Source organism: Anopheles ziemanni, chromosome 2 (assembly GCF_943734765.1).
Source record: "Anopheles ziemanni chromosome 2, idAnoZiCoDA_A2_x.2, whole genome shotgun sequence".
In the NCBI taxonomy this organism is placed as follows: Eukaryota; Metazoa; Arthropoda; class Insecta; order Diptera; family Culicidae; genus Anopheles; species Anopheles ziemanni.
Window position 1 is genome coordinate 78,755,526 of NC_080705.1, and position 63,965 is coordinate 78,819,490.

The window sequence follows — 63,965 nt, forward strand, 5'->3', positions numbered from 1 at the left end:
AGCACGAAAGTAAATCATGACGATTGGATTTCATTTATGAGGCCGTATTTATTCGCCTTCCCGAAACCACCTCATCAGTCCGCCGGTGGTGGTTGGTTATGGCCGTACGGGTTGGCACTCAACGTAGATGACAATTCCTTTCCGCTCTATTGCTCTCCTTTTCCATTTGACATTAGCCCGTTTGGTGAACATTCTTTTGCTCTGTCCTGCTCTCCATCTTACCCCCCTCCCGAGAGGTTCGCTTTTTATCTCTCCCTGCAAGACGACAAGCTTCCTGGGAGAATTCCTGCATCTTTCACTTCGTAGGTTTCTTTGAAAGCCGTAACATGGACCCGTGTGTGTACCCAGGACCTGTAACCATTTCGTGCTGCTTGTGTCATGTTTGCTGCAAAATGTCAAACATTTATAAATCATCCAACGAGTGAAGTACGTACTCGTTACGGAATCAATCTGTACTTGCTGGAGCAAATGTAAGTTCCGCAGGAAACGACAGGCAACTCACATTGCCACATGCCCGGGGCATACTGCTTGCTGGAACATGGACAAGCGAACGACAGTACCAATTCCTCGATGGTTGTGTGAATGTTTTGCGTGAAAAGTCGTCTAACCAACAACTGTGCTCGCAGAGGTTTGCTTTGGATGGGACGCTAACTTCTTACACTGCTGCACACAATCACGGTTGGATGTGCAATCGATTGGCAAAAAGTTGGCATATGCTGTTTTTTACAACTTGCTCGGGGAGAGCAAAATATGAGTGCAGTCGTCCTGGGACACAAATAACAAACAAAACATCAAAATCTAATAAAATCACTACAAAAGACACGATGGAAGAGTTGTTTTTTTTTTGTTGATCCGAACGCTGTAAATCCTTTACGGTGTCCTTATTGTCTAGATTTTCGGCGGTATGACTTCTTGTGCTCTCGGACGCCCGGAGAATGTCTTTCGTTTTTTGCCTCATCATGTGGTGATACTTTTGTTCCATTTCTTCCCTGAACATTTTACCATCGTTCCGGGCATTTTCCCGGAACTCCAGTGGACATTATTTTTACACCTCCGCTAACGATGCTTTTACGTACTAGAAAATGTACAAGTTCATGTAGGTTATTTTTTTCATTCTAGTTCAAGTCGTACTCAACTTCTAATTGTGGCTGTCCGCGAGTTCTCTGGTCAATGTTGGCAGCTACCAGCTTGCACACTTTTTCGCGTTTTTCTCGCATTTTCCGTAACACGACTCAAAAGAGAAACCTGTTGGTGTTGAGAACATTCGTTTTTTTTGTTGTTATCTAGCCATGAGGATTGGTTCGGTTCTGCGGAAACAGCTGCCAACCGGTACATCTATGTATTCAGCTGACTCTGCTAGTAGCTAGCTCTACCGTTGGCCTACGGGGGTACGTCTATGTGTGTTACCTTATTTTTATCGCACCAATGAGCAATAAAGGAAGGGAAATGCGGGACACACTCAAATACCAATTTAGCGCATCAAAGCCTCATTATGGAAGTGCTGAGGTTGGCTTAAAATGGCGGTCCAATGTAAAAACCCGCATCGGCAATAAGCGTTGTTTGATTAGTCATTATTTAAGAGATAAATTCAGAAGCGGGCAGAAAAAACCTACTTTAGTGTGAGAAAAATCTTGTTTGAACCTTTCTTTACAAAGACATTACGTAATATCTGTTGTATTTTTGAAGAATCGTCTTCATGGGGATGTAAAATATCTGGTCGAGATGTTGTAACAAATCAAGTATTACACCATGTTGCTTTAAACCAAACATAGATCATGACACATTGGACTGTGCTGGTTGAAATGTGATTGAAATAGTGCAACCCACACTTTTAACTACATCTTGAGTACTCCTTGTAACGGTTTCCTTTGTTTTATTTATCGCCTTTCATCCATTCTTATCCTTCATCCCGTCTGGGTTGGCCACTTGCGTTTTCCCCAGTAAAGCTTACAAAGAACGACTTCCTTAGTCCAGTTCCAATTTGCGGAAACTGCCCACGGCACCTCCTTCGATATCGTCGAGCATTGCGTTCCGCGAGTACGACTCGCTGTGGTCCAAATCGATGCTCATCTCGTCCAGTGCCAGCATTCGGTTCCGGTACCGTTCGCACTGCTCCCGGAACGCTTGGATATGTTCACTCTTCGGCAGCTTGCCACCGTACTCGAGCGGGAGCAGGTTGGCGTCAAACTGCTCCTTCAGTTCGTCAAAATTTCGGACCATCTGTAACGCATTTGGAATATCGGTAAGGTAAGGTGCACATGGTCGTCCGGTGGCCTAACGCTTACCTTGAAACGGGATTGTATTTTCTCGTGCAAAAACCCAACGAACCCGTTCACGATCCACATGGCCGCCGATGGGACGTTGACGGCGTAGATTCTCTGACAGCGTACCGGAAATGCGTTGTTCAAGTAGCGGGTGACAAGCCGCAAGCTACTCAACGAGATCAGCCCGTGGTGAGCGAGGGACACGTGCTCCAGGTTGAAGATGGCAATTACCCCGGAGCACTGGGCGACCGGATCCTCACCGTACGCCTCACCCAGCAGTATGTGCATCCGGTTGCTATGGTCAAGCGTGTGGACCTTCGGATCAAGCAGACCCCAGTCGCACAGCACCACCAGGCACCCGTCGGCAGTCCGCTCCTTGAGCGGGATCACAAACCCGATGTCGAGCAGATGCGACAGCTCCGGATCCCGCACGTCCAGCTGCTGGAACCAGCTCGGATGCAGCACCCTCGCGGCCAGATAGCGCTCGATCGTCTGCGATGCCACGAGGAAGGAGAACTTCTTCGAGCGCAGAAAGCGCAGCAGAAACAGGGCGTCGGTGCGACACCGGTGGATGTGTGGATGCTTCGCTATCCAGTCGCGCAACTGCGCCACGTTCTGCTGCCTCACCAACGCATCCTCGCGGATCGACTCGAGCGTCTGCTTGATGCTGGCCGGTCCGACCGGATCTTCGAGCCCTGCATCGTCGTACGTTTTCGGCGCCTTCTCCAAGCACGGCACAGACAGTGCCTCCAGTTCACTTACCATCGCTTACTTTCTCCTCGCACTACTTTTTCGCGAAACCCGTGGATAACCTACCGAACTCGAACTGTCCGCACCGACTGACACTGTGCAGGCGTTCTGCAGTCGTCTAAGTAGTCGACCGCAGGGCTTAATAGACGGTCGGCGAGGGGTTGGTGGATACAGGTTGGTCGTGCGACCCTGTCCACGTGGCCAGTGTCGCAGATGTGCGCTGCGGAGAAGCGGTTATAAAAGAATGTTTACGAGCTTTGCTCTCGCGTAAGTGAATGTCAACCTTCTTCCGTACACCAATGGCGCAAGTGTAGCGTCAGGAGAAGCTTTTCATTTATTTCTTTTTGTCGCGGTCACGGCTGAAGAGGCCCTAATCCACCCCCTCTGTATGCTATAGGATGGAGTATTTTTTCTCCAAACAACAGAGCAAAAAAACCCATCGCCGCCGACAGAAATGTCCTAATGTGCCTATGGCATTGCTCGGGTTTGTTGCTTGTCATTGGGTAAGTGTAGCTTTAACATGGGATTTCCCTCTAGCACAAGAGCTGTGTGACGCAGACGTTTAATGCCACCCTCGACCAAGGTTAGGTAACGTCCACTGCGTCTTTTTGTAGCAAGCCCTGAGAAAATTGTTTGAATTTTAGCCTGAAATATCCATAAAATGGGCAGTTTAATGTGGTCCTGTTGTTTTTCCTTTTTGTGTGCGTAAAATTTAGTTCTGTTTTTCTGTTACAGGCGGTGCCAGCAAACTTTACCTCGAAAGCGGATGATTTTGTCTCTAACGCACTTTGTTTTAAATTAACTCATCGAACTCTGTCTCTAACTCATGTGACTTTGTCTCTAACCCATCTGAGTTCGTCTCAAGCCGAAAACCAGCGAAAAAACAAAGTAATTGCGGTTTTGCTACATTGTAAAACTCCAAGAACAAAGAATATATTGATTGTGTATGCTTTAAAGCTACTCTCATGTATTTTTGAAAAGGAAAATCACCATTTTTGGATGAACGATTTTCCTAAGTGTAGCCTGTTTTTGGTAATGTCTGCATAATGCGAAAGATAACAGGGCAATGAAAAACGTCTACGTCTATTCGCATAAAGTTAAGGACTTTGGAAAATGTGTTCGATCCCGTTTTACGTATCCCATCTATCGGGAGGGATAAAATAACACCCGTTTTTGATGTCCTTGCTTCGCCAAACAAGTATGATATGATGATGAGCTTATGCACGGAACAAGGTTCCAGACCAGGAGCCATCTCTATGCCAAGGTTGATGTTATGAACGGGGATCGATAAAAACGATCGATGATGTAGAGAAATTTCGTGCTTCCAAACGACCAGTGATACAAACTGTAGCCAAGCTGGGAAGCACTATTTGACACGTTGCCAGACACTCCAAACCCGTCCTCCTTTCGTGTGGGTTTTGCGTGTGTACGTTGCATCCTTTTTCCGGCCGGTTATCTCTATTGGTCACTTGAACTTGTCCCTGGCGCCTTTTTTCCCCTTCTGAGGGCCACGGGCGCGCAGGGGCGGTACATTCAAGGGCGAACATAAAAGTCATGCACTCGCTGAAACGCCGGTTCACTCTCCCCACACGCCATCGAAATGGCTGGACATAATGGTACAGCGTTTACTATGAAGTGTCTCTCGTGTCTCTCGTTGTCCACTGCTGTTGGGGGGCTTGTTTTTTTTGCTTCATCCCTTTCACTCGGTTTTTATTTGCCCCTAAAAGAGGCACAGCCCCGTCCGAAAGGCGAGAGCGATAAATATCGTTTTTATATCACACCGACGCCCGGGCGGATGGTTTGCCGATCAGCGATATGTTGCGATCCTGGTGCGCTGGGTAATATGCTGTCGTAAAATTACTCCACTCAATAAAAATAAAAAGGATGGATAGGGTGTTGTGGCGAAAGGTGGTGTAGTAGGGGGTGAAACAAAGTGAAATTGAAAAGTTTCTGGGTTTTATGTTTGGCTTAAGTGGAACACGGTCCATTTCTTAAGAATACTACTCCGAAAAAGTGCTCTAATTTGTTAAAGATGGATTAGGAAAATGGTTTTTTACATGATGCATATTCTTAGTATACAGGCAGGATAGATCTTCGCTGAGGAAATATTTCCATGAGTATTCTTTTTTTCCTAACAATTATTACTCTCAGCTTCCGAAGTCTCGTTGTAACAAGGGCAAAACAAACCTACCCTCTTGATTGGATATATTTAAACCATATGCCAACCAACGCTCAGCTCGATCGTTCCAATCTGTGACGCGAACGGCAATTAAATGCAAATAGTGTTGCGAACCGACACACGACAGCTGCCAAGCCGGTCTTTGCTTGGAAGCTGCAGCTGTAATCTAGTGGTGGGATTTTATGAATATGTTTCTTACCCTCAATTTACTTCATCTGGTGTACGATTATTTAAAAAAAACTCGAGAATCCCCTTGGAATCGAGGGAGCGCTCACGTTGTTGACGACGCTCTTGATCAATTAAATTCAAATGGAGCTTGAACGTTTGAAAACGTTTCTTTGACGATCGTATGGAATGGGTGAAAATTAAAAACAACGTCACATATTTTTATTGCAGAATACTTGAGCTTTAAATGCTAGAATATTTTCTTTTATTGGTGTGTCTTGATACATCATAATTAAATCCACTACAACTCTCGGAACTGCGAGTCCCGAAAGGGTCAGGCAGAGACAGTCCGGAACTGTGAGTCCGGACTCGCTCTAACAAGCACCTGTCAAATATGCTAGAAAAGAGGAACTATGATAGATAGGAACATGTATAAATAAACAACTTTTTTTTTCATGTTACAAACAAATTTGAGTAATAAAAGACTAAAGTTTTGGTTGTTTCCCCAAGCACAGTTGAAAACTTCCTAAAATTTGTTAATTTTATCGAACGTTTGTAACAGTATTGCTAAGAAATTGGGAATGATTTCTTATCTGTTACTTAAAGTACCTTGTCCTGCTTCTCTCATGCTTTATTCTTCTCTGATGTGTTCCTCTATTAATTAAATTATTTTCCGTTTACTTTCAGAGAGTGACTTACTTAACACTTCTGTTCACACCGTTTGCAAGGCTTGAAAACTTCGACTTCGAACAACCTTGAGTAAGATGGAATCGCCGTAGAAAAAGAATCGGAAGCATCAACAAAAAAAAGGTAGGTGAAGTTGTTTTCCCGCCTCGCCCGTGTTTGGCCATCGCAATCAATTTTAGTTTTTATCCTTGACTTTATTGAATTATGGCGAGCCTCCCGTGCTTGGGGCGGAAAGTTGGAAGAAGGCAGACTCAGCTTAGCAGAGAGAAAAAAAATCACCTAATACGTCAAGTAGTTAAGTAATGGTATAGCTCTCGAGGCGTTCATAATTAATTCAATACCTTTCGAGCAAACTTTCTTGCCGAATTTATGTCCGGAGGAGTGTGTGGCGAGTGAGTACTTCACGCAGCAGCGCACGATGCGATGATGTGGGGGGAGGATGTGCTATCGTGCTCCTCCCTGTGCGCTACTAACTAATCTTATCATACACCACCGTTCCTTAGGCTTCCATTGACCGTAACCCCCGCTCCGCCAGTGTGGTGGAGTGCCGGTGTACGAGATTGCCTCGCACTGGAGCTGCTAATCGTTGCTACCCCCGGTTTGTGGCTGTGTGCGAATACAAATGTTGAAGTTGGTGAAGATTTCGGGTGGTTTGGGTTCCCGGAACAAATCCCATCCCACCTCCGGACTCCGGAGTCGTTCATGGGCGTCGATTTAATGCTATCATACGGTAGAGCGGTGAAAATGCTTTCCGCATGATGGAAGGACCATGATGTGCGTGAGTGTATGAGTGTGTGTGTGGCCAGTGCGTGCTTTTCGCACGGACATTCGCCTCCTTCAAGCGCGCTGCGAGGGAAAAAAGTTAATAGGCAACTTTTCTCATCAATTGCTACCACACCATCCATTCAGAAGGAATGAGGACTGACGTTCAGTTCTCTCGGTTTCCTAGTTTTCTTGCGCTTCCATTGCTCTAGTTTCACTGTTAGGAAGGAAAGCTTTTCATCAATATTGCACACCGCACGGGGAAGGATAGTGCATGGTTCTTACAGGAGTGTATAGGAGTGTGGTTTTGCCCGTCACTCTTCCCTCTCCTCTGGTGCGTTTTCCGGCTTCTGCAACAAGGGTCGGAAATTTGTGTGGAATCAGGATCCCCCCCCCCCGAACGATGTTGATGGTGATGATGGAAGACCTTATGGTCGTTGGATGGTTCTTCTGCTTCGCCATTGCATACCACCTCCCTTCTTACGCCAGTGTCAGTTTCTTGTACGCATCACTTTGAGCTGCTTCCAGACACACCGCAGTAGACAGCGTGGCAGTTTGGTAAGGAAGGCATCAGCCTCCCCCCAAAGCGTAGCATCTGGTTACGCGACGACGGGTTGGATGGGCTCCCCTAAAGTTCAATTTCCGCTCTATCGTTTCAGGAGCTACCTCTCGAGCAGTGAGGCTCCCCTTGCTTCGGCCACTTCCGTTTGATCTATCGCATCCGCGCAGAAAACATCCAATCAGTGCTGGTTCCTCCAGCTTGGTTAGGGCGACGAGGACATGGATGCGTGGCTTACGCGAACAAGGTAGACAACCGTTTTGCTCTCTGGTATCCTCCCGACGATGGGATTTTGTGGGTGTGTGTGTGCTTTTTTTTACGTTCTTTCCCGTTTACCTAACATCGCTTCCTGATGATGTTGCTCGCCGTTGTCTTTTGCCTGAAGTGTTTCCCCCCTTTTTGGAACGGGAAATTAATCGTGTTGATTGAACGACGAAAATGATATTTTCGCTGATGATGGGACCGCATAGACACGGGATGGAACCAAGGATGCGGTCATCATCTCTTCGTTTGTTGTTTTTTTTTGTATTCGCTTGTTGCCAAAATTCCTGGAAGTCTTCTGCTATCTGCTTCCTGGTTTTTAGTTCTTTTTTTTGTTGTTGTTGCCATCGTCAATCCTCGGCCACAAACGCAAATGCTCGTTCTGTCCTGCATTCGGTATCGTGGTTCCGTAGATCGATTGCGGTTTCGGTCTGCGTCTGGTCCATAAAATATCGTTCCAACGAGGCGTCCGAAGCATCATTCGAAGATCAGAGAAATGACAAATTGTGCTGTCATAAAATGGGATTAGATAAGGCATCATCGTCCGGCACTGCGCCGGATGGATCGTTTCGTGCAACGGTGCTTTTGGTGGTTTCGGAAAAAACCAGGAAAATGTAGGTTGAACATGGTTGTACCTTTTTGATCCTTTTTTTCCACTTAGGAAAAACTCTATAGAAAAGTGAACTGAGCAAAATTTGGAGGAAATGTTCACAGAATCCCCGTTCCTGCCAACGTTACGCTTTTAAATGATTCCTCTAATGTCTAGCCGTACATTACGCTGGATTAAACCAGGACGCAAAGATGGAAGCTCCACAAGTCTGCCTCTAAATCTTCTCCCATGGACATCCCGAGTGGCGACTGGACGAAGAAAGTTTTCTCGTTATATTTTCTAATTAGCTACAGAACCCAAAGCCCTCCCAGTCCTTTCATCGTCCTGCCGTTCACTTCTTGTGCAAGTGTCAAAGTAAAAGCGCGCGCCAAATGCTAGTTCCATTTAACAACAAAGCAACTTTTTCCATTGCCCGTCCTTTGAGTTTCCCTCTGTTCTGCGTTTTTTTTTGGTGTCTCACCGAGCAAAGTTACTCCCCAAGGAAATCAAGTTTCGTACATCACGCTGCAGCAGATCAGAGTTGGTGGTGAAAGTGTATTTTTGCTTCCAAAGAAAAAAAGTATTTGTTCTGTTAAGGAGTGGATTTCTCAGACCGCGGTAGTGATTTTGTCTTCTCTGTATAAGTTTGGATTAGTATTCGGAGAATTGTTCTTCTTTCCCATGCTCGGGTTGTTACTTCTGTGGAAATCAAAGGAGTTTTGATGTGCGAACAAAAATAAACGTAACTTGAACTTTGATTTAAAGTGATCTTAACGTGCAGGCACCTTCCTGCCTTTAGTTTCTTAATCCCTCCAGTGGCACCAATCATCGCCACCTTAGAGTGTTTCATTTCGGGAAGTTTATTTTTAAGCTTCCGGCTCGGGCGCAGCGGATGTTGTAGTGTATCTGGTTTAATTACCACTTAAACTACATTCCTGCAGCATCGGGATCGACGGTGCCGCATGCCCCGAGCGTAGTAAACAAGTCAATAAATGACAACCACCGAACAGCCGGGCGTCTGCTGAACGATATGTGTCTCTGGCCAAGAGAAAAAAGACTAACCGTTACCAGTCAATTTTGTTGTTCTACGGGCGAGAGGCCCGGGGGGAGATCTGTGGAATTTCAAAAATGTCGCGCGAGATGTCATCTCCTATGTCTTGTTTCGTTTCGTTCGCTCTTTGTCGCACCTCCGTCCTCAGATTCCTTTTGGCCACGATAAGCGTCTATCTTGTGTGAGATTTACATCTTCCCGGCCATGCGGCAGCAATACAGTGTCAGATTGTGTTCGGCGCCTACGCCAAACGCGTCGAGCTGTGCGTGGATGGGGGGGCTTAGTCGGAAAAAGAAGATAACTTAATAAAATGGCATTTTTCGCCCGGTGGAAAATGACTTCAAAGCAATCATCCATTATTTATTGCTACGGTTTGTGTTTGCGCTTCGTGTCCATTGTCCAGTGTGTTTGAAGTTCCGAGTCGTTGGGAGTTTAGATTCCCCGTAAATTATGTCCTTCCAAATTTCTGCCAGGTCCCTCCGTACCGCTGCTGATGTTGCCTTCCAGCACGAAAGCGCCTGTCATCGTGTCGACTTTTCGTGTCGCCAGCACACCGCCAGCATTTAGGCTGAAATTTTCACCCTCCGTGAGAGAACTCGCTCTTATTCTATGTCTAGTTTTCCATGGTTTCTTCTATATTTTCCACCTCAAGTTGGCTGTGTGTGTATTGTCCATTCCCTTTAAAATTGCGAACGAATAGAATGAAAAAAAGGTCCCTTTTGGAACCGTTGGCCAGGAGAAGAGAACCTTACCCGGCGGGGTAGACAAAAATCATCCACACAACCACTCGGTGCACGCCGTGTTGGTGACATCGGGCCGTGTCGTTCTGTTTCGCACATTACAGCGCAAATTAATTGTGACGAAAGGTTCGGTGGTAACGATACTGCGGGGCGGGGGAGTGGGAGAGCGTGCTACAATCATCGTCTGTCTTACAGACGGCATGGGAGATCCATTTAATCTAGCAAATGGCGGCAAACACAATCGGTTTGGCGCCATTACGAGGGAAGAAATCCGCCTCAGGACTAGGAGTAGGAGACGAGGGCATGGGTATGGGATTTGGGGTGGTTACTGCCGGGTAGTACAGGGGGGCGTGCGTGGTGTGGCACAACACAGGGGGTGTTGATGGTAATCTGCTCGGTGATGACAGTTGGGGTTTGTGTGTGCGTGCGTGTGTATGCAGGAGGGTGTGTTGACAACGTGCAAGCAAACACGGAGTCATTTAGCAGACGTGTTTGTAATTGCAATCACTCGATTCATACACTTTGCAAGGTGAAGGAATCGATTGAGAAGATCATTTGAATCATTAATTAATTAACGGAATGATGCAATCGAAACGCTTTCCGAAGAGTGGAAAAAGGCAAAAGGAAACGTAATGCTTTGTTTGTAAAAAACAAATCTTTGCTTTTCTAGTTCATTCTTTCGCTCATTCGGTTATTCATTGATTTCCTCGTGTTGACATGAGTTTTCACTATTTTAATTGTGATGTTTTGAGAATGTTAAAGAACTTTTTTTATAATAATAATACTATTCTATGCCAATAACAGAGATACTATGATTTTAAAACATGTTTCGTATGTTTGATGTTATTCTAAAGAAGTAAAAACCAGCAAATAATAAACTTAGTTTATTCTGTAATTACGTATAAGTACATAGCAGAGGAATTTTCAGTTCGTGCATTATTGTCACTACACCATAGCAATCTCATCAAATGTTTTTCGTTTCATATTTATGCTAGCTTCGGCCACTTCCGCACTACCTCGCCCACTCTCGCTTTTTCAAAGAATCTTGCGCCCTGCCGCGCGCCATCGGCACTAATGAGCTTTCAGAGCGAAACTAATCAAATATTCCACCCTAAGCGAACCCGGGATGCGCACCGTTTTCCGGCTCCCGTCCGCCTGTATCCTTTTCCGACAACATTAAGCAGCTAGTAGGCGCGCGAGTGGGGGTTGGTTTCCATGCCCGTGCGCTTTCTTTATTTGCGGACAAGGACCATTCCCCCTCGAGTGTCATTTTCCTCCGGGGAGGGGGGAGTACCGTCAAGAGAGATCGGTAGTTTACTCGACGATTGTTTCTAGGGGGGGGGGGGGGGGGGGGGGGGGCCTGGAGCACATTTTCTTGTTTTATGTGTTTTTTGTTTTTCGTTCGTATCTGTCCTACAGTTCCAGTTGGAGTGATTTTCAATTTTCGGCTGAATATTAATCGACGCTGAGTCGGCGCTACACTGGCCGACATTTTCCGGCACTACGATTTGCAATGCTAAGTGATTGAAATTATTGAATTATGGCGCGGGGAATGATTTATTTATTGCTCTGGTTTGATTTCGTGCGGGCCCCGCGAACACAACGCGAGTGCTGAACGAAATGGACAGATTTTAAATGAGTGGCTGCTGGTGCGATGATCTATAATAGGGGTCGGCATACATTTTCCAAAAGAGGGCCAGATGAACCAAAAAACCCGAAAGTGGGGGTTGGATACCTTAAAACATGATTTCAATGCTTTTAATGTTATAGTAAACTCTTGTGGATGGAGTATCAACATTCTAAATGGTAAAGTTACATAAAAGATACAAAGAATAAGATAAAATATTTAAAATTTCATAGTTGCACTTTTTTAAATATTTTTGCTAAATTTTGGACTTTTTTACCGTATGCATTTTGTTTTGTTGTACCCTGTTAATTTATTTGATTGAATGGATCAATGGAAATTAACCCTCTCCTGAAATAAAATTAAAAATTTTTTTTTTGGTTACAAATTTTGGTTTTGCTGGCGTAGTCTCAGTAATTAAAATAACTTAGCTTCATGGAGTTTACAATATTATCAAGTTTCATTTCGTAATGAAGTTAAACCTTGTATTCCAGTTATTTTGAATGCAAAGTTCACGACATTAGAAAATGTAGAAAAATAAAAAAGTTGAGAAAAATAATCCAAACACGATAGAAATAAGTCTAACAAAAAGCATTGAAAACTCTTTTGTCTAACAAAAAGCATTGAAATAAAATGAACATCTCGTTCAATATTTCCAATCTTCATTTTTGGGAAAAAAACGAACATCGTGAAAAAGTACGATAAGAATTAAGCTGTGTTCTTCGTATTGCGTATTGCTAAATGTAGACCTGATTTGGTCGGTGGGCCGGACTTTGCCGACCCCTGATCTATAATATTAATTTTTGTAAATCTGAACTCTTTCAAATCAGTTAAACAATTTCGAGTGAAAGCACGGAAGGAATAGTGTTGCTATTTGCTATTTATTTTCCTTCCGGAAGGAATATATGTCTTTGCCTGCTTGTGTGTTTATGAAAGTTACATTTTTCACTGTTAATCTTTTAATGGAGAGTACATATACTTTTATTCATTGACGACAAAACCTGGCGGCAATAGGGACAAGAGGTTATATTATTGTTGTCCCTTTGCGTGCCTTCAGCCAGCGTTCGTTCCCATGTTGCGGGTTCCACGGTTGTCGTGCTTGATGGTAGTTAGTTTTGAATATTATGTTAAAGATTTCCGAAGGGAAAAGAAAAGGCACTCCAAAATTCCTTCGCCTACCCCGCGACTGAAGCGGCGAACAAATAAATCTCGCTCTCGCTTGCCTGGGCTCGCTTTCCGGCCAGACCTTCCGCTGGCCATCGCCAGTAGGATGGCGCCCTCCTCGTAAGGCGTTGGCTAGCGGTCCGCTAGCGTGTGATCCATCGTCCCAACATAAATCTTATCGCGAAAAAGTAATTTTACCAAGGCTTCCCCGGGCACGTCCGACCGACGGTGCGGCGCAATGGAATGTGACCGCCGTCGCACGCCGGTTCGTCCCGCGGCCGGATCCCTCGAGACCCTGGACCCATCGTATCCAAAAACAAACAACAACAACAACATCCACGAAAAACTGTCCATCTCTTAGTGGGGTGCCGCCCGGGTGGTAGGCATTGTGTGCTGTGCGTCTCGGAGCCTTGGTCCCGAGAACGTGGGCGTCTTTTTGGGTTTGGTGTTCTTAATTTTTCATTATGTTGTACCATCGCTCGCTCTCCTTCTCTCTCTTTTTCTCTCTCTAGGGATCCTCCGTCTGGCGCATGTTGAAACTGTATTCGGGTGTGGAGTAACAAAAGGAAACCTTTGGTAAAGAGCGTCCCAAGGCATAGAGCTGGAAAAGCCGGCAGTGACACTTCTCCATTGAGAAGGATGACAATTTTTGGCGTTGTTCTTTCTTCCGCCGAAGGTTGCTGTATAAGTTGCTCTATTGTTTTTTATTAGGAAACGCTCTCCGTTTTCTATCAAAACCCGCCCTGGATTCTTTTAAATTCTTTTGACGCGCACTCGGTTGACTTTTCTTCTTCTCCGCCTCTGCTGTGCCTTTTCTTTGAATTGAAATTTGGGGTTAGAATAAAGGTTCTCCTCTCTCCGATGATGGCTCATCCGACCGGTTGGGGTCGGTCTAAATATCATTGGTTTGTGGAAGCCTTCAAGTGACACTTCCTAGGATGTCTCTTCTTCCGAGAAAAAAGAGACAATTGATCCTAATGCTTTGGCCGATCCGAAGGGGAAGGCATAAATCCCGGATCCCTCGGCGTGCTTGCGGGGGTCTGCAGATTCCGTGATATGGCGCGCTACGGCTTCTACGAAAAACGACGATGTGCTAGCTGGCGCCAAAGCCAGCAGCAGCAGCAACACCCGGACGTGGCCAGCTAGCACTACCGCATGAGCACGTACCACCCGATGCCGACTGGGTTGGAAAAACCCTTTTTTCTGCCTTCGTCCTACCTTGCACAATGATAAAACATCATACCACGGAGCGACCGTGGAGAAGATGTTGCTATGAAATATGGCAAGAAGAGAAAGAAAACTCACAACAATGTTCTTCCTCCCGACGGTGGAGGAAACATGACTTGCACTCATTATGAGTTGGTTTGTTTTTCCTTATGCTGCTGCTGCTGCTGCTGCTGGAAGGCGCGTGTTGCTGGGGGTTGCGGTCATCGGGAGGCTGCGGCATCTCGTCCGTGATGGGGCAGGGACCGGGCGGGGGGGTTTTTATTGCCGGTTGGATCGTACTTTGATCGTATGCCTCCTGCGCCGTGGCTGTGGAGGTGTGCTCTCACCATATCGCCCTGGCACCTTTCGCCCGGCCCGGATTTATGGTCGGTGCCCAGGCTCCGTTTCTTTTGTATTATTAATTGTCTCAAATTGTATTGTTGTTTTATGTGTCCGCCCCGATTATGTGTCCTCCCGCGGCGGGAGGGGGAGAGGGGCGCGCGTGACGATGGAGAGCCGCCCGCATTAAGCAAAGTGCCGAGGTGTAAACAAAAGGATGAGGCAAAATAAAGAGCGAAACAACAAGCCGAAATGATATACCGCTCCTCCGGTCTCCGGAGACGGAAACCGGCGTAACGTATACATGTTGTTGGCAAACTAAAGGGTTCTTTGAAGCCGACATGCACACGCACGAAATGTGTTGCATAGTTGGTGTTCATGCATGCGTTTCTTTGATATGAGCATTTCATGCACGAACATCTTTCAACGTTTGATGCGCAATAAGTTGCGTATTTATTATTGTATGTTTTTGTCTTGTATGTTAATTAAAGTGTTGTTTGTTGTATTTATTATTGTTTTTTTTTGTTTTTGTTTGTTTTTATAAATGTGTTCTTTCATCTTAATGTTATAGCAATTTTTATGTCATTATGATCAATCGTGCTTTTGTTTTTCTAAGCCTAGTAAAAATATGATAACTGCTAGTTGTGTGTTTTATCATATGATTTTGTTTTTGTCTTTATGTCTTTATTACATCTTAATGTTAAAGCTATTTTTTATGTTATTACAATCAATAGTGCTTTTGTTTTGCTAAGCTAGTAAACATATAGTAACTGCTAGTTGTATTTTTATCAAGATTTTGTTTTTTTTTATGTGATTTCCTCCGCATCTTTGTTCTGTGCACTATTGGAAGCAAGTAAAATATGTCATTCGTTAGTTGTATTTTTATCATGTGTATTTTTTGTTGTTTGCCTTCACATCTTAGTTTCATCTTAACATAAAAGCCATGTTAGTATTATGCCGATCAATTTTTAAGTTTTTTCTTCACTCAGTTAAAATAAGTTTTTTGCTGATTGTATTTTTATCAAATATTTCTCTTTTTCCTTTTGTGTTTCCCCCCTCTGTTTTGTAATGTGCATTTGTTTTCCAAACTCGTTTCCGTTGTTTCGTTTCTCCTGTACGTCACAGATAATTTATGCACAGGCCGAAATTTGTCACGAATCAATTTCTCGACCCACGCACGACGCGAGGTCTAAGTTGGTGTCAGTCTTAATTTGTACCTTTTCCGAAACAAAAAAAAAAACACACACACACACATATTTTTTTTCCCAGTTCCGCGTGGGTTGTCGTTACTTGATTACACTCTTGGGACGGCCGATGCGCCACCTTTCCGCCTGCCGGTCATTTCCAGGTGGATTACTTCGCATAATCTGTCTCGTTTCGAAAATACTTTCTTTACGATCCTACGGCCTCGGTCTGCTTTTATTGTCCTACGGTGGACGGTGGAGGGCCGCGGACGAATACGACACTGCAGACGCGCCCGCCATGCTGAGGCGGTCCAAGAAAAGACGGCAGAATAAAGGCGGGAGATAAATATGACTGGCCTCCCTTGCGCGCGCGCGTTAAACTCGACGGTGATGACGGTATCTTAACGTGAAACATGAGTGGTAATCATCATCATCGTCATGATCATCTGCAGCATATATACAAATTCCCTCACCACCGAACACCGGTTTCCCATACAATGCTGTAGCTCGCGTGGCCAACGTCGGACGATCGGTTGCGGGACCAGAAGGGATTCTAAACGAAAACAAAAGACAGAGAAAAACGATCGCAAAGAAGATGGTTTAAATGCAGTCGCATTCGGCTGGGAAGGAGGGGAAGACGGGGCTTAACTGCTGTGGAGTCTCCCGAAGAACGCATCATATTCGTCCATCGCCGGATCTTCGTCGTTCTGCTTTGGTTAAGCCTTTCCGAAACCTTCCTTGCACTTTCAACCGACGACCGGAGACGATTATGTTCTTGCCTCTTACGCGTGGACGCTGCCACCCTGCTGCGTTACAGACACCTCTCGCGCAGCTCGTAAACTTTGGCGACTACAAAATCGATTGGTGGTAATTTATGTGTCGTACCGCACGGTTCTTTATGTGTATTTTTTTCCCACCACATCCCTTCGATCTTCAATTCGGTTTATGAAAAGGAAAAATATGCTTCACTCATTCGATTGCCGGGGATACCGTTGAATATTGGATCGAGGGTTTTTAATGGAAAATGCATCCAGCGAGGGCGCCCACGGAATTCCCTTACAATCACCGGGCGAATGGATTTGCGTAGGTGTAAATTTAAATATACGACCGAGAGGGTTTGGCTGGCATCCTGTTGGAAACGGAATTAGCTCGGTTTTGGCTTTTCGGTGGTCAGCTTCTCCATCCCGGACGGGTTTCCTGAGGCATTCTGATTTTCCACCGAGTGCCTCGCCAAACTCTCGAGTGAACATTGATAAAATAATCCCTGGTTTAGCTGAGGAGGAGGAGGTTAGTTAGTGCTAGAGCGTACTGCCCCGGGTTACAAGTGATCAAGAGTTGTAACCCTCGTTGCCACCAATCGGGGTTTACCGGCCCCGAAGCCCCGTGGGTCCGTTCGAAACATTTCAGAACGATTGCTTCCCCCGCGGCGGGTGGTTTTATGTTTTCTCCAAGCAATGTGCGCGGGCCCCGTTCGGCATGGAACGATTTATGTAAAGGTTTCAATTTATGATTTGGGTTTCCTTTACGTTTTTTTTTCAAAGCGTTTTATTTATTATTGTTCAGCAGAAATTGCAATTAATTTCCCTTCCTTCGTTGTGCCGGACACGGACACACCACCACCGCTTCGGTCGGCGTTATTTATTCTTGTTCGTTGCGCTGCGCGCATATGCTTGGTCTGAACTAACGAGTGGCCCGGCCATGGGAACAAATCTTCATTTACAGCGATGCAATCGAAATTAAGCAATACATTCATTACTGGCCACCGGTGGGCACGTCGGTGGAATTAAAATGTACTGACATGTTTCATTACTGAAAGGATCCATTGCCCCCGCTTGCCTTCGATCGAAACATCTCGTACAGTTTTCTCTCTAGGGTCAAGTAAATTGATCTGTAAATGTCACAAGAGTTGTTGTTTATAATTAAAAATGTTTAAAAGCATTTAAAATCAATGGTATTTGCTTGTTTTTGTTAAGTTCAAACTAGGCTAAGTAAGCCCTCTTTGAAAAGCTAAACCTAAACCCTCTTTATTTATTTTGAGACCGAAAATTCCTAACGATCTTTTTATTTAATATATTTTTATAGAACACTCTTATGACATTTATTGGAAAACCGTAATGAAAAAAATTAGTTGTTACACAAAAGAACTAAGTAGCAAGTATAAGATGAAATGCCAAACAAGTCAAAATTACTTACTGAACTCATTGTTCAACACTCGTTAAATGCGTGTAGTAGTCCGTAGGTTAGTTGTTAATCATTGGTATTATCGTTATTTTGTTTATTCTAGTTGTATGTTGTGCATGTCCTTTTTTTTCTTCTTTTTTACTAGGTTAAGGTTGGGGTTATAAATCAAAAACAATTGCAGGGTTTTTTTGTCATTGTTTCTCTTAGTTAACTTTCTTATCAAATCTAACTTGTCAATATAAAAAATGTCGAGTTGAGGATATGTATCCAGAACCGAGAAATCACTAAGGTACAAATATTGTAGAAATATTGTTTTAAAGAAAACAAACTGAAAACTAGGGAAAAAAACTATAGAACACTCTAAACAAAACACGATCTTGATTGGATCTTAAAATGTTTTCACCTTGGTTCGCTCTTATAAATTTGTATGGCTTAAATTATTCATCCGATTTGTTTTCATTCAATTACAATACATTCACATTACCGAGTGTCCATTTCCGCATGGACATTATTCTCTTACCGAGCGTGGTTTATTATATTTCATTCCTCTTTTCCAACACGCAAAAGCGTCGGCACGAGTAACGCCAGTGATACCATGAGTTACCGAAATTCTCATTAATGCATTTTTCGAAGGTACACGTCCTACCTGCGGAAGGCACACCGGGTGCGCGTTCTGTGCCCGATGAAGGCCATGCTTCACACCCGGGAGGGCATCCTGAAAACGTGTGCGAATTACATCCGACAGGATATCCACCGTAGCGTATCATTAAATTGCAATTTTCCTAGAACACCTGCGCGACCATGCTGCGGTGCACACGGGGAAGATCTCTGATTATCTCGTTAGTAAAATGCATGAAACAAGCAGGTCGGGGCCACCTGGCTCGGTGGAAGCATATTTTGCCAAGTCTCCTCCGCTTGGTGGACAGCGCGCGTCACCCCTTGTCGGCGATGCAACGCAGTGGAATACGGTGTGAATTTCGGACGTTTGTGTTGTCTTTTTACGATGCGCCACTATCGAAATTGGTGGAAGAGCACATTACACAGATCCCTGGCCGGAAGGCAGGCATGACGCGACATGTGCGGGGGGTTTTATGTTCCGCATGATTTTGTCTGGCCCGACCCGGGATGCGGGTGCAAAAGCGGAAGCGCACCGGCGGTCGAGTGCGTGGTCCCCGAATTACCTCACGTGTTCGAAGTGGATCATCAAAAGCATTGTGATGTTCTGACCTCATTCGGTTGCGGCGGATTATGATAAATATTAATTAAATTCCCGCCAAACATTTCCGCCTATGTTCTCCCCTTTTTCATGTTATTTTTCGTTGCGTCGAAAACCCAAGTCCAAAGCCGCTTTTTCGTTGTATTCCTATCCACAGAACCCTTTTCGGTTCGACCTCAGAAACCAATCAGCTCCAGTTACCACCGGAGGTGGGTTAACAGTGGCTGATGGAGCCAACAGCGAGGCACCAATCCATCGATAATGCGGGCGGCTTGGGTGATATTTCGCGGACGCCCGGAGAAAAAGTTTTTCCAGCCACACAATGGTGATCGATTGGATATTTTTTTTTAGCTGAACTGCTCGGTGAGATGCCACTGGTGTCGAAAGGACTTTGCGTTGATGCTGGCAGGTGGGGGATGTCATGGTTTCCGCGGAAGGTGGTTTGCTGTACGCGAAGGCACTTTCCGCGAAACTTCATTAAGCCTTGATTCGTGTGGTTCGTGGGGCGCTTTTCGTATTGTTCTTTCGAGGGGAACCAGGAGAATGATGAAAAATTAATTATGATTTTTATATCCTTTTTGAGCAGGGCAAAGTTTTCATTCATACAACTGGATTGTTTAATGCAAAGCATGGAATGGCATGAGATGTTTTAATAATTAAATTTGCGGTATGTTGAAGCTACTCTCTTCTCTTCCCAAAACGCAAGCAACAATCATCATCCTATAGTTATTCATAAGACCCTTACTGTTTGAGCGAATCCGGGTAGCGGAAAGGCGAAAAGCGTAGTCACCCTGACTTGCCATTCGATAAGTTCTTCTCCCACCAACCTGGCGGCAGTGGCCATCGGTCGAGTGCAGAATAGTCCCTCGAACAAACGGCAAAACAAGATTACTGGGCAATTGTGTGTTGGTCGGATTGCTTGAGCCCGAGCATTTCCCATTCATTTCTGCTTACTACGCGTGCCGGAAAAAGAAAATCCCCGCCGGAGTGGGTAGTAGTACGACATGAAATTAAATTAGTGCTATCGCTGGCGATTTGCTACGTCGACGCCATCATATTTCTCGTGACCATCGTCGGCGTCGTCGTCGTCGTCGTCGTCATTTGTCAATGCAATCAACAAATTGCATTGGATCGTCACGACCGTCATTTCATCTTGACGCTCGTGACAGGGCAGATACTTCAAAAGAACGTCCGAGCTTGATTGTGCCCGCCGGCGGCCACCGCGTACCGGAAATGGTCTTTGATTTTAAAACATCGTTTGATTCGGGTTCTGGTCGGTGGAATGAATAATTGCCGAAAGCCCTTTTCCTCGCTTTGACTTAAAGTTGCTTCAAAGTGTCATCGTTTGTAGAGACAAAGGTGTATTTCAATGTTGCTTTTAGTATGGTTTACAGGGTTTCCAGATGATATCATAACAGTAACAGTATTCATGCTAAGTGCAGCACATGATATTCTAACAGTTCCTGTTTATTTTATAACGCAATCATGTTTATTGTAACTTTGTCAGATGAAATCAGAATCGTAACCGTTGATATTATAAAGTTGGTATACAGGTCGAGTGATGTACGTAACTAGCATTTATAAACGTATATCGCATGAATGAGACTCCGAGGTAGTTCAACATATCAGGTAGGTTAATCTCGTTGGAATCGCTTTGATTTCATTAGAAAACGAAAATAATTTTTAATCAAGCCGTGATGATTAATTTTCATGTTGTTTTTTTTGTGAGCTGTTTTGTTCCAATGAAATCGAAGAGCTTCATTCGATTTGAACCCACCTGCTATGTAGATCCACCTTGGACTGTCATTTATGTGATATACGTTTACACTCGATAGTTTCGTACTTCTCTAAAGCTGCTGTAACCAGAATTATAATATCAACTGCTACGATTTGATTTCAACTGACAACGTTATAATAAACATGATTGCTTTATAAAATCAACTGACGCTAGTGGAATATCGTGAGTTACAGTTGGAATAAATACTGCTACTGTTATGATATCATCAGAAAATCCCTGTATTATTCATGGTTAAAACAATAATTAATAATTTTTCATTTCTTTTAATAACTTGATGGCGTTATATTAGAATGCGATTTGTTTTGAATTTGAAAATTGAAAATGTCAAATTTGACACAGCTCACCTTAAACGACCAACACCAAAATGGAATCAGTGTTGGATACTCTCTCGAAACGCCAAGCTCCACGCGAAGACGCGAGGTGTACGCGCAAATCCTTAATTACGTGCCAACCGTGCAATCGCACCGAATATCTTATTAAAACTTTTCCCCAATCTGGGCGCCATGTTTGACTTGCTCTACGGGACTCGATGCGGGCAATGGGCGATTCGGGGCTAAATTTTCGCCGCGAAATGCTACTGGAGCTCGATTTCACGCGGCCAACTTCCGGTAAGCTCCTTAGCAGGTACACACACAAACACATATTTTCACCAAGTTGGGTGGTGCGTCCTCCTTCTCCTTGTACCCGGCGAAGACTGGGGAGTGAGTTTAAACTGAGTGATAAAGTAGTGAACTTACCCGCAGCGAATCTGCCGAGGTCACGCGTGACGCTGGGTTTTGGAGGTTTTAATTAAAATTAAAGTCGCGCCGCCGCTACCGTGTTTGCTTTTCGCCTTCCTCGGTTTAAATCTGTACACCACCCCCTCCCCCCTTTCCCAGCTGTGTAAGATATGCTTCGTCGATGTTGTACTTGCCACGCCGCGAAACTTTCTCAGCCTGATTTCCACCGGTGGTATCCACGTGGGAAAATACAATTCTTCCTTTTATCTTTTCGTCCCGCTCTTTAGCCTCAACCTCTCTGGGCTAAGTGATTCACATTTCAGTGGTTTGGCGCAAGCATTAATGGCATCATTTGGTGGTGGATTTTATTTCCTTCCGGATTCGATCGAACGGAGGAAGCTATTAGGTTCAAATCTGTCAGCAAACGCGCCTCGGTTCTCGGGCCATCGCGGTCATGTCTTCGTTGTCATGGAAAAAGGATACCTTTTTCGGGCGAAGGAGGAAATTTACAGCTCACCGTGCCCCCATGTATTTGGGCGATTTTGTTCGATGCTAATGGGTGCGCGACCGAGGTAAATTTATTACTCGCCTTAATGAGCCATCCCTTACTTTTCGCTATCGATTTTTGGGCCACGGGCTTCGTCGGAAGAGACCCGGAACGATGAGTTAAACAACTACGGTTGCCTTTTTTCCCTAATCTTGATGACCCTTTCGGCTTCAGGTAGACGGGTTTTTTCTTCTTCCTATTCAAAGAAACATCTCCATCGCTCCCTAGACCTCGCGGCACTCGTTTGTAGGGCAGCGATTCATTAGAATAATTAACACTTTCGCGTGAACTGCTTTGGCTTCGAGCTCGGGACCCTTTTCCGTGAATCAATGTTATGATTAAGAAATTAAAATTAATTATTTGATTGATCATTCATGATGGAGTGTTAGGAAATGTGTTCCTTTAAATGATCACTGCTGTTATCTGTAAAATCTTGGAAGCATTTTGTTTTGGTAACCTAATTTTTTCTATCTCTGCAGATTCATCGTCCATCTGAATGTTACATAGTCTAGATGCTGTTCTCTGGATTTTTTTTTCAAAAAATACATTATTCATGAAATCGGAAAGCAATCCGACTACCTTGAAGAATTCGGTGGCTGCTGCTCCAATGATAATTAATTCTGAATCTGGTCGTGCATAATTAATGCGATGTGATTTTTTGAACTGGACTGGAAAAGGCTAAATCGATCAAGTGCGACCGAAAGACGCTTTTATGCAAGAACGCAGTCTCGTGCTTGGCAATTTATGCTCTTTCAGACATGATTTGATTTGCTCGATTGAGATGAGATTCTTTATGTTTAGCACTTTTACACCGCGGCGTGTTTGACGATATTTAAGATACCAAAGTATCGTTTGAATTGCCAGTGGTGTCTTTACAAGATCTTTACAAAATAATAAAAAATAAACGAGATTTGAATGGATTGATAGCTTTCAAAGATCTTGAACTTCAAAAAAATATTGTTCATGCTTCTGTGATCGTAGAGTCTTCTTCTTCTTTGCGTAACGACTGTCTTCGGTCATGCCTGCCGCGAAGGGTTTAAAAGACTTTTTCCCTTCGAGTACGTAGACAGTCAGTCCTCTCATACCAGGTCCGGTATCGGTTGGGATTCGAACCCACGATTGTTCGCAATTGTTACGATTATTTCGTGGCGTTGTTTTTTTTCGCCTTTGCCATTTGCAACTGGTTGCAGTTTTTGTTTTTTCTCGTTTCAACGCTCTTGATTTCGAGCGAGCTGCACCGTTCAGCGTTGTTTTCATTATACGGTTTCTTTCGTTTGCGCGTTCGCTCGTTTTGGGTGGGGAACTTTCACTGCATCAGCGTTTTCTTGCTTTAGCTATCGATTGCTCGCTGCAAACATCGGCCAAGTGGGCAATCAAAAAATGGGAACTGGCTCGAATTTTGGCTGGTTGCCTTCAAGCTACCCCAACCAGCCGTGATCGTCTAGTGGTTAGGACCCTACGTTGTGGCCGTAGTAACCCAGGTTCGAATCCTGGTCACGGCAGTGTTACATTGAGAAACACTGTCACGGAATAGGGGGAGCCATAGTGTACTATTGCTTTTTTGCACCTGCTTATGAAGCATTGAATCATTGGTCGAGTTATTGGAAATCAAAATCTGATCGTAATTAATTTTAACTCGACTTCAATGCTTTGTTGCTCCTAAATTTAAGAAGATTTAGTCGTACCTATTTCATGCTTAGAATGTTAAATGCAATAGAATAAAATGCAAATAGATGGTCGGATGCATTCAACAGACATTTTTTCGTGTAAAATGTTCATTCATAACGCTTCAGTTATTTTTAGCAGCCCTTATTGTTTTCGCGATGTGCTTCGTCGATGTTTTTTGCTCATGCAGCGTTTCGGTTCGGTTGGAACCTTTCACTGAAGTAAACAGTTTTTTTTGTGCTTTTCCTTTTTGGCATTCATTCGGCTCAGTTTCGATTGCATTTTACATGCTTGGTGGTTGAATTTGAGCATGTTGCATTCAGGTTGCCCCAACAGCCGTGATCGTCTAGTGGTTAGGACCCTACGTTGTGGCCGTAGTAACCCAGGTTCGAATCCTGGTCACGGCAGTGTTAACTTTGAGAAACACTGTCACGGAATGGGGTAAGAAAATCTTTTATTAGTAGTTCATACTAATTAATATCCCTAACACAGCCTAATGAAAAACCTCATTTTGAAATGTGATTATGAGAATATATCATGTTTTATATTAGTAAAAATATCTTTTATTGTGTATACAGTGTAAAATATAATACAGTTATTACATTAAAACCAGACATATAATAAAATCCTACGTTGTTGGATAGTTGAAACAATCCGGAACCATGATATAAATCGGACCTTGGCACTAAGTTTCGGAGCAAAAAGCCTGAAGAGAACATAAAACATATACAAATCCCTAAACGTATGTCCTGATGGCAAACCCTTTGTTAAATGTCCCTATTTGCAGAATGGCTAATAGTTTTCTTTATCTTTGCAATGTTGTGAAAAGCATAAAAGAACTATGTAGCCTACAACAGACCAATACGCCGGCACTTTCATACCAGATGACCACTACACAGCATAAAATATTCCACTCCACGGGGCTTGAGGTTGCTCTCGTTTAAACAAAAAAAAAATCTTAAAAATAACACTGCTCCTCTTTGCCTGATATTCTCGCGTTCCACCCTCCACCTCGAGTAGAAAAACGAATGCTAAACGATGAGCAGAAGCTCCCAAAATACATTTATTTCCATTTTTGTTTATGTTTTGGTAACCCATTTTCCCGGTTCGCTACCTTTGCCGTCAGGTTGTTTCTGGTTGCGTTATCTGTCCCTAAACACTCGGTTCCAGCAGACCACCGGAAATGCAAACTGCGGTATCCTGTGCCTGAAGTACATTTTTATTTGAAGTGTCATGCGTTTTTTTCCAACGAAAATTTTTTTTTTTTGTTGTTTTCCTTTTGCATGTAGAAAAAGAAACTTTAATTGTTGCTTCTGTTGGATCGTCTATATGATGTAGGTATTCTTATTTTAAAGAGTAGTAGTTCTTCTTCAAAATAAATTCGCATTCTGTTTCGAAAGGTTTTTATTTTCTAGTGGTTAGTGGGAAGCATCGTTACTTAATTTGAAGCACGCCAACATTATTAAAATACTGGGAAAAAATTAACTAAGCCCGTTACCTGACACTGTCTAGCGATATTCACGATTATATTCGGCAGTGAAAAACTGAACAGCAATCCACTTCCTCAACCGATAGAGTCGGACAGTTGTTGTAACCTGAGCTCCAGCGATCCATCTTCGTCCGAGAAAGTTTCGTTTTGAAACCCAGAGAAAATAGGTTCAACAGCAACCACAAGTCCGAAAGCCGGGAGCTAGAAGCTGGTTCGTAAGTTAAATCAGTAGAAGCTGATGCATTGGCATCCATTTTGCTTGTCGGTAATTTACAATGCTTTTGAAGTAAAGAAGGATGCCTGATGACTGTATGTTTTTAATCAATTTGAAATGGATCTTGGGGGGATAGGAGACCGTATCCTTACTATGTGCAAGTTCGTTTGATTGAAGCGAACCTTGATTCAAACGTATTTTCCCATTCACTGTTTTTCGACGAGAAAAGCACTCGTAAAGAGTGGGCGACGCTGAACGAGAGAGACTGCCTTGAAAGTATTTAACAAGTGAACCATGGGAAGAGGTTTCCTAGCTACCGGTCTCGATGGGCGATGAACCACGGTTCTTCTGAGGTTCTTCTTTATGCTGCTTATGCTGGTCAGACAGCGCATCGGTGTTCAGCAATGGTGAAGCAAACGGGAAACAAGAACCCAACGGGTGGACTGGTGCGCTGTGTGTGCGGGATAAATGTTTTAAACAAGCGAAACGAAGAAAATACTGAGAGTCGGTTGAGGTCGATGAGTTTGCCCAGAGCATGACTTGTTGAAAGCATTTCAAGGCGTAGCAGCATAATGCACACCGTACCAAGCATCCACCGGGCCAGGTGTGCAGTGGTTTGGATGTTTGCAGGGTTTAACGTGGTGGAAGATTTTCTTGCTCCTTCGCTGTTCGCGCTGTTCTTTGCTATCCCCTAGGAAGGGTTGAGCGGCTCTGAAGATGCTGATGAAAGATCAATTTACTTCAATTAATTATTGCTGCTCATTTGTCATTATTAGTAAGCTTCATGGCGGGGGAATCAGGCAATCATCGCTTCATTATGGAACAACATTGGATTCGAGCGGAGCCGCATTTGCTTTACCTGCTACCGACGCACGGTCGAGTGTTCTGTTTTACGCTCATCGAAGGTGGTTCTTTTTACGTTGGCCGATTTTTCTGCTTGTAAGTGTGTTGGGTTCAATTGAGGAATGCAAGTTTCGCTTCTTTTCTTTTTCTGCTAACGTTTTCGTGATTTTTATTTTATTTTTTACTTTTAAATTTGTCGATAGTTTTGTAAACCGATTAAAATTCCTTCTTTTCATCTCCTGTTGACTTTACGTTAATGGACTGTTCAAAAGGTTAAGCATTATTGCCATTTTTGATGCACCTAAGCCCTCCGGTTGATGCCGCAAAACTTTACCGTAATAATTTGCCTGACTCCGGACATGCAGAACAATGTCAGCCGAGTGTGTCCGGTTGGAAGAACCCTTACTCTCGTTCACTCGTTAAGCCGACGTGGAGGGCCCTCCGGTAAGTAGCCGGCAGAGAATATGGTGATGTACCGTGGGTGCGTTAATTGCCTTTCGCATGCACCCAAACTTTCTGTAGGAAGCTGGCATAGAGCCGGCCCGGCGGAATATTATCATCAGCAAAGTAGCCTTCAGGACTTAATAAACTTGTGCTGGTAAAGTTTTTCCTTCGATCGCTCCCGGGATCCCCACCGACTGTTCCTTAGAGGGTTTGTTGCCTTCATGCTGCTTCAAGCGGCAATGGAAAAGGGCCGATGTTTGACGATGGGATATTTTGAGTAGGAGTTCGCAACAAAATTGTTCCTCGGGACGGGTGCAGGCATGTGGACACTACCTTGAATTTCGGGCGGGGTGGAAGAAGGTGCTGGCCGCGCTAAAAGCTAACTTTCCTTCAGCACGGAAACTGTGGGGCTCCGGAGAGGAGGGCCTTTTCTCGTCCAAACGATAGAAGGAATTGTAGAGCCGAGGGAGAGGAGTTTTGTCGTCGGATCGAGTTGAGAAAAAGCCTTTTCCCATTCCTCCCGGGGGACGGCCGAGTGTTTGCAAAGTAAAACTTGTAAAAGTTAAATTGTGCAGTTAAAGTTTAAGCCAATCATGGGGTTCGCCTCGCCGAAGGATGCCGGTTCTACTCGGAGTCATATTTTAGGTTTGGGGTTTTATTTCAGCTGCTTTCTTTCATCTTTGAGCCTTGCCACAAGTGGAACATCCTTCAGAGGGCTACGTTGGAGCGATCTTGTGGCGGCGTCATCATAAAGAAAGGATTATTTCGTTCGCCGGATGGAGGTCCGACAGAACGCATCACATTCCACTGTCCACCGGTAGTTTGATGTTACAAAATTGGGATAGAATTCTGGTGTTCGACATCGGTCGGATAAATCCAGAGTTGATCCCGAATCCATGATCATGAACTTGATCCAGTACTAGCTTTGAGAACTACGTAACGATTCCGGATTTGGTTCTCTATGAAGTTCTAATTCTGCATTTTGACAGCATATCCAAGCATTGTTTCTCGGTATAAAAGCGGTTCGCACTACATTTGGTGGATCAATCCCGGATTCGGTTCAGTGGGATTGAGTCCTGATTGGAGGTGGATTTGTTCATCACTAGTTTGATATAGTTAGATATTTTGTATACCTTTTGGTTCTTCTGTTCAGTTACTTAGAATACAGATTGATGTAACATGTGCATGGTATATGTTTCTTTTATAACTTTTAAATCGTTTATGGTAAGATTCAGTTTTTTAAAAAATACTTGAATACTCAAAGTAAATACTGTGTAAACCGGGCACGGCTACCGGCGGGATGAAATTATTCATCGGCAAGTTTATCTATTATTTGATAAAGTATTTTAAAGTTTCCATGATTTTACTTCCCCCAGTGTCGATAGATTTTCTTGTCAAGAAAATTATCGGTAAAGCATTCAGTGACCTGCAGCTCAGAATCACCATAAATATTGCACATATTCCAACGGTCCAATTCCCGGGGATAGAATTCAATTAAAAGGAAGCACCGCAGCAAATCCTTCTGACCATGCGCCCATTGGCGTAGCTGTCCGAAAAGCTGACCCTCGATCATTAGTCAGCGTCGGAGCCTGAGAAACTCCCACTTCCGGAGTCCATTATACGTGGAGCCATGTGCAGCGAGCGAATGTCGACCTGGTCGAACATGTTAATCATGCATGAAACATCGACACCGAAACCTATGGTGCGATTAGATTTATTGCATCAGCAGCTCCTGGTGCCGGTTGCACGTACAGATACTTGTTTGGTGGTTGTGACGTTCGGGGGTGGTCTAACTCGCTCTCGCTTCCCGCTCTCCGCCCATCGTAACTTTCATTTCCTTGGCAGCAGCTTCCGGACGGCTTCAATGATCGGCATCATTTGCCTATCGCTGATGTTCATTCCGAGTCGGTCGACAGTGGACCAATACCCTTTCGGTACAATGTTGTCCCAGCGCGAGTGAATCATGTGTTCGGTGTGGACGAAGTAAGCCAATCGGCGTTACTGTTGCATATGTCCGAGGGAAGGAGGAAGTGATGAATGCCACTGCATCGTAGCACGATAAACTCTAGCACTTCGTTCTGGATTTTACAAGTTATGCATGAGCCTACGTTCTGTTACAATCCTCAATTAGTTTAGTAAAATTTTCAATTAAATCTCTAACGATATGTTTGCATCACAACTTCACAAAGGCGTTTGGTAATTCACTCGTAGAGAGTATTGGTCTATTTTCTTTTCATTTCTAAAAACATATTGTAGTAGCTGATTATTATTTCTTAAAATTCATAAATGTTGTAATTCATTTATTGTTTTTCAAATGATGCCAAGTGAATTCCCGATTTTTCTCCATTTCTACATGCGTATCCCGTTGTCATGTGAAATAAGCGGGACACGGCAGATAAGTGAAACGTTGTAGTATCCCAAACTTGGATGAAGGGTAATCTGCAAGGAAATTTCGATGAATTTATTCAGTTGTGATTGAGTTTTTGGATGATCTTTAGAGGATCATTCGGAGCCAAAGCGTTCAACGAGGAAGGATATCGATAGATCAAACGAAACTATTTTTTATGAGACGACATGCTCAAGTACTGGTTGGTTTAATTGAATTTATTTGTCGAATTTGTTATCTTTTGTGGTTGTGGAAGCTTTTTCATGCAATCGGAAAAAGCGATAAAAAGCTTCGAAAAGGAATTCTTTAATTGATTCCAAAACAAACAAGTCAGAATAGTATTAGGTTTTATGATGAACGAAAATGGCATCATTCAACATGTTCCCTACGGTTGCATCACATTCTTCACCGTTATCAGGACGATTTACGTTTGTAAAACTCATGGGCGAGGAACGATTCATGCACACCGAGCAGAAATTCTGCTCAACAAACCCGTTATCAATGTTTCTACGTTGACTGCCGGCGGAACACAAATGGCTCATCTTTGCTGGCATAACAAAGGGAAACGTAAAGTTGCTGGTACCTGCTGCTGCCGCTAGTGGCTGTATGTGTTATCCGCTTTACTCCTCCAAGGCACGGAAAACGATTTAGTTTCGCGAAAAACTCACCAAGGACGAGCGCATAGCCACGTGCAAAAAATGGCTCCATTAGAGTTGATTCCAGATCATATCGAACACGATTACGCTCCGTGTGGTGGTGGTGGTAGCTCTGTGGCCGCAAGAGCCAGCTCATGAGCACGTTTTCCCCGTGGCATAAAGTTTTCCCCTTTGCGTTCGCCCTGGGCCTCCCCGGAGCGAGGAAAACTCGACGACGATCATCGCCATCATCGTACCTATCGGTGCTCGATGCACTCAAATCTGCATTCGACGATTGGATGGAGGTTACAGTGCCGCGAAACTTGCCTTTATCCCGTACGGCTTCACTCGGTGGTTCTTCGCGCCCCCCATGGGAAGGCCAGAAGAACGGTGGAAATTTCTCAATTACCCCCAAACGGTGGCACCGCCATTATACCGATGGCTTTTCACCGCACACCTTCTTCCATGGAAATACAGAAATCAAACGCCAGGGTGCGATGTACACATACATGTGGTGGAACTTACTCTAACTTCTATTGTGTCTTGCGAGACGCGCTTATTCGACTATCGCATTTCTGGATAGTCATGGAAATGGCGATGTTCTTCGATTGAAGTTGCGGGCGAAAAACCCCGTTTTTCCCGCTATTTGCTTTCATCTTGGGACTTTTATTTTGGGTTTTTGTATACTCCGTTTACTCAGTTCTGAACGATCCTCTTCAACGTCTTCGAAGACGATTGCTTTCTTCTGTGGCGTAGTTACCCAACCCAGTTCGCGAACACCTGCATTCCTCTTCGCTCCGGATCGTGTGGTGGCATGGATCGACCGACTGCAAATTGGCACCAACGAATGTGTGTTTTTATAACTTCTCCGAAAAGCATCCAGATTGCGCGAATAATGTTTGAATCAGCCGCTGTCGATTGCCGCGTGTTGCATAAAGTGTGCTATTTTGTTTTTTTATGTCTACCACCACTCCCTTCGTTGCAAAAGAAGCAGCGATTCGAAATAAAAAGGTGCATCTGTGCATAATCGTATCCAAGCTCGATGCTAAGTATCCTATTGAATACGTTCGATTTTTATGTTTTTTTTCAGAACAGACCAAGCTGTTGCACATTTGAAGCAATGAAGTTTGTTTGTTTGGCAAATATTTTTTTACATTTGTTGTTACACATTGTTTCTGCAAGGTGTGAGTTTGTTTCATCTTTATTTTAATCAATTTTAAAGTTTTTATTGAAATAATTGTTTTTATTATTTATTTATTAATAGTTTAGTTTATTATTTTGAAGTAAGTTTTGAAACATACAATATTGTTTGTTTATACAATATTGTAGTGTTTTCGTGTATTACTCTTTTCCTAATTAAATCTCTTGGGTTCGATATGTGTATTGCTTGAAACCAAAGATTTACTGGTCAACAACATATTTATTTACAGTTCTCTTTATTCATGTTTGTTAATTTTCGCTGTTAGTTATTTATTATCTGCTTCCTAAAGCATATCTCATCATTATGTTTGTGTTTGTGCAGCGCTACAATCACCCCTTTTGCAATAGCCGGCTCCATCCCTTTAATGCAGATATTCCCTATCACGTGTGGCATTGACTCTTGAGTTTTATTGCTGTTGAAGATTCGATTGCAATAATGTTGCACAGTTTATGGTCAGCTCAGTCCATGGTGCAGCATTTCACCACCCACACCTGGGTCAGTTTTCTGGGGGGAAAAATTATACCAATCACACCGTTTGGAAATGGAGCGGAAACTCCACCAGCTCGAATGCTCAACCGAACGACTGGGTGAAGTAGTTGCTGACGAGGATGGTCTCCAGGGATCTGGTGGCCTTGCGTTTGGTGAATGTGTTCCATTCGATGGTTTTTCTTCCTCTCTCTGTTCTAAGACCAAACCAAAGAGACTAAGACCAGTGTGCTTCGGAAGGCAAAGGTGAAGGCTTTCTATTTCTTTGTTTCAAACCACACTCGACACCGGCAACCGTACCACCACTGCCTAATCTCCAGGGTAAAGATATGTTCGCTAGACAGGAAAGTGGGCGTACGGAGGACGCTTCCGGATGAGAGCTGGCATGATAACACGATACTTTATGAAAGTGCTAAGACGCCTGCGACACACCGACATCGACGTTGGTCCCCGGGACGTGTGGGTGCTTCATGCTTCCGTTTTGCGGTGCGGTGGCGTGGTGTAGTGTGTGAATGACGGCCTGACACCAACCCTCGAGAAGATTCCAGCCACCCTCAGAACGCACATGTGACAAAAGTTATTTTCTGCACCTTAATAAATGTTTATCAAAAATAACGACCTCAACTTGGGAGGTGCGAACATTGCCCGGGAAGGAGAGGTTTGGTGTGGTTCTGCCGTAAGAAGTCGTTCGCTCATTTCTACCCCTCGCGTGGATCCGCCTTTCGGCAGTGGAATGGAAGAGTTGCTGAAACGCTGTGTTTTGCTGCATCTCACCGTTGCGCCAAGGACGTCGATGGCCGCCTTGCCAAGGGTAAAAGGAAACCCTAGTCAAGAAAACGGTGATGTGTTAAGCTCCAACTTCCTAGGCGCCGATAGTTGCACCTTAGCGGCATGCTGCTGCGGTGGCAGACGTTGTCGTATCTCTGTGGAAGTCACACACGATCGTAATGTGCAGCAATTTTTTGCCCTCTTCATATCTTCCGACAAAATTGTGGACATGTTTCATATCGTTTTAAAAACGCAAAAGTTCGTTATTAAATTTTTATGTTGGCTTAATTAGGAAAGGAGGGAAATTGTCATTAGAGCAGGATATTTATAAGATTGTTTGTTTTTTTAATGCTTAAGTTCCCTTATCATCATTCACAAAAATAATTAAATTTGTCTTTTCTAATTGCAGGTTCGTTGGTTACTTTTGCTGATTTAATTCTACTGATGGCATGTGAGTAACAAGGTGTAGAAAGTGTTTTTTCTTTACTTCATGCTAAATATCGAATGCAGACGTAATAACAGATATAACAATGGAGTCAAAATAGCTTACGAAATTAAGTATAATATCATCCTCAAATAATGTTTTCGCACAAAAGTTTTAACATTTGAAATATTTCTTTTTCTTGGCGTAAACGACCGTCTTGGTCATGCCTTTTCTTTCAAGGACTCACAAGACTGTTTCCCTTTGTGTAGGTGGATAGTTAGTTCTCTCGTACAGAGGAGGGTCCGGTCTCGGTTGGGATTCGAACCCACACAAAATGCCCTTGAAATACTAAATTCAGTAAAAATCATCTGAATTTTAGCTGTTATACGCCTTCTTCATTTCCAGTTTTGGCTTCTTCATTTCCAGCGCTATTTGTCAACATAACTAACATTGCATGTTGTTTGTTATCGCCAATAAATGAAGCACCAAATCTTCGTTGAAGAGATTGAACGATTAGAAACGATAAATGTATACAGCCACAAGCCCTATTGTAAATTATTATTTCACGGATAATGCCGCACTAATGCTCGACGTAAGTCGAAGGTGCTCAGCGGAGGATTAATAGATGCTGTCTGTAGTGTAAGCCCAAGCTGCTTGGGAAGGATATTTGTTTCTATTTGGCACACAGCAAAGCCACCTCGGCGAACGTCTACAGGGAGGATGCGGACTCGACTGGTGCGCGAACTAAACGAGCGCAAAAACGAGATTCATTAAGACGTGCCTGACCGGTGCAACATCCCAGTGTTGAAAGAAGCGGTGTGTCTATTTGTGCTTGTGTGTGAGTGTGGGGATGCGGGGAAACGGTGGTTTTCCGAGACGTGGTTGCGAGATGTCAGTTCCGTTTTAGTTTGCCACCGTTAATTTCCCCTGGTGGGGCCCGTTTGTCCTCGCGTTTTCCTACGGAATCCGGTTTATACATCCGGAGCCGCGTGACACGTGGCACACATTTTCGGCTGTCTTAGCCTATATCGTCTCGTCTCACTGGCCCGTCCTCCTCCTACCCGTCCTCTACTAACGAGTACCGGGATGTCCTGTCGGAAGCGAACGATTAGGCGAACGAATTGGCTTCCTAGGCAAACCTAGACCCCGGTTGCGGAACGAGGCGGCGCCGGTGGTGGGACAATTAGAAATTTAATTTCGCAAACGCGAACACGTCCGACGTGCGTGACACGACAGCGACAGGCGGACAGCTTTCGCCTACCCACCACGGCAGACGCACCACGGCAGACAGCTTAGCAAAGTGACACGGTGAGAAAATGGAGGGTTTTCTCTGTTCCTGAGGTCACGTGCGGTAGGGGAGGGAGGGGAAGTGGACGGGTGTGCAGACGTGTTGACATAAGTTTTTTTTTGTGTTTGGAACACATCCGTTTATATAAGTGTTCGTAGCGGATGTACTGGAAGATGAGATGGGGAACAATTCGTGCGTGAATGTTTGCTTTATTTTAATTTGAGTTTTAATATTTTCCATTAATTACATAAAGCTTTCTTCACGTTTTGCATCTTGCAATAATTTCTTCACTGTTATTTAGAGAAGTTTTAGTGTACTGTAAGCACATTTTTCATTTATATAATTTGCATGAGCTTGAACAGTTTCGCCGGATTTCGGAGGCAAAATTAAAAGCAAAAAAATGTGTCGCTTCTCGTCGTAACATGCGTTTCTTCCTAGAGTGCATTTTTCTCCCTTGAAATGACATACCACGCTGTCACTCAAGCAAAGGAGCACTCTACGAATGCGCATTCTTTTCTGAAATGTATCTTACCATTATTTTACTATTTTTGCTCTGTCTTCTATGCAACTGAATGCAGCTTGTTGTTGGTCGCTCTTCGCTGAAAACGATTGTTGTCAAAAGACTTCCAGCTTTCCATAGTATACACAACAGAAGGTTCTTCATGCTGCTAGGGTTGATAGTAGAATACACTTTTGGTAACGCTCGTGGCGATGTTTATCTCCTCCTACTCCTTTTGCTGTTATGCTGTTCTCTCTCGACACGGAGGAGACATATTATTGCACTTCACTCTAACGCAACTTGGGAATGCAATTATTTCAAAATCTAATGCACAAGCAGATGCGTATGTGTGCATATATATTGCTATCAATGCACTAACATGACTGAAGATGCGGGATGCTTTTTCAGTAGCTGATTTTCCGATACTTGTTTGAATATGCAGAGTTTAAAATTTTTTGTTGGTCCACAAAAACAAAATTTACAAAACTGGTATTGGTTTTATTTTTCCCGCTTATTCATTCTCATAGATCAGCGCGATCGATAGTATAACCAATGAACATTATTCATATGCTTGCATCCAAAATAATACGTCCTCGAAACAGATTATAACTTCAACAAGCGCTCAAAACTATTGTCTCCCAAACTTGTCCCAGTTGTTGCGGTTCTATTTTCCCTTTTTCCGTTGAGCATTGATTGGAAGGGAATCAAATGAAACTGTTATCTCCGCCGGCTCTGCTGGTTCCATTCAATTTTGTGCATCGAAACGATGCTTCGTTCTGAATCGTAATCGGCGAAATCGGATGACGTGAAATTTTTAGAATAGTTTTAGAAGTGGAGGATCAATAAACAAAACACGAAAAAAGTGATTTACTAACGTACAACATGGCACGAATGTCGTCGGCACGGAAAGCTTTATCGACGTTTGTGTATTTATTCCTACCCCGAATAGTCGTGATCAAGCATCCCGAGCGTATGGTTCGGTAATTCCCTATCCGACGACCAGTGAGTGACGTGTGAACAGTTCCAAATCCTTATCCCCAACCCCTCTTCCTCGCCCTAAGCTACCAATGGACACGAAAATCGCAACGGGATCGATCGACTTTTGTCTGTTTTAGGAAAAAGCGAACGGTTAAAACTTTCCCAACCGAACAACCGTGTGGGAAACGAGTGTTTTATATTTACAGAAGTGATTTCAATTTGGTGTTCGTTTCGAAGGCATGATTGGCGACCACCGGGCGGTTGTAGGAACTTCAATTGCGGTTGAAACTATCCCATAAAAAATCAAGCCCTCACCTGGAGTGAAATCTAGTAGGAAAAGTGTATTTAAAAAAAAAAGGGTGCTCGTGTTAAGCCTATTAGCGGATCCCGTCGTTTCTCGTCGGTAATGTCAAACTTTGACAGCAGACCGTTTGTCGTTCTGTTGGGTTTCAAATTTCAAAACACTTGGTTGAAAGCTGTCACTATAAATCCAGGCCATCCAAAGGAAACGTTTGGATGAGGACGGATTTGTGAGCGATCGGTGGCATTTTATTTTGATGGTAGCTTTCCAGTGAAGTAGCTGGTTTGTAAAAGCTTGTTTCATGAAAAATACAAAGAAAAAACTATTGTCATATTTTTAAACCTCTATCCATTCTCTCTTTCAACATGGCTTTAGTTCGGCACCAAGCGGTATTTGACCCAGTATTAGATTATGGCAACCATAAATGCTGGAAACTATTGAGTTATAGAAGCACTAATAAAACTAACACAGTATTCGAAATCGTCCCATGTTCAAGCACATAAAATCCCGTGTGCGATATATCCTTTGCGTGAATAGAGTAGTCTTAATCGAATCTGTTTCAATTTGGCCATCCGTTTAACAACAGTATCCCTCCTGTTGCCCCATCTGGCTTGGTGGTTAAAGTTTGCACCAAACCGTGGGCGACTCCGGGTGAACTGTCGTTTCGTTCCGATTTCGGAGCTTTAGGCGTACCGGGTCACATTTGGAGACCACGGGCCCAATTTTCCCCACGGGCGTCCAATAATACTAGTGCACACGAAATGGAAATCCAATCGGACGGTGGGACCTGACCGAAGTGCTGGTGAAAACCCCGAAAATGGCCACCCGTAAGCGGGTCAATAACTGAGGCAACCGAGAACCATCAATTATGCTCCTTGTCGTTCCGCTTCGCTCGCTTTCGCCTTCCAATTTTCGCCTCGCAGTGTTTTTCACGGCAGAGGTTGCTCGGGTTTTTCATTCCAAGTTGCCGGAGGCATGTGTATGAGCGGATGCGGTATGATGGAGCGGGCGGCCACTTTATGCCTTGTTTATTTGTCTCTGTCAACAATACCATTCATCGGAACGGTGGTATTTTATGTGCGTTCGATGTTGGCCGTGTTTCACGCAACGGACGGCGAGTTTCCCCCAAACGCATGCACAACATGCTCGCGCCCCGTGTTCGCGTGGTGCAGCAACATTATGTGCTCCGGAGTCCCCCAGTACCCCTCTGTTTCCACCCGTTATCCTTTTGCTCCGAAAAGAGCGGCCACCGCCTCCCGCGCGGGCGAGGAAGTTGTGTTGTGCGAAATTTGTTTTATTGACTGAAATTTGTTTCCGGAACGATTTGTTCGCCTCCTCGAATGCACGACGACGCTCGTGCGGCGCCACCGTTGCGAAGGAAAACACTGTCGACGACAACCACCGCACCCTTATTTTTATGTGTCAGCCTGACCTCTCCAGGGTTGTTTGTGGCGTTTCGGTAGCCAAAGAATCGTTCAGTGGCACCAAACGTCACGAAACGAATGAAGTGCGATTCTTCTAGCCGATCCATTGTTGCTACGTTCTACGTGCCAGGGCTGTCCAAATTAACTCCACCCGGGAGATGTATGGGAATGATTTTTCATCCATTTTGTATTGCTTACGTGCACGGCATTCGTCAGTTTTAATCATGTTTTCATGTTTTTTAAATTATGTTTTATTCTCCTGCAATATGTTGTGTTTTTAGAGCTCATATCCTATTTGCATGTGATAATTTGTCATTTTGGGTTTATTTTTAATGTGATGACACTTTTTTATGAACAGTATGATAACCCCTACATGTGAGTATCTACTCTGTTCCGAGGTAATCTCAGGTCTGTTTTACAAAAATGTCTTTCAATCTTTATGATGCTTTGATTGATAGATGCTTAGACTCATGCAAATAAAGTATCCTGCCATGGAAATTTTCTTTCCCAAACATTTTAGCAGTTATTTTATGTAACTTATTTTTAAGCGGTTACCTTTTTCAAAACCGAACGGTGTGCACTTGTCGATGGAGACTGACGTTACTACGAGTTTTTTTTTCACCGTCAGATTGCTTTATCTTTAGTTTTTATCTGCGCTCTGGTGAATAATGTAAGCGGCTTATAAAAGAAGATACGGTGCGACGCGCGTGCGGAATAATGGTAAATTTTCCAGTGCATGAATACTGAGCAAAGTATGCATGAGCCAGGGGTGGTAGCCTTTGCAGCCAGCCGGAAGCCATCACAATGTTGCGAGCGCAGAGGGATATAAAAATGCAATTGTAGGGAAAAATGTACGCCATCTTTGCGGTACATGCATCGCCATTTATTTTACCCGGCAACCCTTGGTAGAGGCCCTACCGGTATGCAGTAGCAGCATTGCTTGCCTATCCAGATGTGCACTGTTTATGCATCTCTCTTTTAAGCAGCGCATAAAATAGGATTTAGCAGGGATGCATCTCATCTCGTTTGATGGCATTGTTGAGTGCCCTGGTTCGAGACGGTTTTGTTCAACCGGTGTGGATATATTTTTTTTTACAAAAAGATTTCCTTTGCACTGGGGAAGTCTCGATGCATAAAAGACGCCTGATATCTTTGCTGAACATCTTATGCACAAGGATATGCAATTATGGTTCGTTCCTTTTTTATGTTTATTCATTAATGAGATGTGGCCTTTTAGTTGATGAAAGATTTGATATTGCGCTTGGTATGGTGGCATACACGCTACATCTCAGCGTGTATGCCACCATACCAAGCGCAATATCAAATCTAAAAGACATATTTCTTTGCTATTCTGTTTCAGTGTTTTAGGTAAAATAAATGAAAAATTCTGACGTTCAATGCTACCACGTAAGAAAACAACTGATTTTTCCTGATGCGTTTATTTAAAGCTTTCCAAACCACTGCCTTTCAAACCCCAATAAAGCTCACTTCAATGTGAACCCGGAAAGGTTTCCTGTCCTTAGGCTACCTTTATTATTCGAGTTATGAAAGGACGCTGACGGCACCCGCGCACTGCTAACGCCGGTAACAATCTTTTTCGGAGGTGTAATACATTTTGTCGAGCATGAAAAGTGGACCCGTTTTCCCGCACAATTGAGTTACGATGCTTCTTAAGTGTATTGTTTTTTTTTCGTCTTGCTGAATTCCCGGAAACTGTAATCCGAAATTGATTCCGCTAGCAAAAGGTGGCTTATAAAGTGCTGGACACGCCGGTGTTGGTGTGACCGTACGACCGTCGCTCTTTTTTTTTTTTTTGACCGGGAAACAATTTAGTTGTGTTGTGTTATTTTGTTATCTATTTTATCCCTAGACAGACATTTTTTATGTATGCAATTTTGCACAAGGGAAAGCTGTTGTGATAAGCACCATAGAAACACAAGAGCTTTGCGGAATTCAAACAGCGGATGCTATTATCCTGCTTCATGCATAATTTTCTATGCGATAGAACGAAGTGTGAAACATTCCGTAATTGTTTTTCTGCTAGGATTTCTTCATATCGCAAGTTCATGTAGTTTTCTGTTCAGTTTTATTTCTCTTCATTTACAAGAATGGGTTATTATTCGAAAATTAATTTCAATCAATCCGGCACATAATTTCGAATGTATTTGCTTTAATCAAAAACATAATTTTCTAAATGCACACTTTTGTGAACATAAATTCTATTTTTCACATTTTTTAAAAACCGAATAACTCGACCGATAAAGACTCGACTAAATGCTTCTGAGGCGCTCACTTTTGAAGCAGCTGCTTCAGTGTGGCATAATTAATTTGGTATTTTATAAACGGGATTTTATTTTCAGAAGCAAAAACGTGTCTCACCGTTTTCGCTACATTAGTAAACCGAAAAATATTCGGTTTAGATTGCGTCGTGTGGTTTCACTGCCGGTTGGCAACCGATATGCAAATGTTTACGGTTGAAATGCTGATACCGGACACCTCGCACTTGAATGGGTAGAATTTGGTTCGACCCGTTCAAAACCCTGATTTAATTTATACCTCGCTCTTGATAGGGACTATAATTGTCTGTGTGAGATACCGGCCGATGCTTTGATGTGGTGTTCGAGCTAGTTCTAGTTGGAAATTTGATAGCAGGTTTTATTTTATAGATTTTTGCTTTTCCATTCTTTTTATCTGTTTTTCGAGTGATTTATCATGCAGTGTTTTTTTTTATTCAAGTACTATTTTTTAATTAATCAAATTGTTCATTTAAAACATGCTTTGAGCACGTCTTTTTAATCATTTGCGAAGAGCATTAAGAGCACAACACATTTTGATTCGATTGAAACAATTAATGTCGCCAGCGATTGTACACGTACCACTAAAAGCTGCCATAACATTTAGCTTTGCTAAAATTCCGTTTGATATTCCCCAGTCGACTATAATCGTCTCCATAAGGTTCAGTCCAAACTCGTTTCTCCGTCTCATTCCTCGGCCACGCTCCCTTTCTCCTGGTTCGGTGTTTATTTGAAGGACTAAGATTAAACCTAAAGGTAAACTGAACGGCGACGCTCAAATTGCACCGCTGGCTGGAAAGCACCGGACGGAAATCAGAATGTTTATTCAATTTTAATGCCCTCTCATTTCATCGTTGCGCTGAACACCCGCAATCTGCCCGGCATCGAGCGAGTGGTTGGCCTTTTCGTTTGTTTTTCTTTGCCGGTAAGTGGCAATTAGTCTCTCATCATTAGAAAACGGCATATAAAATGCAGCCGGAGTTCGGAGTTGTGCAAACTTCGACGACAAAGTTTCTCGCATGCAGATAATCATAAAGTGGGGTGGGTGCCGGGGTTAATAAAAGACTAATCTTCTATGTTCGAGGTACGATATGCAGCGAAAATGTACACAATTTTTGAAGCCCTCATGTTAAAAAAAGGTGTTTTTTCTCCTTCCTCTGAGGCTTTCAGGAAGTCGAAGTTAAAAATGATAAAAAAAGCAACATCACGACTTTTTTTTCCATCTCATGATTTATGCTGTAAGCGATGGGCAAGGAAATCCGTTTTCGCGAGAAATGTTCACCTCTCCATAATGCTAGAAACTACCGATAGGTCCACCGATACGCTGACCCTGTTTCTGTTCGACATTTGATCCTAGCATCACACGGAAAGAAACAGGCACTAGCGGTGGAAGGACGACGACGTCGACGAAACTACAGATAACATCATCCCTCTTGAAGAGCTTCCACTTCGCAGCATCAGTTCCAAAAGGACTTCCGGAACAGAAGAAGCTCGACCTGCATCCGCGCCACGGCCCACATAGCGACTGACATCATCATGATCATCTTCACCGCCACCACGATACACACGTACAACCATGGCTGCACATAGGAGGAGGAAATTGATTTATTCATTCAATTATCGTTATGTGCCTCGGTTGGATGAGAACGGTGGCGCGCCTTTCGCCCCCCGTTAAGCCATTGGAATCGGTGGGAGATTGGGCGTGTATGTGTGCTAGCCTGAACCCGATCAGATACGGCAACCCATGCGGGTCTCGCGCCAAGATCTGGAAGATTCCTGTGTGGAAAACCCTTCCGTGTTGTATAACGCGTACCGTCTAAGGAGAAAATTTCTTCCATCTCGTCCCGCTGGGGGAAAACTCGGGGTGGTAATGAAACTCGGGAAACATTCGCCTTATTGCTTCACTAGATCGAGAGCATTCCCGACGAACTGATTGATGGGCGTCAGTGCTGTGATAGATAAAAATAATGCGTTTTAATTAAGTGTAAAATTAACAGCTTGTGCCTATTGTTCTCGATGGAAAACTATATGTCTTGAAAAGGACGACAGATTTCAACGGCTTAGACTATTAATCACATTCAGTTGACCTCACGATTGTGTTGGGGGTCTTGAGATGGCGTTGGTTTTGTTGCATAAAGGAGGCGCCTGGTGGTTCATCGTTCAATTTTATTTCACCCTGTTCTAGCACGTTGACTGCCAAGCATTTTTAGCACACTTTTTAGTTCAATATTTTTTAATATAATTTGTTTATAACATTTATTAAATCAACGATTTTTGAAGGCTAAGCAAATACTTAGCTTCCCAAAGAAATGATATAAAATATTACTATAATTTTTATCTTGAATTTTCTTTTATTTGTGGGTCAAAAACTTTTTAGAACTGATTTTTGCTGTCACCCACTTTTGGGTGACTTAGGGCAGTCAACATTCATACATTATTGAATTGTAAATCTGTTGCAGGACCCGGTGATGGTGGTAAAAATAAATCTTAAAGGGGTAGAGATGTATTTAAAATTGATATGTTTTTTCGAATCGATATCGCATAACATACTAAAGCGGTTGAAGACCGCACCCTCGGGTTCGTTGTCTATCGCCTTCCGATGGGTTCTCATCCGCATATACGCAGGGTAAGAGTTTTCATTCACTTCCTTCTTCTTCTCAATGTTTCCAGTCCGGAAGTAAGACATTTCCAGACCCATACGCAACCAGGCATCTCGAAACTAGACAATGTAACGACGTTGTTTTCCACCGGAGAGAAATGGAAAACTGCATTGGACACGTTGCAGTTGCGGAACCCGAAAGACACGTTACAACCTGAACCGCCGGTGTGTGGCAAACCGAGTTTTAGTGTGAACAGAAGAGCTGCTCGTGTCGATTGGAACACATTGTGCCGGGGTGTCGGGAGAGCGTCTTGCTTCGGCTACATTGTTCTGAGTTTTCCAGCTCGCAAGTTCCCCGTTTCGGTGAACGACAGATGCCGCAAGCAGGTTGCTAAAACCGCACACGATTCCGGCGAAGGAACCGACATGGAGCTTTGCTGGTGAAACAATCATCGTCTTCTTCACAGACGGTGCCATTTCTTGTGCGCCCTCCCTTCCCCTGTGTCCTTTTTCCTTCATCTCACCCGAAGGAGACACCTCACCTTTGGCCGCCTTCTCGAAGATAGTTTCTTTGAATCGCCTTTGCAGGTGGAGGTCACCACTCTCCCGGTGAACAAATTGTTACACTGTGACCGATCGATTTGATCCCAACGACCCTTCCTTGGTGACCAGTGGTGGACTTTAGAACCAGCTTTTCCAGCCCACCACCACCGCGCACATGTCGTGTTCGATTTCGTTCTTCACCTTCGTTGATTTTCTCTCGCATCGATGGGCACATTTCCGGACGGCAGGACGAGTGCCGATGAAGAGGGTACTCGGAAGTTCACTAATTGGATGGTACCGTCATCTTCCGGTACTGTCCGAGGGCCGTCCTTACGTCCGTTTGCTCTTCGTACTTCTTACGATTCCTTTTTTGGCGCGCACGGATGGGAAAGTTTGAAGACGTGTTAATTGAGTGCCATCGGATCGGGGCGTGTGTATGACTTTTGTCCGATTCCGGAAACACCCACTAGTGAACTTTGACCCGGCTAGAGTACTTTGTCGAAGGGTATTGCACTTTGCTGGTCTAGAAAAGGATAGGAAAGTTGTCAGACCAGGTACCTTGCACATTAATAAACAAATTGTTTTGCTTCGTTAAGTGGAATTGTACTTAAATTTACCCTGTTTTACATTACATCGACCTCAAATAAACTATGACGATTAAAAAATACATAAGCACCCCATTAAAATGTGTTGGATATCAATTTTATTAAAATCCCCTTTTTGGTTAATTCAATTTGTCGTATCGGAAATGGCTTCCAATAATTTAATTCCTGATTTTACTGCATGATTTAATGCTCGAAAAGCTTGCTAAAAGAACATCTCCACCCTGGGTCGGCAGGTCTCCTGGGAGTAACATTTTTCTTCCAGCGAACGAACCACACGGAAAACCAATCTGTCCGGCGGCATAACGAGCGACATGCTTTCTGGTACAACTTTTCCTCTCCAACGTCGTGGTTTCCCATCTCCTCACTTCCGTTGGAAAAAAATCTATCATCATTATTTCCCTTCCAAATTGATAGGAGAGTATTTTTTTGTTGTAGTTGGTTATTTATATTTTCCACTCTCAAGTTTTCTCTACCTTTAGCTGCTTCCAGCCTGTCGCTAGTGGCATGTCATATTGAGTTTTCCATGGTTTTTCTTTCCGCTTCTTCCCGGAGGTGTCCTTTGCACGTGGCTGGTGACACAAGCAAGATTTGTGAGCTGCCACTCTCGGCTGGGTGCTGCACTCTCAGATCAGATGTGAATGTGTGTGTGTTGCCCGACAGTCGGTTGCCTTGCGAAAAACAGAATCTTTGCACGGCATGACGTCGCTACACGATTGCTAGTTTTGTGCCGTACCGATTGCGGGGGCGACGGTTTTGTGGGTTGCTGCGATGAACGTCGTTTCACCGTTTTCGGTTTTGTATTTTTATTTCCAACCGTGCATGCATGCGCTATCACAAAACGATACTTCACCCGTTGAAAGCTACCCGACCGTATAATCATCGATCGGCAAAATGTGAATACGTTCGAGCCAGGCCAAAGTACGTTCGCTCCTATCCGACAACACACACACACGTTCCGTGCGGCGTTCGGAGGAGCCGCACCACTCGAACTTTTGGAAGAAATATTACAAACGATTAGGTCACGTGGTGTGGTGGTAGAAGGCACACTCTCCGCGTGTCGGTTCCGGGAAGCAGCACCCGCACACGCCTTGTAGCGGAAGTTGAATGTTTCGAAGACCGAAAGCTGGCGTTTCTCAACGTGCGATAGTGACATATTAAACGCCTAAAGCAGTTAACGGTGTCTAGCTGTTACGCACGTATGTAGGCTGCTTCAGTGTATATTCGGCATTTGGAGAGGAAGTTGAGATTTTTCCATAGCTGCATTTCGTTGGAATAGATAAAAGTAAAAGTTTAAAATGTATTTATAATGTACCAACGTATATATTGCGTTTGAACGTTTAAGGTTTTAAAAAGATTTTTGAGAAAATGTGGCTAGCATTGAATCTTTTGAGAGCTTAACAAATATTTTATACTATAATTTCATGTTTCGTGCTATTAAACACATCGGTTTCCAACATTCGGACACACTTCGTTGGTATTTTATTAACTTATACAGTGCAGTAGCCCCCAAATGGTATATTTATTTGTGTTCGTAGCGTTTGCTTCAATTCTATGTGGAAATGTATAAAATGGCGCAACCTGGGCAACAATGGCAACCATGTACATATTTTGCATTCTGTCACGAGATCAAAGATAAGATGGTTGGTGGCTGCATGTGTTGAAAAAAATCAAACATTTCCATCCACAACCATCATCAAACCCCCGTGTCGTACGGGAAACTGGGATGAAAAATATGAAGGACATATTTTTTATCACTTCAGGACAACGTTCCGAAAAGTTGTGCTCACGATAACAAAAAAGAAATGTTCCTAGAACAGTCCACGAAATTTGTTCTGCGATTTTTCCGTGGAATAGTGAAAAAGAAACATTTTGACATTTGATGCGTATGACGAGGATACGTTTTTCGCATTAATTTCGTTTAGACTTTACTGCCTGCGCTACGGTAACACTTTTGATGATAGTACAAGGTTTGACAGTTCGATTGTATTAAAATGTCAACAAGAGTGTAGTAAGTTTCTAATTTCTCATCTTATTTCTTTTAATTTTGGATATTTTTAAAGCTTGTTGTATGTATTGCTAAGGGTGTCACTTACCTTCCACTTGGCGGCACATAAATCACACTACCGAATCTGCCCTTCTGTGCCGTGCTTAGGTTGCACATTTCCTTCCTTTGGGTGTAGTTTCTCGTTCGGAAACATACAAAAAAACGAAGTCATCGTCCGTCTGCTCTGGTGCACCCTGTGAACCGCAAATTGAAAAACTTTCTCAGGCTTTCAGCAATATTGCTGGCAAACAACGGGAGGAGAGGAATTTTTGGGACGAAAAGACGAAGGTTGTTGTTATTGTTGCGGTCAAAGCTTTGTTTCGATGAAGGTATCAATATGGTATCAGATTGTTTTTTTTTTTCCACCGACGTTCATGTGCATGCCGGAGAAACACAGCATCGGAAGTTGGCCGGTGTTTGGCAACCATCACCGGCAGGATGGTACACCGAACGGGATTTTAATTTAGCTTTTCTCGTTATTCGGTGTTTCGTAGTTTTTTTTTTTTTACTCCAGTTCATGATGTCGTTGGATCCACAAACTGGCCCTTAAATTGACCGCACTGGTGTTCGATTAATTCCACGGTAACAGCACCACCATCCTGACGATTTATTAAACGTCAGTTTTCGCTGACGTGGGCTTGGGTGGAACTTGGTAAAAGTTTTCGTTTCCGTTCCCGAGTTCATCATTACTCGATAATAATGCTCGCCAGACTTTTGTAGAGTGTGTTTGGTATTTTTTTTAATGAAAACATTTTTCTCTAACCGTTGCCACCCCCTTCCGGGAGGATCCAGCTGTAGGAAGCGAGTGATTATAGTGGAACGACAATGGCCGGTCATCGTAGCTGTGTGAAAGTTTTAATAAAAAATATTATTCATTAGTTTTAAACTTTCTACCGCGTGCAGGTAGAGAGTATGAAAATAATTTTCCATCCTTCCGGTCGCTTGGGTTTTTCTCACCCACCTCGTAAGGATAAGCATTTGCGTGCATGTTTGTGCACGTCCAGTGATTTATCCAAAATTTAGTCTTGTTGCATTTTGCGCTCTGTTAGTTGAGAGAGGGTAGAGCGCGTTTAGAGCCATTTGAAATCGCAAATGCTTTCTGCGGTCGGTGGCAAATAATGAGCGCATGGGTGAAAGTTTTCAATTTATCCCATTGCTAAAGGCCGGTTTTTGTGGTTTTGGGGTCGCTGAATGATTGGATGCACCTGGCCTTCCGGGAGAACTTTTGCCGTGCGCGGTCACATGCTCCGAATATTGCGGCGATACCGAACTATGCTGATAATATTTTCCAGTGTCCCTATGGTCCCTGACGCTACGATCGTGTTGTATCACCATCGTGAATTAAAGCTGTGTGTAGCTTTAGCAAAATGCATGAATTTCATACCAGGAATCTATGTTCAGTTGTTCTGGTTAAAATTCTTGTAGTTTGTTGTTTGTGCTGTGAGTTATATCATAATTCGTCGGACGGCTACTACATTGTTCGAAAAAGGCTGATTTGAAGGAACCGGAAAATGATGTGGATTCAAGGAAATTCTTCTAAAGCTAACCTTTAGCGTTTATATAAACACCGACCAATAGCAAGTCCCTTTGGTTTCCTTCCTCGAACCTTCCTACTTAAACTTATGCGACGCTAAGGTTCCCTAAAGACGACCATTTTTGGGAACAGGATAAACGATATGCTCCTTTCATTTCAAACCCCTACCCAGTTCCTCACTGAACGCAATTCGTCCTTTGTAATCGCACTAATTTCTACGATTTCCCCCGCGTTCGAAAATCGCAAGGAGGCCAATTGGCATCGTCTTGAACGGTGGCATTTTGATGCCGACGTTTTGAAGGCTTGGGGGAAAGTAGGTCAATCTGATCAGGGCCGGTGGGATGATTTTCTAATTTGACAAAGAATTTCCGTACAATCATTTGCTCGGCTTAATGAGGACGATGGTTGGTGAATGTCGATTGGTTTAATGTCCAGTAGAGCGCGAATTTCATCGACAACATTCGCTTCCATGAACGAAGGACTTTGTTTAAACTGTTGTTCAAATGTTGGTTCGTTTGCGTGTTTCAGGCTAACACATTTTAATTGGTTTTTAAAATTGCTTAACCCTGGAAAGTTTTTTATCATCAAAGGATGACTATATATTTTATTTTGTTTCAGCCAATTTTTCTCTGAGGAAAATTCCATAAACCCACCTTTGTGAACCAGTTTTTTTTATATTTACTTTTAATGGACGGCCACAGTGTTCTTGATCCATTGCTTGCTTTTTGCCGTGCACATTTTTTGTTTGTATCCGCAAACATTTACCGAGATGCGAGATGAAACCTGAGCGGAATGAAAAAAGTTATATCATCTCTGAATGTGGCCTCTCGATGGTGGTTCATCTGTTTCGCCAGCACTGTTGACGATGGGTTTTATTGAAATTTATTATTTCTGTTTATTTACCGTCGTTTAGAGTGGTTCATTGCTGCTTGGATGCGGGAGGAAATCGCTTTCGGTGGTGTACCTTTCGGTCGAGGTTTTATGCTGATTGGCCGTCCGGGTTGATTTAAATGCTCACTCAGTCACGTGTTTTTGAGTTTATTCGTTTAAGAGCGGCGTCGGCTGGAAAATTTATGGTTCCGAGCGAAACTTGAATGGAAATATATTAATCATCGGTTCATCTGTTTTCACTTCATTGATTTGATTGAAAATGACTGGATTAATCATCGATCTGTGTTTATAAGCATTGCTTGTTTATGATATATGAACTGCGAAATTGTATTCTTGGTGGTGAAAAATGAGAATGTTTTTTTTTTGTGAAGAAAACAAAGATAACAGAGCAAGAAATTATCATAGACCATCGTTGAAAACAAAGAAAAATCGCCTTCGACCGGTTGAGCTAGCAAAACTGTGAAACGAAAAATAACAACGAGGGAAACCATTTTGTTATGCTCACGTTTTGTTCTACTCCAGTTGATGTTCTTATCTATCTCCACATTCAGTAGCACGTGAAATCAGCACACCACTTGAGAAGCAGCCATTTTCCAACCAACTCTTGTCATTATCTATCTGAATCGGAAGTGGGAATTAATTGGGCTCGGTTTGATCGGTTTCTGCGTTTAAAGTTCCGCCGACCCTTCCCGTTTCCGTGCATCTGCGCTTCCATTCGGATATATTGATTTTGTTTTCTGTTTTCATCGCAATCGGGAAAAATGTTGTTTGTTTGAACAGGGAATCCACAGCATTGGTTGCAAAAAAAGCTAAAGCGCAGCACGGGATGGATCAATGTTGTGGTAATTTCCGGTTGGTGGTTTCGGTGTGAAGTTGTTTGAAAATTGCTCTTTAGTTATGTATCTTTAGTTAATTATTAGCTACTATTGAACGCTTTTGCGTGAACTGCATAAGCGTTAGGTCCATTTTTAATGATTATACTTCGGTCTATAACTGGTTTGTTTAGCTTACCGCCGAATCATCTAAAACAACATTTATTAAGTATTATTCACAAGGTTTAATGAGGAAAAACAATCAAAATTTTAAAAATCACTTCAGAGGGGTGTATGATGCCTCAAACTTCGATAAACCATTCAAAAGAAAGATTGCCCAATGGCCACAAAGTGTGCGAACCCGGCCAGAAAGTCGATACCGAGTACCTGCCGGAGTTTCGATCCTCAGGTTCGTGCCTGGCAGGGAAATCACGTGCCAGCATTGAGGAACAAGCTTTTTCAATCAACGTAATTGATATTTCGTGCGCGAATCGCTTCGTAGGCTTGTGCCGTTCCGTATTCTCTCGACAAACCGCTAAAGATGAGTCCGATGATACGACGCGATAGGAAACGACCTTTTGTATTGGTTTTTAAATGAATTAGCCGGACATGCTGGTGGTAGTGGGATGGTTTTTAATTTATTTTGTTCAACAACAACATGATACTGCACGATGAGAGGAAATTAGCTAGTCTGTTGTGCTAATTTTTGGGGATATGTCAAAAAATCGAGGGAATTATTGGAAGAGGTGGCAAACATCAAAAGCTCATCTTGAAAATTGTTGAGCTTAAAACAAAAACCATACAAAAACGAATCGTGTAAATGAACCGACTCTTGAACACTCTTCTACCAAAGAACCCTCTAAACTCCGAGACGACCTATGGAGCTGAACTGTTGCAACTAATGCGACTGTAATGCGCTTAAGTCGGTGAAAACTTAATCCACCGACGCCGTCTGTGCTACATCCCCATGCCAGTAGTAGCTGTTGGGTAACGCGTCTGCTTTCCGGGTTCTCCACGCGCTTCTCAGCTTTCCAACAAAATCCCAATCCCTTTTCGACAGTCGACAGTGCTCTGCAGGTCGGTTCCGGTAGAGTACAGGAAAGAGTGATCCTTGTGATTGAGCGCAATGCAGCCGAAAGTACTTCCTTCATCCTCGCTCCCTCTAGTGGAGTTTCGTTCTATTTCGACTTCCGGCCATGCTTTTCTCACCCGACTGCTAGTAAATCTGCTCATTTGAACGTATTTCCGAGCGACTTAGCGAGTCATCGGTTGATAATTGGCTTCCGTTTTTTCCCAGGGTGACCAGGGAAAAGTTTCACGATAAGTTTCCGGATTGTAGTGAAATAGTGGTGAATGAACGATGGCTTTCGCTATCGTCTTTCGTTCGGCTAGCTAATCCGCTCGACACTGAGCTTTATCGTTCGGGTTGTGACATTAACTGAGTTGGATTTCGTGCCAACCGATCCGGGATCAGTTTACACTCTTTTAAGTAGTTTTTCGAAAACTTTTTCTATCTTTTACAATATGTTTTCTTGTAATGAACTTTATAAACTGCAGAGACAAAGTTCTCCTGTACGTTTCGCAGCAATATGAGACAAATCTTTATAATTTCACTCTTTCAACCATATTGTCATTATTTTTTTTATCTTTTATAATCCCAATCTAGGCACAAATATGTTTCACTACAAATGTGCTAAAAAGTCCGACCAAAAAAGAATCGAAAGAATTCCATTCTGTATTGGTTAGAACTGCTCGGGTTGCTTTCGAAAAAGTGCTTGCTCTCGGCACATTTTTAATGCTATACGTCGCTTCCACCAAGAATATTATAGTCTTCTCGACTCGGAATTTCTTTCTGTTTTGTTGCAAGTGATGATAGGAAACTATTAAACCAAAACCTCTTCGTTCCTTTCTGCCAGACGTCTAGACGGACACGCCTCTGCTCGGTCCGGGTGTACGACACTACGTAGACTTCCGGTTTCTTTTGGACTGTCTGTCACACGCAGTACTCTACCATACGGTCGTCGTCGGTTTCTGTGGCATTCCAACCGTCTGTGCGCTACTGCTGGCTTGTGCCAAAGTTGCCGCACTCATTGGCTTCATTCGGGTAAACCCGCGGGATTATGCTACCGGATGATGACGTCACAGCGGTGTGGTGTGGCTCGTGCGGTAAACCGAGCATCGGTACAAAAGGGAGATTCTTCTGCACAGTTCGGCACTCCCAGAACACCACTGTCACAAAGTTGGAAGTTTTATAGAGAAGTATTTGCTGGGGTATCGCTTTGCTGGCCCCGTCCGGTACGGTTAATTTAGGTGTTTGCAGGACGCCGCAAACCCCAACGTGAATCAAATGAAGAATGCAGCAGCGGTTGCTTACGTCCGTTTGGGGGCTTATTTTGTCTGGATTGTTTCATGGCTAATTAAATTTTACTCTACCCCTAGTGGTCTTATGCAGAGAGGATGATAGCGGGTTATATTTTTCATTTCATACGTTCATGTTTAATCGATGAATGCTACGAGCGTAATTAAGCACGAGAATATTATATCTCGAATGGGTTTCTTTTTTGTAACATAACTTCAAAGCATGCGATGATGAAAGTGATGATCAAAAAACATTACTCCAATTTTCCTTCCACGAATCGGAAAGATGGTTTGAAATATGGATCCTGTTGAGTAATAGATTTCTACCAGCATTCGGTCCTTTCGCAATGGAAAACCCCTACAAGTGATCCATCTCGTAAAACTACCTCCAGCATCAGCTGGTGAAGTGTCGAATTGGAAATGTGTTGAACACAAGAACTCAACCCCGGGGTGGGCGGAACGTAAGTGTCGTTGGGTCGATGACGGTTTAGTTGCGGGGACGCTGGTTCTGTTTCAATTCCATCGAGAAAATGGGCTTCAAAATGGAATTTAGCTCTTTCCTTGCTGCCGAAAAAAGGATTATTTCGAAGCCCACACTTTTCTTGTGGGGCTTTCCAACGGTCCAGAGGCGCATATCGATTCGGAAGACGAGCAGCTTCAGCCTTACAGCGTTACACGGCACGATGGCTGGAAGACGATCTCCATTTCAGCTGTGGCTTTTCCCGATGCCAGGATGCTGGTACGGGTACGGCGGATTGGCGGGGACGTCTGACCGCACCGTGAAAACCGAGAGAATGTAGCTCCTGTCGCGTCGTTGAATCTGCGGAATGTTTGAATTTGATTTCGACACGCCCACGGAGCCGTTCGTTTGGGGCTGTTTTGGAGTGCGCCACAAGAAATGCTTTGTGGATGAAGTTTGGAACAGCACGGTTTGAAGTGTAGTTACATTTTAGTCGGTAATTTAACCGTTCTTTAACATCTGGTTACGTAACGAGGCTTTAATTTTGCTGATCGTTTTTACTGCACGATTGATCTGCGGTATACGAATTGATTTATATTAATTATTACAATTTCATTTTCTTTCTCGTTTCAGGTATTAACTAGTTTTAATGCGTAGCGGTATATGACTGTTCAGGTAATGTTTTTCAAATATTATATAGCGTGTTAGAAATCTTCCAATTCCTTCAAATTCAAAAGAAATCCCGAAAGTAGATCTTCTGAAGTTCATCGCACAATATTCATATGGATGACTTCTTCGGTGGTCAGACTCCAATCTTCATTGTCCACAGTCTTAATCCACCATCAATTGGCATTGAATTCGGCACCTTAGTTAACTCCCTAGTACAGCAAACATCCCGTTGCGTAACGCTACATGATTACCAGACCGATGAGGAGAGTCCTTATCTTGCACGCATCACTTACTAACTCGTCCTCAAAACCACCCGAGGGTGTTTAAGCACCTGAATCGTCCCCCCGTGTGGTCATTGTTACTCGCTGGACCACGCATGGAGTCGTCGGTCCTTCATCGGTTTGGGAGCGTTGCTATTAGTGCAATTATTTAAATGGCATCGCAGGATTTACCCTCCTGATTCCTTTGCGTTTTGTGGTGCATGCGGAGAAGTGCAGTTAACAGCTGGCGCTTACTTTGATGCGTCTGCTTCTACGACACTTGCAGTGCATATGGCAGCCTGGAACGGAAAGCCGCGGTATGCAGGTGTTGAGGGAAAATTCACTTAAAAGCACATTATCATCCTCCGGCACCCTCCGTCCAAGGGTGCTTCCTATTTTCCCTGGACCAGCTGCAGTTCCACGAACAGTCGCATGCAGAGTGCTTTGCTTACCGCAAAGGCCATATGTTGGCAACTTGTGTCGGGTTGACGGCTAGCAGGTGTAAACAGTTGTCCTTGCCTTTCTCTGCGATATCTTTCCTTCTAGGAGACCTGATGCACCACCTCGTGTAGTCTCTCTTACGAGTTATGAAAATATGATTTTGGAATTTCATTGTGATTTATAGAGTTGTTTACATTGGGGTTATAATTGTTTTCTACCATACATCAGTTCTGTAAATTACTCTACCTTCGGGTTTTGTTCGATTTGCTTTGTTTTGCCAATCATTTACTCTAGTTATGTGATACGCAAAATAATTGTACTACGACATATTTTAAATGTACGCCAACCTTTGGACGAAACAACTAGCTTCCCTAAATGTCCGCCGTTAGCAATTTTTCGTACGTTGTACCATAAGCTAAATGTTGATGTGCCTATTAACGCTTCCAAGGAAAAAGCCAATGGGAGGTTATACAAGTTATAAATAAATTAGATCATTATCCCTTTCTAATTCCGACACATCCTGGTGTGCCCATTTTGGCCACCAACATTAAACCTTACTGAAGAAACGGGAGCCAGCAGAGAGCGAGAGAGAGTGTGTACGGTTAGTAGTGGCTTAGGGATAGCTTAGGCAGGCAACTATTCGGAACGGAATCGGGCCGGTCAGCATTGACCTGCGTCGATCTCTAAACAGTTCGTTTACGCTCGGGCTCCAGTTTAGAGTCGACGTTGTTCTCGGTTCCGTGCGGGCCGTTGCATTGGGTTTTCCTTCAAACCCAAACGAACCGTAGAACCCGACAATAATCCCATTAATTATACAGTGTGCGTTTTGCGGGGAGTCACTCTTCCTCCCCCCCGCTTCGAGGGATAACGCACGGTCAATTGTTTTTCCATGCGGAAGAGAATTAGTGCTAGAATCCGGGCCGGAGAGAGAATATTCGGGGAAAATTGAGCCAAGAGGCCGCGGGAAATGGAGAAAGGCGCATGAAAAGGGTGGCGGTGGCGTGAGAGACCAGGCGCCCGCTTTATCCATTAGAAAACCCGTGGTACGGCGTGGCGACTTTCCCTAACGGTCCGCTGGGAATGTGTGTTTGGGAAACCGCTATCATTGCGACGTGCTTTGCCAGTGTATTACCAGAAAAAAAAACGTCTGCAAAAGTGTATGTGTTATATCTGTCTGATGACTTTTTATTTCCTTCTTGCGTTCGCAAACAAATTTGTGCCTCTGATGACCTGAACCCTCGGTGTTCGGTAGTTGTTTTCTGCGAATCAGGTTCCGCCCGAAACCGTGGAACCGCTCCGGTTGGAGTTCGCAACATTTTGCGAACTTCCGGCGCTAGCTAGCGCTTGCCGGTGAACCCGGATGGTTGCTGTAATCATAAATCCCCGAATAAACATTAAATTTTTCATTCGACCGAGTACGCGCAAGCAATCGGTACGGTGGTGCGATGATCCGTCTGCTTGGTTGTGGGACGGTTGGAAAGCGAACGCGCAATTCCGCAACTCAAACAAACCAACTTCCCCCTCCCCCCTCTCTTTTTCTCTCTCTCTCTCTCTGCGCATTTTTCCTGGTCCGCCAGAATAGTTGTGCGAGTCCCATTCCACGGCAATTCTTTCCAGTTCCGGTGCGGTCCCGGGGTGGAAGTAATGTCGAAATTTCAGTCGACGTACTCCGCTCGAAAAAATCTCTGCGAAACGAGCCGTGAGCCTTTTTCCCCCAGCAGATGACCGTATGCGATGCACAGTCGGATGGTTTTCCGGCTGCACAATAGTCGCCGCACCTTCGCCGATGTTTGTTTATGGCCTAACTAACAAACCGGTTCAAACGGTGTCCGAAGGCGACTCGTGAGAGGATGCTTGGCAAAAAAAGTGAAACATCCGAACATGGACACCATCGACAAACGGGTGGAGTTGTTTCCTTATTCCCGTTCAATCAAGCACAGTTTTAGGAAAATGGAGGATACTCTTAAACAAAGCGAGAGTCAAATGCGATTAATTGGTACACACCATGAACTAATGCTGTTAACAATGCTTTTCTGTTGATTTGGTGGTTCCATTGTTTTGAACTGCTTTGTGTTGATCAAAAAATGATCAAAGTCCGATTAAGGGGGTCATTATGCACGGGTAGTATCTTTCCGATTCGATCATAGAATAGTGGTTAAAACACGTATAACATTGTTACAACGGAAATGAAAAAAAAAATTAATTTCAATTGTCTTCATAAACATTTAATAATTTTTTTTTTTGGGTTGTTATACACGGAAAATATGGTATTTTCTAGCGTTGTGCTTAATGAATCTTTTAGCGAGATTCATTCATATGAATCTTTCACCTAAGATTCATTCAGATGGATTCATGAATCTCCCCGATTCTTTCATAGGCGTGGACAGTGCGACCAAAAAAAAGGGGTTTCTACCCATTTTTGACTTGTGATTTTTCATAAGTTGGTGTGCCGTTTGGGATTCACGAATCTCTCGACGAAAGAATCCCAGTGATTCATTCAGATTCATGAACCCCATTCATGAATCTGAATCATATTTACACAACTCTAGTATTTTTCATTGTTTTATGGTTGAATTGGAGTTTATTAAATTGGTTCTGAATCGTCGATGATTGCAATTTTCAGGAAAACTCGTTTGATGCAGCATAATGTATTCATCTATTTATTTATAGTGTTCTGCTTTTAAAGCCAAAGTTTCCGATTACAGTCGTTCCTACGAAGCGCCTGTCCAGCAATTGATCAGGGATTCGCACACAATGGGGAATAATAAAAATGGCAGGTGATACTTCCGGCGTGACAACAAAAACCAAAAGCAAAAAGAAACAACTCGCTTTTGGTGCGTTTGTGTTGGGTTCGGACTCCAAGGATACACGACCACTAGCGCGGGATAAATCATGGTGTAGTCCCACGGTACCTCGCCAGGGGGCGCCCTAAGGGTTGGCCCTGAGGTGGCTTTACTACCGGTGGTGCAATGGCGTACACATACACACACGCTTTACGATGGCGCTCCTCTGGTCGTGTGTTCGCGCAACCGGGCGAGCGTATTGTGGCATGGGAAGGATTTCCTTTGACTGTTATTTTTTCGCCCCCCCTCTCGTTCAATAATCGCCGGAATTGCTACCAACCGAAAACTAGCTGACGAATCAACGCAGCTGACGCAGCAGGACAGCCCAAGCCTGGCGGTGTGTTCGCCTACAGAATGGCTAGGAAACGGTTTGTCTTGTTAGAATATGTTATTGCCCGCCGGTCGTGGGGACGATTCGCGTATGAAGCGACTCGGCTGGGGCTCGGTGTTGGTGAAGAACCGCTGCACGTGTGGGAGAACAAAGGCACTTCATGTGAAAACGTACAGGTGTGTAGGCAGACGGCAGTCAACGGTTATTCACGTCAAATTGCAACCGGGTCCCTGGTATGTATAGTTTCACAATTTTCCCGGCTTTCGGTGGACGTTTGGGAATCACATTCGGAAACATTGGTTGTATTGTTCGGTTTCGGTTGAATATTTGTGACTCGAGGTTGTTGTTTTTTTTTGTTTTGCTTCATTTTCAAATTTTCTCGCCCCGTTTGTGCTTCCGGCTACGTTCTCCGGAGGGTAATCAGGGGTTGTTTTCCTCCACCCCGGGTTCGCTCGATCAGGTGAATCCTCATGTCGTTCGCGTTGGGCGGCATACATTTACTCCACTAAACAGAACTCATCCGGATGTGTGGTGATACACATACACCCACCCAAACACACAGACACACACACAGGAGCCCACCGGCCAGCCATGAACCAGGCGAACGGAACTTACGGGCCGCTTGTGCTCTGGTTTGCTTTGCGAAAGTAAATATTTGACATCACACGCATCCATCCGTGTTTAGCTTGTGCATAAGCTCACCTTAGTTACGATCTGATCCACATGAAAAAGCGAGTGTGTCTTTCCCTCCCTCTCTCTCTCTTTCTATCTGTGTGGCAAGTAATTGGCGTTCGCCGCGACCATTTGGGCGTGTGTTTGTACGTGATGTATGTTAGCTGATGAATTTTAGATCATACGATTTGCCGCGTTTTGATGTTTCGTCTACGCGGCTTTTGAAGCGTTTGATGGCTGTGTACTTTGTGCTGTTCCCGGGCTGGCCTTTTTGATGTAGTATCACTATCGAATCTGGAGCTACACTAACTCGATCTACTACCCACAACTTTACTGATTTCATTCGCAGGAAGTTTTCTCTTCGGTCGCTCTTCTCTACTCAGGGTTCGTCGTTTAATTTTTCTCAATTTAAATTTTATGCAAAATTTAAAGCTAGAGTGCCACTCCTCACAGCGAAAACTCACTGAATGAATGAATTCAGGTACGCAGGGGCCAAGTCAATCGTAACAGATAAAGAGGATTTTTTTTTAGTTTGTTTTTTAAACTTACGGAAAGTATCATCTGCGGGCTAGGAATGGAGCGGAAACAATAAAACCCCGGCCACTCGCCATTGATCCCTGGGCACAATAAAAAGTGAAGCCGAAAACCAGTGAAGCGGCTACCGTAAGGATCACAGATTAACATCAATTTCGAGTTGCATAACGTAAGCGGCGAAACAAACGGGGAGGGAAAACAACAACGTGCAGGGACTGCATTCTGCAACGAGTGTGTTTTTGTTATTTTCATTTTTTGCTTACACAACCGGTCGAGCGCTTAATGTCTCGTGTTTCGAGAGCCATCGAAAGTGCAAATCTGATTCTCCCACCCCCACCCACCCCAGGCCGGGACCGTGGTCATCCTTGGCACGTATTCACACTCACCAGCTGGTCCTACGGCACCTTTGCACCTGGACGCCCAAATGGCAATAGTAATAAAATGAATTTCCAATAAAATAAAAATGGGCTCCGTAATGAATAAATAAAGTGAGTAAAACGTGGCACAAAAAAGGGCTCTTTAAAAAGGGGGGGGGGGGGGGGGGGGGGAAACATTATAGAAAAGTTGTTGTCACGGTCGTGTGACAGATCGTTTTTCCTTCTCGGTTCTTTTGTCGGTAGCATTCTGTTTTGCGAACCATTCAATTGAGACCTGCGTGAAAATGCAGTGTCAATAAACAAAAAGGTTATGCTCTGCACAGCTTGTACCGAGTACTTGTACTTCAATGGTAAATGGAGAGTTAAAGGGCTCTTGTTGTGCTTGTTCTTATTGAAACGACATGTTCGGGAGCTAAGTTTGAAGTTTAAAGAAAATTTGTTTTTTTTAAATTTTTTTATTTAAAAAAAAACATAATTTTCAACCGTTCATTTGTTTTGTTTCAAGTAAAAACCGTTGCAAAATTTGTTTTATTCCATAGGGGACCTATAGGTCTATTTTCTGATTTTAAAACTGCGCGTCTCCAAGAACTGGGTTTTTTTATTTTAAAAAAATCCTTTTTGACGTCCTGATCTAATTATTTAATGTTTTAAATTGTTTTTACTGAAGTATTATGATCTTTTTGTGTCTACTTTTATTATCGTTTATTGATTCCTTCCTCTCATTTATAGAGCATTATTGAGCAAGTTTGTGTATTTTATTGACATCATGTGTACTAAACTTATCCAAGAATTTATAAGTTAAGAAAAGATTGTTTTATGTTCATCATCTTAAATTTATTGGATACTTAGAAAAAGGTTTCCATATCTTAACTTCTCACAATCCGTAACAAACCATTGTACCTCGTATTTCGATTCCCAACATGTCCACCCGGTCCTGCGTGTGGTAAAATAATTTAACTGGAAACACCTGTAAATAATCACTCAATGGCAAACGGACACTTTGATTGTGTTTATATGGTTCCCTAACTACTAACTACCGAAGCGTGATAGAATGCACGGAAGATCCCGCTAACAAACCCACCCCATCGCCACGTGCATCTCGCGCGTGCTGTAACCGATGTTCTGTGACCGTCCAGTATGGTGGCCCGGTTTGGCCGCTACCGCGCAGCAACGTACAGAGCGTTACCGTGAATCCAATAAGTCTTTCAATTAAAATCGTGACAATGCCAGTGCATCCGTGTGTGCATACGGGCAACTGGCGGATGGACCCCAAAATGGGGCCAACAAGAACGGACTCGGCCCGGTGCCGGCCGAGAACCACGAGATCCACTAAACCACCGGTGAAAACTAGTATCCGCCGCCAAAAGCAAGCGGTCAAAAGCAATCTGTTACACCGACACAACCGCAGCAGGAGGTTGGGCTTTTTTTGATCGAAATCCACCAGCACCGGCATATGGCCCGGCGTTAGATGAATTCAATTTTGTTCCAAACGGAACATCCTTTTTTTGCCCTTTGGGTCAGGTCTCTAACAACGCCCTGCAATCTTCAATATGTTTGAATCAAGGGCACGCTATCAACAAAATGCGCGATGGGAAAAACTCGGTATCCGCTTGCAAGAGCGATACGATGGAAACCGTATGACTCTGCTGAAGCAACGAAAAGAAAAAAAATAGATGGAAGATATGTCCGCATGCTATATCGGACCATCTATCTCTGGCACCTGTCGCTAGCGATTGCCGGCAAAAGGTTAACCCGAATGTGTCACGTAAAACCCGATCATCGATGGAGCTGGCTGCAGTCGGGTGGTTTTTATTTTCGATGCTATTTTTGGTTCTTCTTTTGTTGTAATTTTGTGGCTTTACAGTATAGTGTAGAAGATTCGATATCGTTGTCAGCCAACGTACAAAGACCATCGTTTAAATATCTGGTTCTTCTCTAACTTCTAGTGGTTTGGAATTTGGGAAAAATTTTATTGATTGTAATTATTTTGAGGGTTTTTATATTCTAGTGAGTGAACTAGTGATGTCAAATACCGACTCTAGCTCCAGGACTCGATCCAGTCAATCCTAATCCGAATTGAGATCGGAATCCTAATGCCTGATGTGACAGATGGCAGATGGTAATTCCAGATCCCAAAGGATTTTAATGACGATTTGAAATGCAGCAGATACAAATCCCAAACGGATTTGGTTCGCAAGCGAGTTTTAATCTAGATTTTGTGATCAAAGATCCAAACGGTGTTCAATGAGCATCTGATCATCGATACCGACTAGGGTTCGAGTTCCGGAATCCTATCCAGCTCCTATTCTTCAACCCTCTTATAGTATGCCGGGTTTCGATCCATATAATGGAATGTTTCAATAGGTAGAGAGAACATTTCAAAAGCATTGGGGATATTTTCAACCGGTTGAGAGAACTTTGCAATCATATAAGGGAATGTTTCAGACAGCTAGGGGAATCGTCCAATTCTACGGGGTCGCTTTGCAACCGGCTAAGGGAGCGAGCTGCTAACTTCACAATACCCATCGATTTTATGCCAAGGAATGATATAACTTTAGATAATTAAATATTTGAAAAGCGCATAAGTTGTTTTCAACTAAAATAAAACCATATCCTCCGATTTATTAGCTTTTTTTCGATTTGTTACGAACGGTTCGGTCAAACAATCGATCCACTGAGCTAAACGCAAAGTGACAAGCCAATATGTGATATTCTATATGAGGTTCTCCACGTTTATCGTACTTAATTCGTTGCTTAACAAACGAATGCAAACTTTTACTTGATGCAAAAATCGAATACACCAATTTTAATTAAATTAATAGACAAGTAAAAATACACAGTAATTAATTTACTTTTCTTGCGTGAACGTACAGGAGTGGATTAAAGTAAACAAACAAATTACAACAAACAAGGACTTTTGTGAGGTTGACAGCTTGCTCCCCTAAGCGGTTGTAAAGCTCCCCGGTGGGTTTGCACGATTTCCCTAGCTGTCTGACACATTCCCCTATTTGATTGCAAAGTTCTCTCAACCGGTTGAAAATAACCCCTATGATTTTAAAATGTTCTCTCTACCTATTGAAATGTTCCATTGTATGGATCGCTTGCAACATGTTTGCAAAATGCGTTAAAGGGAGTGACGAAAGATATTCTTTCCATCGCCGTTGAACATTTCCTCGTTTGAAACTTAAAAATTCTGATTGTTCCCATCTCTTAGCACCATTTGCCACTAGACAATGGTTAATACTGTTGCCCACTAACTGTCAGGGAAACGTCCTCTACAATCACTCTTAGGGCATCTCTCCGAGACATGGTACACTGTATCAGGGAAAGCATTCGAGTATCAGTCTTTTTTCCCTCTGCAATTCCCTCCGGCACTCGACATGGTGACAAATTTATGAAATTCTGTACCCTATCCTACTAGACTATTTACGATGCTGCCACCTCTCTGCCCTTAATCAAGTCCCGGGCAGCTTCTTCTGTTCCGCCGCTGGACCGGCGGCGGAAAAAATGTGGAACCCGGTGGATAAAATACGTCACACAGCTTAAGTGACACTTAGTCGCTCGCTCGTACCGCTCCGGTATCTCCTGAGTTTGGCATTGCAGATCGGTCCCGGCACTATGCGCGAGCACCATCGGCAAAAGCGAGTTGCCCGATGGCTCCGATACGCCCAAGGATAGCGGCACCATCGAACTACAATCTTCAATAGCTCTTGCGCTGCGTTGAAATGAAAATTAGCACCATTTCAACACGGGCTTGTGGAAGTAACGTCGGCGATTATCTCCTCACGCGGATGAGCCCCGGAGAAGGATTTCCACAAGATAAAATGGCCAAGAGAGTGGCGAACACACACACAAAAAAAAACCCAACTCGATGCCTAGAAGCAGAGACACTCCGGAGCGAAGCGGATGCAAAGAATGCACAATTTATAGCTTCCCGAAAAGCTCTCCGTTGGCTGGGCCGGGCTCCATTTTTGTGCTCCGTTCTTAAATTCATGCAACCGTCGTCGTCACCTCTTTTGGTGCACATTTTCTTCTCTCGTGCTGCAATGGAAATAGCGGGAAAACCAGCGTACCACTTTAGCGCTGCCCCCCGGCTCCTGAGTGGGCAGGCGGTGTACTTAAAGTAATGAATTTTTTATGCAAATTGAATAAATTTCTTTGGAAATTGTCGGAACGTTCGGGCTGTCTGTCGAGTGTGGGAGTGGGTTTTTCTTCGGTTTATTTTTTAATATTTACGATTCAACGATAATGGTTCTCGGATATTGCTCCTTCTTATATGCTGCCGGTGAAGAATATTCAACGAAAAAAACCAAACCAAAGCACTAGTCTATAACAGAAAAAAGATGTTTTATAAATAAGCTATTTTGTTTCGAAATATTCAACACGTTTCTAAAGCCGTGTGGATGTTTTTAAACATATGATAATTTTTCTATATTTGTACACGCTTTGCCAGCCACTATCGAATGAAAAAGCATTAAAAAGGTGTTCGTTGGAGGCTTCGGTTCGATAAAAATCACTTACGGTGTATCCCAACCAAGAATGGGTAAAATCGATCAATAAAAAATAATGTCAAACGGATATCCTCACCCCCCAAGCTGTCGTCGGGTTCCTCGCATTGTGCCCATACGCAGAAGGGAAGAAGTTTCACTTCTTCTTATCGTGCATCACCTATCTTTAGCGCAACGGTTTAGAGTGGCAGCATTAACACGACCTGGAACGCAATATCTCCCGGGTTGTGTGGACGCCTTGTTGATTTTATTTTTCATTTTTCCTACGTGCAGAATAATGTGATCTGGTAGCATTTTATTAGATACCATGAATCCCGTGAAGAGGATATGGCTTTCTTTAATCTTCCTGTCAACACTTTATCAGTGTGCGCCAATCTTCTTCATTCGTTTTAATAATAGTGTGAACGTTTCCTTTACTATACGAAAACTTGGATCTGTTTTTCCCATATTGCAAGAAGGTGTGATTTTTATCATTTTTTTATATTACTAGCTTATTTGCCCGGTTACACGGGCACTATGATTTTTTTTTATGTGAAAGCTATCTTCTAGGAGGTGGAATATGAAATTTTAGTTAAATATAACATTCAACGTTTTATTCCAAGTCCAGTTATCACTTGTACACTTGTGGTCCAAGTTACTTGTCGAACCATTTAAATCGGTATTGTACGACGTCATATTAATCTTTGGAAGCTTTGAAATATTTATTGCTAAGAAATGTGGGTCAATTAAATCCTTCAGTTTCCTCGTGTTTGTCCATCGGAGTGAGCTCTGGATTTCGTTCTGGTTGATTTGTAAATCATGGCGATATTTTTGTTTTGTGTGTGACTGTATTTTATAAGAATTTGTGTTTTGTGTGTGTTTCGAAGCACTTGAAGACTCGTGTATTGGAGAAAACAGTTTAAAGGAAATTCGCCATCACTTCTGTTGGTGGTGCTTTTTGTTTATAGGATACGAAGACCATTGCTAGTTACCCGGTGTCGAGTATTTTTTTACTTGACTCTATTGAACGTATTTCAAGGCCCGGGCCCGGTGCCGCGCGAAAATTTTAAATTGCTTGAAAACAAAATTTCAACATGAAAAGTTTTTTGTTAATTCAAGTATCTTTACTCTTTCTCAAATCAAGCTGGTTGCTATAGCAATCAATGCAATGTAACTGTCGATACTTTTTGTCAAAAGAAAATACGCTTCGATATTTTTGTTCATGCTTCATATTTGCGGACAAACTGAAAATACTAAACGTACGTGGCAAGTTAGTGAATTCAAACTGAGAACCAAGCGCATCAGGACCGATCATGAAGACGCTAATTCAATTATTCTGTTGCGGGACTGTTGGTTTGGATAGTTTTCCCTATTCCAGCAGCAGGTTACTGGTTGCATAGCACACTTGCATGCAACTTGAGATTGCGTGCAACATGAGACTGTACAACTTGTAAGCGCACTTTGCTAAATTTTATAATTTATAGAAGATAGATTTTATTTTTTTTATCGTCGAATTCCGGCTTGCGTTCATAGCGTAAGAGTTGAGTTAAAGGAAAGTCAACAAGAAAAATGTATAATTTGTTTACCAATTTTAGTAAGTTGATTAAATTAATCAGATTAATAAATAATTTGTTTTGATAGTTTTAAATAAACTTATTTGAACTCAACGTTACTGTAACAACAATGTTTGACCAATCTGGTAATTGTTAAAAAGTACAACTCTCTTATGCTGTTGTTGCTAGCCACTTGCCATACCATCCTATAATCCGATCTCGAATAATGGTCAAAATTTGTAAAGTTTGGCTGCAGAAATAAACATTGTTATCGGTCTTACAGCGCCAAATTGTGAACAATTGAATTTCATAAATTCGTCCAACAAGAAAGCGAATAAATCAATATCAATCTCACTCACGTCAGATCAAACGCTAAATCAAACACTTGCCTCCTAACGAACTACCAAATATGATCAATGCTTCCATGGGCAATCGATCAAACCCACCGAACAGTGATCGGCGAGGCTCAGAGTTTCGCAATCAATTGATTGGTTCGGTCCGCCCGAAGGAACTCCACCTCCACCCGGAGGCTTCTCTCCCCAGAACCGTGGCTCGTCCTGGATCATCGCGCGCGGGTCCAAATTTTCACCGATAGTCCATTATCTTCGCTCGTTTATCTATTGACACA

General features: G+C 43.3%; 1 protein-coding gene and 2 non-coding genes across 3 annotated transcripts; 2 read left to right on the forward strand and 1 right to left on the reverse strand.

Annotated features, from left to right (window-relative positions):
- Positions 1-1,965: 1,965 nt before the first annotated feature.
- Positions 1,966-3,029, reverse strand: LOC131294453 (clavesin-1-like). Its single transcript, XM_058322500.1, has 2 exons — positions 2,286-3,029; positions 1,966-2,220 (listed from the first exon to the last, which is right to left on the reverse strand). Exons 1-2 carry the CDS (start codon positions 3,027-3,029, stop codon positions 1,966-1,968), a joined length of 999 nt encoding a protein of 332 aa, XP_058178483.1.
- A 20,386-nt stretch (positions 3,030-23,415) lies between these two features.
- Trnah-gug (transfer RNA histidin (anticodon GUG)) lies at positions 23,416-23,487 on the forward strand. Its single transcript has one exon. It is a non-coding gene; the product is annotated as a tRNA-His (tRNA).
- Positions 23,488-23,985: 498 nt separating this feature from the next.
- Trnah-gug (transfer RNA histidin (anticodon GUG)) lies at positions 23,986-24,057 on the forward strand. Its single transcript has one exon. It is a non-coding gene; the product is annotated as a tRNA-His (tRNA).
- The last annotated feature ends 39,908 nt before the right edge of the window (positions 24,058-63,965 follow it).

What these genes read in the sequence shown, in the direction of transcription:
- LOC131294453 (XM_058322500.1), bottom strand. Translation starts at nt 3,029, where the DNA reads ATGGTAAGTGAACTGGAGGCACTGTCTGTGCCGTGCTTGGAGAAGGCG. An exon ending in AAATACAATCCCGTTTCAAG is followed by an intron (nt 2,221 to 2,285) that starts GTAAGCGTTAGG and finishes AATGCGTTACAG; the next exon opens with ATGGTCCGAAATTTTGACGA.